The sequence below is a fragment of the Salvelinus fontinalis genome, chromosome 3, assembly GCF_029448725.1.
Source record: "Salvelinus fontinalis isolate EN_2023a chromosome 3, ASM2944872v1, whole genome shotgun sequence".
Taxonomy (NCBI): domain Eukaryota; kingdom Metazoa; phylum Chordata; class Actinopteri; order Salmoniformes; family Salmonidae; genus Salvelinus; species Salvelinus fontinalis.
In genome coordinates this window covers 65,881,969-65,952,939 of record NC_074667.1, presented here as the reverse complement: position 1 = coordinate 65,952,939, position 70,971 = coordinate 65,881,969, and the positions used below count along the sequence as shown (strand labels likewise).

Here is a 70,971-nt window from a genome sequence, read left to right as displayed (position 1 = left end):
TTCCCCTCCTCTCCATCGCCTCTTCCCCTCCTCTCCATCGCCTCTTCCCCTCCTCTCCATCGCCTCTTCCCCCTCTCTCCATCGCCTCTTCCCCTCCTCTCCATCGCCTCTTCCCCTCCTCTCCATTGCCTCCTCCCCTCCACCGCCTCCTCCCCTCCTCCCCATCGCCTCCTCCTCTCCTCTCCACCGCCTCCTCCCCTCCTCTCCACCGCCTCCTCCCCTCCTCTCCACCGCCTCCTCTCCTCCTCTTCCCCTCCTCTCCATCCCCTCTTCCCCTCCTCTCCATCGCCTCTTCCCCCTCTCTCCATCGCCTCTTCCCCTCCTCTCCATCGCCTCTTCCCCTCCTCTCCATCGCCTCTTCCCCTCCTCTCCATCGCCTCTTCCCCTCCTCTCCATCGCCTCTTCCCCTCCTCTCCATCGCCTCTTCCCCTCCTCTCCATCGCCTCTTCCCCCTCTCTCCATCGCCTCTTCCCCTCCTCTCCATCGCCTCTTGCCCCTCTCTCCATCGCCTCTTCCCCTCCTCTCCATCGCCTCTTCCCCTCCTCTCCATCGCCTCTTCCCCCTCTCTCCATCGCCTCTTCCCCTCCTCTCCATCGCCTCTTCCCCTCCTCTCCATCGCCTCTTCCCCTCCTCTCCATCGCCTCTTCCCCCTCTCTCCATCGCCTCTTCCCCTCCTCTCCATCGCCTCTTCCCCTCCTCTCCATCGCCTCTTCCCCTCCTCTCCATCGCCTCTTCCTCTCCTCTCCACCGCCTCCTCCCCTCCACCGCCGCCTCCTCTCCACCTCTCCAATGCTTCCTCTCCTCTTCCACTCTCCTCCTCTCCCCTTCACTGCCCCTCCACGGCCCCCCACTTCTCTCTTCTACCTCTCCTCTCCACCACCTCCCCTTTACTCCCTCCCCCTGTACGGGACCTCCACCTCCCGGGTGGCGCAGTGCTAGCTGCGCCACCAGAGTCTCTGGGTTCGCGCCCAGGCTGGGCTGGGTTCGCGCCCAGGCTCTGTCGCAGCCGGCCGCAACCGGGAGGTCCGTGGGGCGACGCACAATTGGCATAGCGTCGTCCGGGTTAGGGAGGGTTTGGCCGGTAGGGATATCCTTGTCTCAGTATGTAAAAAATGTAATAAAATGTATGCACTCTACTGTAAGTCGCTCTGGATATGAGCTAAAACAATAGGCACGAAGGGGACCCAAAAAACAAAGTAAACTTCTGACCCGTCTGTAAACAATTGTTGGAACTTGTGTCATTCACAAAGTAGATGACCGACTTGCCAAAACGAAGGGACGAAGAGACGAAGGAGAGAGGGGCGGAGGAGAGAGGGACGGAGGAGAGAGGGACGGAGGAGAGAGAGACGAAGGAGAGAGAGACGGAGAGGAGAGGGACGGAGGAGAGAGGGACGGAGGAGAGAGGGACGGAGGAGAGAGAGACAAAGGAGAGAGAGACGGAGAGGAGAGGGACGGAGGAGAGAGGGGCGGAGGAGAGAGAGACGGAGGAGAGAGGGACGGAGGAGAGAGGGGTGGAGGAGAGAGAGACGGAGGAGAGAGAGACGAAGGAGAGAGGGACGAAGGAGAGAGGGACGAAGGAGAGAGGGGCGGAGGAGAGAGAGACGGAGGAGAGAGAGATGGAGAGAGGGATGGAGGAGAGATGGATGGAGAGAGGGATGAAGAGGAGAGGGACGGAGGAGAGAGAGAGGGACGGAGGAGACAGAGACAGAAGAGAGAGGGACGGAGGAGAGAGGGATGGAGGAGAGAGAGATAGAGGAGAGATGGATGGAGAGAGGGATGGGACCGTGGCCCTCCAGCGGGTAGTGAAGACACCCCAGTACATCACTGGGACCCGTCTCCCACCCAGCATCATTAGGAACCTCACACACCCCAGTACATCACTGGGACCCGTCTCCCACCCAGCATCATTAGGAACCTCACACACCCCAGTACATCACTGGGACCCGTCTCCCACCCAGCATCATTAGGAACCTCACACACCCCAGTACATCACTGGGACCCGTCTCCCACTCAGCATCATTAGGAACCTCACACACCCCAGTACATCACTAGGACCCGTCTCCCACTCAGCATCATTAGGAACCTCACTTTGAGGAATCTCAAATGTAAAATATATTTTGATTTGTTTAACACATTTAAGGTTGCTACATGAATCCATATGTGTTATTTTCATAGTTTTGATGTGTTCACTATTATTCTACATTGTAGAAAATAGTAAAAATAAAGAAAAACCAATGAATGAGTAGGTGTGTCCAAACGTTTGACTGGTACTATATATATATATATATTGTGACATTTAGTAGTGTTACTAGTTCAACTGGGGGGCTACTGTACGGTCATCAGCTGTACTGTTGCTCTATAGCAAAACACTGAGCTGTTAACACTATGCTATTACTGCCCATCCCACACCACCTGGGAGCTGTGTGTGTGTGTGTGTGTGTGTGTGTGTGTGTGTGTGTGTGTGTTTAGTTTAAATAGGAGTACAATGGTTTGGAACAACTGTCAGGGACAGGAAATGAAAACTTAGCACACCAGGTTTACCCCCACAACATGTTTGATTGAGTCCCCTTTCTGTTGATCTACTGAAACATGGATTCTGCTCCATTACCTTTATTTAACAAGTCAGTTATGTAACCTTTATGTAACCTTTATTTAACTAGGCAAGTCAGTTATTTAACGAGGCAAGTCAGTTATGAACAAGTTCTTATTTTCAATGACGGCCTAGGAACAGTGGGTTAACTGCCTTGTTCAGGGGCAGAACGACACATTTTTACCTTGTCAGCTCGGGGATTCGATCTAGCAACCTTTTGGTTACTGTCCCAACGCTCTAACCACTAGGCTACCCTGCCGCCGAAATACTCGCCCTATACTCTTCTGGTATGTTCAGCTCTTCACAGGTTCTGTTGTCACTGAATTGACTGGAATTTAAATATAAATTGACCCAAACCCTGGTTTCATTTGACCTCAGATGTTGATGCTGCCACCACCTTGCTTCACCGTAGGGATGGTGCCAGGTTTCCTCCAGACATGAGGTTGGCATTCAGGCCAAAGAGTTCAATCTTGGTTTCATCAGACCAGAGAATCTTTTTTCTCATGGTCTGAGAGTCTTTAGGTGCCTTTTGGCAAACTCCAAGAGGTCTGTCATGTGCCTTTTACTGAGGAGTGGCTTCCGCCTTGCCACTTTACTACAAAGGCCTGATTTGTGGACTGCTGCAGAGATGGTTGTCCTTCTGGAAGGTTCTCCCATCTCCACAGCGGAACTCTGGAGCTCTGTTAGAGTGACCATCATCCCTTTTCCCCCAATTGCTCAGTCCGTGCAGAAAGCTCTTGGAAGAGTCTTGGTGGTTCTTTTATAGACAGGTGTGTGCCTTTCCAAATCTGTCCAATCAATTGAATTTACCACAGGTGGACCCCAATCAAGTTGTAGAAACATCTCAAGGATGATCAATGGAAACAGGATGCACCTGAGCTCAAATTCGAGTCTCATAGCAAAGGGTCTGAATACTTATGTAAATAAGGTATTGCAGTTTTGCTAACATTTCTTAAAAAATGTTTTCACTTTGTCATTATGGGGTATTGTGTGTAGATTGATGAGTAAAATAAACAATTTAATCAATTTCTGAATAAGGCAATAACGCAACAAAATGTGAATAAAGGGGAATTGGTCTGAATGCTTTCCGAATGTACTGTATATTAAAACAAATATCTATAGTTTGAATGCTGCAGTGGCCTTAACAATCCCCACAAAATCCTGGAGGGATATTCCACTGTCGTTTTCTGCTCTCTCATGCAAACACTCCACATTACTAAGCTACAGCTCCTGTATTCACAGCTTGTCTGCGGAGGCTTGTATTAGCCTATAGTTTATATAAATAACACGTTACTATTCATGACTAATAATGCATGTTTTTCTGGAAAAAAAATGAATATATTTATGAGGCTACGTTTGTTTTATACGAAATTCAAACGCACTCCCATGGATGATCACGATTGATGTTCGCAGTGTGCCGCGGACGCCGTCACTCAACCGGGGAGGGGAAAAAAACACAAAACATAGCCTACATCCGACACAACACGGCCAGGATATTCAGATTCTGAAATGTAGAATTCGGGGATTGACTACTATAGAAATCAGACAGACAAGCCGTGGTGAGTGATAGTCACCAACCTGCTGCAGTATGCTGTGCTCCGGTAGCTCCGGCGGCACGAGGTTCCGCGATGATGCTGCTCGGGTCGCTGTGAGATCTGCCTCTCTGCAGCAGGCAGGACTCCTCCAGCACATTCGAGGTAGCCATGGAGATGGAGACAGACTACAGACTGGAGACAGGCAGACTAAAACGGTCGGGAAAAGAAAATACAATATTGAGAATGTTCTCAGCGTCAGAGAGATACAAGGTCACCGCGAGCAGAACATCCAGCGGTAGTCGGTAATGGGTAGTAACGGATAATTAATTCGGTTTGACAACCAACCACATCTTCGTTGAGTAGGCGACCCGAGAGGCAACGGGAAGAAGATAATATACCCATCAGTGACGCGTCTCTCTCCGTCCCCCTCTCTCTCTCCCCCTCTCCGTCCCCCTCTCTCTCTCCCCCTCTCCGTCCCCCTCTCTGCGTGAGCATGTGTGCCAACCTAGAGGAGAGGGATGGTGTTCGTGGGATACAGTGACATATTTGTCTGATATTATGGCAAAATTCATATAAAATCCGACCTTTTTATTTTATTTTAGCTGAGCTCATACAAGACTAAGGACATTAAAGGGGCAATCTGCGAATGATTTATATATATGCCCATTAATTATATATACCCATGGATTCTTGAAGAATGTAATTTCTACATGCCACCATGAGTTTTGTTCAACTGTGGTACCTCATCAAAACGCCCCAAAAAATCTGCTTGTTTTACCCCCATGGTTGATAAACAAGACAATTGTAAACACAGACAGTATATCCTCAAAGCATGGTTAAAACTATGTCTAATATCGCTGACAGTCATTCATGGCATCCACAGCTCTGTCTTTGAGTTTGCTAGTGGTGGTTACATCTCTCCAACCCCATCCCTAAGCTATTACCAAAACAGCTGCTTTGAACTGCAGATTGTCCCTTTAAGGATATGGGTGGTTTCACTGACACAGATTAGGCCTAAAATTAGTCCTGGACTAAAAAATAGATTATCTTTGGGGACAAACAACATCGTTCACTGATATACAACACTCCATCTCCATCATGACAATGTCAGCATCCCAAATGAAACCCTATTCCCTATTATAGAACACTACTGTTGACCAGAGCCCTATTCCCTATATAGTGCACTACTGTTGACCAGAGCCCTATTCCCTATATAGAACACTACTGTTGACCAGGGCCCTATTCCCTATATAGAACACTACTGTTGACCAGAGCCCTATTCCCTATATAGAACACTACTGTTGACCAGAGCCCATTCCCTATATAGAACACTACTGTTGACCAGAGCCCTATTCCCTATATAGAACACTACTGTTGACCAGAGCCCTATTCCCTATATAGAACACTACTGTTGACCAGAGCCCTATTCCCTATATAGAACACTACTGTTGACCAGGGCCCTATTCCCTATATAGAACACTACTGTTGACCAGAGCCCTATTCCCTATATAGAACACTACTGTTGACCAGAGCCCTATTCCCTATATAGAACACTACTGTTGACCAGAGCCCTATTCCCTATATAGAACACTACTGTTGACCAGGGCCCTATTCCCTATATAGAACACTACTGTTGACCAGAGCCCTATTCCCTATATAGTGCACTACTGTTGACCAGAGCCCTATTCCCTATATAGAGCACTACTGTTGACCAGAGCCCTATTCCCAATATAGAACACTACTGTTGACCAGGGCCCTATTCCCTATATAGAACACTACTGTTGACCAGAGCCCTATTCCCTATATAGAACACTACTGTTGACCAGAGCCCTATTCCCTATATAGAACACTACTGTTGACCAGAGCCCTATTCCCTATATAGAACACTACTGTTGACCAGGGCCCTATTCCCAATATAGAACACTACTGTTGACCAGGGCCCTATTCCCTATATAGAACACTACTGTTGACCAGATCCCTATTCCCTATATAGAACACTACTGTTGACCAGAGCCCTATTCCCTATATAGAACACTACTGTTGACCAGAGCCCTATTCCCTATATAGAACACTACTGTTGACCAGAGCCCTATTCCCTATATAGAACACTACTGTTGACCAGAGCCCTATTCCCTATATAGAACACTACTGTTGACCAGGGCCCTATTCCCTATATAGAACACTACTGTTGACCAGGGCCCTATTCCCTATATAGAACACTACTGTTGACCAGAGCCCTATTCCCTATATAGAACACTACTGTTGACCAGAGCCCTATTCCCAATATAGAACACTACTGTTGACCAGGGCCCTATTCCCTATATAGAACACTACTGTTGACCAGAGCCCTATTCCCTATATAGAACACTACTGTTGACCAGAGCCCTATTCCCTATATAGAACACTACTGTTGACCAGAGCCCTATTCCCTATATAGAACACTACTGTTGACCAGGGCCCTATTCCCAATATAGAACACTACTGTTGACCAGGGCCCTATTCCCTATATAGAACACTACTGTTGACCAGATCCCTATTCCCTATATAGAACACTACTGTTGACCAGAGCCCTATTCCCTATATAGAACACTACTGTTGACCAGAGCCCTATTCCCTATATAGAACACTACTGTTGACCAGAGCCCTATTCCCTATATAGAACACTACTGTTGACCAGAGCCCTATTCCCTATATAGAACACTACTGTTGACCAGGGCCCTATTCCCTATATAGAACACTACTGTTGACCAGGGCCCTATTCCCTATATAGAACACTACTGTTGACCAGAGCCCTATTCCCTATATAGAACACTACTGTTGACCAGGGCCCTATTCCCTATATAGAACACTACTGTTGACCAGAGCCCTATTCCCTATATAGAACACTACTGTTGACCAGGGCCCTATTCCCTATATAGAACACTACTGTTGACCAGAGCCCTATTCCCTATGTAGAACACTACTGTTGACCAGAGCCCTATTCCCTATACTGCTGACCAGAGCCCTATTCCCTATATAGAACACTACTGTTGACCAGAGCCCTATTCCCTATATAGGACACTACTGTTGACCAGGGCCCTATTCCCTATATAGAACACTACTGTTGACCAGAGCCCTATTCCCTATATAGAACACTACTGTTGACCAGGGCCCTATTCCCTATATAGAACACTACTGTTGACCAGAGCCCTATTCCCTATGTAGAACACTACTGTTGACCAGAGCCCTATTCCCTATACTGCTGACCAGAGCCCTATTCCCTATATAGAACACTACTGTTGACCAGAGCCCTATTCCCTATATAGGACACTACTGTTGACCAGGGCCCTATTCCCTATATAGAACACTACTGTTGACCAGAGCCCTATTCCCTATATAGAACACTACTGTTGACCAGGGCCCTATTCCCTATATATAACACTACTGTTGACCAGAGCCCTATTCCCTATATAGATGCTGTTATAATCTACATCACGTGTCAAACTCATTCCGCGGAGGGCCGAGCGTCTGCTGGTTCGCTAAGTAATAAGGAACTCCCCTCAACTGGTTGTCTAGGTCTCAGTAAGGAACTCCCCTCACCTGGTTGTCTAGGTCTCAGTAAGGAACTACCCTCACCTGGTTGTCTAGGTCTCAGTAAGGAACTCCCCTCACCTGGTTGTCTAGGTCTCAGTAAGGAACTCTCCTCACCTGGTTGTCTAGGTCTCAGTAAGGAACTCCCCTCACCTGGTTGTCTAGGTCTCAGTAAGGAACTCTCCACACCTGGTTGTCTAGGTCTCAGTAAGGAACTCCCCTCACCTGGTTGTCTAGGTCTCAGTAAGGAACTCCCCTCACCTGGTTGTCTAGGTCTCAGTAAGGAACTCCCCTCACCTGGTTGTCTAGGTCTTAGTAAGGAACACCCCTCACCTGGTTGTCTAGGTCTTAGTAAGGCTCTCCTCTCACCTCGTTGTCTAGGTCTCAGTAAGGAACTCCCCTCACCTGGTTGTCTAGGTCTCAGTAAGGAACTCCCCTCACCTGGTTGTCTAGGTCTTAGTAAGGAACTCCCCTCACCTGGTTGTCTAGGTCTCAGTAAGGAACTCCCCTCACCTGGTTGTCTAGGTCTCAGTAAGGAACTCCCCTCACCTGGTTGTCTAGGTCTCAGTAAGGAACTCCCCTCACCTGGTTGTCTAGGTCTCAGTAAGGAACGCCCCTCACCTGATTGTCTAGGTCTCAGTAAGGAAGTCTCCTCACCTGATTGTCTAGGTCTCAGTAAGGAAGTCTCCTCACCTGATTGTCTAGGTCTCAGTAAGGAACTCTCCTCACCTGATTGTCTAGGTCTCAGTAAGGAACTCCCCTCACCTGGTTGTCTAGGTCTCAGTAAGGAACTCCCCTCACCTGGTTGTCTAGGTCTCAGTAAGGAACTCCCCTCACCTGGTTGTCTAGGTCTCAGTAAGGAACGCCCCTCACCTGATTGTCTAGGTCTCAGTAAGGAACTCCCCTCACCTGGTTGTCTAGGTCTCAGTAAGGAACTCCCCTCACCTGGTTGTCTAGGTCTCAGTAAGGAACCCCCCCTCACCTGGTTGTCTAGGTCTCAGTAAGGAAGTCTCCTCACCTGGTTGTCTAGGTCTCAGTAAGGAACCCCCCCTCACCTGATTGTCTAGGTCTCAGTAAGGAACCCCCCCTCACCTGATTGTCTAGGTCTCAGTAAGGAACCCCCCTCACCTGGTTGTCTAGGTCTCAGTAAGGAACTCCCCTCACCTGGTTGTCTAGGTCTCAGTAAGGAACTCCCCTCACCTGGTTGTCTAGGTATCAGTAAGGAACTCCCCTCACCTGGTTGTCTAGGTCTCAGTAAGGAACTCCCCTCACCTGGTTGTCCAGGTCTCAGTAAGGAACTCCCCTCACCTGGTTGTCTAGGTCTCAGTAAGGAACTCTCCTCACCTGATTGTCTAGGTCTCAGTAAGGAACTCCCCTCACCTGGTTGTCTAGGTCTCAGTAAGGAACTCCCCTCACCTGGTTGTCTAGGTCTCAGTAAGGAACTCCCCTCACCTGGTTGTCTAGGTCTCAGTAAGGAACGCCCCTCACCTGGTTGTCCAGGTCTCAGTAAGGAACTCCCCTCACCTGGTTGTCTAGGTCTCAGTAAGGAACTCCCCTCACCTGGTTGTCTAGGTCTCAGTAAGGAACTCCTCTCACCTGGTTGTCTAGGTCTCAGTAAGGAACTCCCCTCACCTGGTTGTCCAGGTCTCAGTAAGGAACTCCTCTCACCTGGTTGTCTAGGTCTCAGTAAGGAACTCCCCTCACCTGGTTGTCTAGGTCTCAGTAAGGAACTCCCCTCACCTGGTTGTCCAGGTCTCAGTAAGGAACTCCTCTCACCTGGTTGTCTAGGTCTCAGTAAGGAACTCCCCTCACCTGATTGTCTAGGTCTCAGTAAGGAACTCCCCTCACCTGATTGTCTAGGTCACAGTAAGGAACTCCCCTCACCTGATTGTCTAGGTCTCAGTAAGGAACTCCCCTCACCTGGTTGTCTAGGTCTCAGTAAGGAACTCCCCTCACCTGATTGTCTAGGTCGCAGTAAGGAACTCCCCTCACCTGATTGTCTAGGTCTCAGTAAGGAACTCCTCTCACCTGGTTGTCTAGGTCTCAGTAAGGAACTCCTCTCACCTGGTTGTCTAGGTCTCAGTAAGGAACTCCCCTCACCTGATTGTCTAGGTCTCAGTAAGGAACTCCCCTCACCTGATTGTCTAGGTCTCAGTAAGGAACTCCCCTCACCTGATTGTCTAGGTCACAGTAAGGAACTCCTCTCACCTGGTTGTCTAGGTCTCAGTAAGGAACTCCCCTCACCTGATTGTCTAGGTCATAGTAAGGAACTCTCCTCACCTGGTTGTCTAGGTCTCAGTAAGGAACTCCCCTCACCTGGTTGTCTAGGTCTCAGTAAGGAACTCCCCTCACCTGGTTGTCTAGGTCATAGTAAGGAACTCTCCTCACCTGGTTGTCTAGGTCTCAGTAAGGAACTCCCCTCACCTGGTTGTCTAGGTCTCAGTAAGGAACTCCTCTCACCTGGTTGTCTAGGTCTCAGTAAGGAACTCCCCTCACCTGATTGTCTAGGTCTCAGTAAGGAACTCCCCTCACCTGATTGTCTAGGTCACAGTAAGGAACTCCCCTCACCTGATTGTCTACGTCTTAATTGAAAGGAAAAACCAAAAACCTGCAGACACTCGGCTCTCCGTGGAATGAGTTTGACACCCCTGTTCTACACTGAACAAAAATATGAACTCAACATGTAAAGTGTTGGTCCCATGTTTCATGAGCTGAAATAAAAGATCCCAGAAATGTTCCATACGAGCAAAAAGCTTATTTCTCTCAAATTTTGTTTACATTCCTGTTAGTGAGTATTTCTCCTTTACCAAGATAATCCATCCACCTGACAGGTGTGGCATATTAAGAAGCTGATTAAAGAGCATGATCATTACACAGGTGCACCTTGTGCTGGGGACAATAAAAAGTCACTAATGCCAGTTTTGGCATTTGGCATGTTGACTGCAGAAATGTGCACCAGAGCTGTTGCCAGACATTTGAATGTTCATCTCCCTACCATAAACTGCCTCCAACGTCATTTTAAAGAATTTGGCAGCACGTCCAACCATCCTCACAACCGGAGACCACGTGTAACCACGCCAACCCAGGACCTCCACATCTGGTTTCTTCTCCTGCAGGATCGTCTGAGGGGGGATGGGAGGGTGTTGAGGAGTATTTCTGGCTGTAAGCCCTTTTGTGTGGAAAACCTCATTCAGATGGTCTGGGCCTGGCTCTACTGCCCAGTCATGTGACATCTATAGATTAGGGTTTAATGGATTTATTTCAATTGACTAATTTCCTTCTATGAACTGTAACTCAGTAAAATCATTGTTGCATTTATATATATTTTTTAAAAACATTTAAAAAATCATTTATATTTTTGTTCAGTTTACATCCATTCCATCCACACAGAACTTACTGGAAGATCCACTTGGAGTGAAAACCTACATGAGGGTTAAAAAAGAAACCTGGCAACCAGGCCAAAATGTCCTGGAACTGGGTAAAGTTCATGATGCTGTTGACCTTAACAAGGGCCCCAGCATCAGTGGAATCAAAATAGCCGCATAACATCAAAGATCCACCACCATATTTTAAAGTAGGTCTGACATACTTTCTGTTTCTGTTCATCAATGCCAAACCCACCACTGGTGTGCGTGGCCAAAAAGCTTTATTTTTAATGCCATCTGACCACAACACTGGCTGGAGTTTGATATACGCCATTTTACACTTGGATTGGAACCGGTGCTGTGATCAGATGACCTTTGGCCAGGCACACCAATGGTGAGTTTGGCATTGGTTAACAGAAGTGTAACGGATGTGAAATGGCTAGCTAGTTTCGCGGTGGTGCGCGCTAATAGCGTTTCAATCGATTACGTCACTCGCTCTGAGACATTGAAGTAGTGGTTCCCCTTGCTCTGCAAGGGCCGCGGCTTTTGTGGAGCGATGGGTAACGATGCTTCGTGGGTGTCAGTTGTTGATATGTGCGTACAGCAAACTTGTACACATTGCAGAATCTGATTGGAGAACACAGTGGGAGGGATCTTAGACCAGTCCTCCATACAGAATCTGATTAGAGAACACAGTGGGAGGGATCTTAGACCAGTCCTCCATACAGAATCTGATTGGAGAACACAGTGGGAGGGATCAGACCATTCCTCCATACAGAATCTGATTGGAGAACACAGTGGGAGGGATCAGACCATTCCTCCATACAGAATCTGATTGGAGAACACAGTGGGAGGGACCAGACCATTCCTCCATACAGAATCTGATTGGAGAACACAGTGGGAGGGACCAGACCATTCCTCCATACAGAATCTGATTGGAGAACACAGTGGGAGGGATCAGACCATTCCTCCATACAGAATCTGATTGGAGAACACAGTGGGAGGGACCAGACCATTCCTTCATACAGAATCTGATTGGAGAACACAGTGGGAGGGATCTTATACCATTCCTCCATACAGAATCTGATTGGAGAACACAGTGGGAGGGATCTTAGACCATTCCTCCATACAGAATCTGATTGGAGAACACATTGGGGGGGGATCTTAGACCATTCCTCCATACAGAATCTGATTAGAGAACAAAAGGCTCAGTGTAATGATCCTCACAAGGGAAGGTGCTAGAGGAATAAAAACAAGCCAATCATTTCAACCCCCATCTTTTTTGAGATTTTTTTTTATTACTTGTTAAACAAAATCTCTAGGATAAAATAATTGACATTTTTTTGCATACAATATAGCTCAATATGTCAATGATTGCTCATCTTTATCAATGGTGTCAATAATTACTGGACCCGACTCTACATTACCTGTACATTCATGAAAATATATTAATTATTGAAATATGAACAATTAATAAGGGAAGCTTATGGACACAGCAATTATCAAATGCAATTATAAAATAATTTAAAATGGTAAAATAATTAAATAAAAAAGAGTTAATACATATGGAAATCTTGATCAGAAAATCTATTCAGTCAGAATCAACTCATTCTAATCATCACCATATGGTTCAGTAGATTGTAGACGCAGAAGGGGATGTAGGCTGGGGATGAGGACTGGGGATGTAGGCTGGGGATGTAGGCTGGGGATGTAGGCTGGGGATAAGGCTGGGGATGAAGACTGGGGATGAAGGCTGGGGATGAGGACTGGGGATGTAGGCTGGGGATGAAGGCTGGGGATGAGGACTGGGGATGTAGGCTGGGGATGAAGGCTGGGGATGTAGGCTGGGGATGAAGGCTGGGGATGAAGGCTGGGGATGAAGGCTGGGGATGTAGGCTGGGGATGTAGGCTGGGGATAAGGCTGGGGATGTAGGCTGGGGATGTAGGCTGGGGATGAAGGCTGGGGATAAGGCTGGGGATGAAGGCTGAAGTAGGCTGGGGATGTAGACTGGGGATGAAGACTGGGGATGAAGGCTGGGGATGTAGGCTGGGATGTAGGCTGGGGATGAAGGCTGGGGATGAAGGCTGGGGATGAAGGCTGGGGATGAAGGCTGAAGTAGGCTGGGGATGTAGACTGGGGATGAAGACTGGGGATGAAGGCTGGGGATGAAGACTGGGGATGAAGGCTGGGGATGTAGGCTGGGGACGTAGGCTGGGGATGAAGGCTGGGGATGAAGGCTGAAGTAGGCCGGGGATGTAGACTGGGGATGAAGACTGGGGATGTAGTCTGGGGATGAAGGCTGGGGATGAAGGCTGGGGATGTAGGCTGGGGATGAAGGCTGGGGATGAAGGCTGGGGATGAAGGCTGGGGATGTAGGCTGGGGATGAAGACTGGGGATGTAGGCTGGGGATGTAGGCTGGGGATGAAGACTGGGGATGAAGACTGGGGATGTAGGCTGGGGATGAAGGCTTGGGATGAAGGCTGGGGATGTAGGCTGGGGATGTAGGCTGGGGATGAAGGCTGGGGATGAAGGCTGGGGATGAAGGCTGGGGATGTAGGCTGGGGATGTAGGCTGGGGATAAGGCTGGGGATGTAGGCTGGGGATGTAGGCTGGGGATGAAGGCTGGGGATAAGGCTGGGGATGAAGGCTGAAGTAGGCTGGGGATGTAGACTGGGGATGAAGACTGGGGATGAAGGCTGGGGATGTAGGCTGGGATGTAGGCTGGGGATGAAGGCTGGGGATGAAGGCTGGGGATGAAGGCTGGGGATGAAGGCTGAAGTAGGCTGGGGATGTAGACTGGGGATGAAGACTGGGGATGAAGGCTGGGGATGAAGACTGGGGATGAAGGCTGGGGATGTAGGCTGGGGACGTAGGCTGGGGATGAAGGCTGGGGATGAAGGCTGAAGTAGGCCGGGGATGTAGACTGGGGATGAAGACTGGGGATGTAGTCTGGGGATGAAGGCTGGGGATGAAGGCTGGGGATGTAGGCTGGGGATGAAGGCTGGGGATGAAGGCTGGGGATGAAGGCTGGGGATGTAGGCTGGGGATGAAGACTGGGGATGTAGGCTGGGGATGTAGGCTGGGGATGAAGACTGGGGATGAAGACTGGGGATGTAGGCTGGGGATGAAGGCTTGGGATGAAGGCTGGGGATGTAGGCTGGGGATGTAGGCTGGGGATGAAGGCTGGGGATGAAGGCTGGGGATGTAGGCTGGGGATGAAGGCTGGGGTCTGATGTCTTGGGACGTAGGCTGGGGACGTAGGCTGGGGACGTAGGCTGGGGACGAAGACTGGGGATGTAGGCTGGGGATGAAGGCTGGGGATGTAGGCTGGGGATGTATGCTGGGGATGAAGGCTGGGGATGAAGGCTGGGGATGAAGGCTGGGGATGTAGGCTGGGGATTTAGGCTGGGGATGAAGGCTGTTGATGAAGGCTGTTGATGAAGGCTGGGGATGAAGGCTGGGGATGTAGGCTGGAGATGTAGGCTGGGGATGAAGACTGGGGATGTAGGCTGGGGATGAAGGCTGGGGATGAAGGCTGGGGTCTGATGTCTTGGGATGAAGGCTGGGGATGAAGACTGGGGATGAAGGCTGGGGATGTAGGCTGGGGATGAAGGCTGGGGATGAAGGCTGGGGATGTAGGCTGGGGTCTGATGTCTTGGGACGTAGGCTGGGGATGAAGACTGGGGATTTAGGCTGGGGATGAAGGCTGGGGATGAAGACTGGGGATGAAGGCTGGGGATGAAGGCTGGGGATGAAGGCTGGGGATGAAGGCTGGGGATGAAGGCTGGGGATGTAGGCTGGGGATGTAGGCTGGGGATGTAGGCTGGGGATGAAGGCTGGGGATGAAGGCTGGGGATTTAGGCTGGGGATTTAGGCTGGGGATTTAGGCTGGGGATTTAGGCTGGGGATGTAGGCTGGGGATGAAGACTGGGGATGTAGGCTGGGGTCTGATGTCTTGGGATGAAGACTGGGGATGTAGGCTGGGGTCTGATGTCTTGGGATGAAGACTGGGGATGTAGGCTGGGGATGAAGGCTGGGGATGTAGACTGGAGTTGTAGGCTGGGGATGTAGGCTGGGGATGAAGGCAGGGTATGTAGGCTGGGGATGAAGGCTGGGGATGTAGGCTGGGGATGAAGACTGGGGATGAAGGCTGGGGATGAAGGCTGGGGATGTAGGCTGGGGATGTAGGCTGGGGATAAGGCTGGGGATGTAGGCTGGGGATGTAGGCTGGGGATAAGGCTGGGGATGAAGACTGGGGATGAAGGCTGGGGATGTAGGCTGGGATGTAGGCTGGGGATGAAGGCTGGCGATGAAGGCTGGGGATGAAGGCTGGGGATGAAGGCTGAAGTAGGCTGGGGATGTAGACTGGGGATGAAGACTGGGGATGAAGGCTGGGGATGAAGACTGGGGATGAAGGCTGGGGATGTAGGCTGGGGACGTAGGCTGGGGATGAAGGCTGGGGATGAAGGCTGAAGTAGGCCGGGGATGTAGACTGGGGATGAAGACTGGGGATGTAGTCTGGGGATGAAGGCTGGGGATGAAGGCTGGGGATGTAGGCTGGGGATGAAGGCTGGGGATGAAGGCTGGGGATGAAGGCTGGGGATGAAGGCTGGGGATGTAGGCTGGGGATGTAGGCTGGGGATGAAGACTGGGGATGTAGGCTGGGGATGTAGGCTGGGGATGAAGACTGGGGATGAAGACTGGGGATGTAGGCTGGGGATGAAGGCTTGGGATGAAGGCTGGGGATGTAGGCTGGGGATGTAGGCTGGGGATGAAGGCTGGGGATGAAGGCTGGGGATGTAGGCTGGGGATGAAGGCTGGGGTCTGATGTCTTGGGACGTAGGCTGGGGACGTAGGCTGGGGACGTAGGCTGGGGACGAAGACTGGGGATGTAGGCTGGGGATGAAGGCTGGGGGTGTATGCTGGGGATGAAGGCTGGGGATGAAGGCTGGGGATGAAGGCTGGGGATGAAGGCTGGGGATGTAGGCTGGGGATGAAGGCTGGGGATTTAGGCTGGGGATGAAGGCTGTTGATGAAGGCTGGGGATGAAGGCTGGGGATGAAGGCTGGGGATGTAGGCTGGAGATGTAGGCTGGGGATGAAGACTGGGGATGTAGGCTGGGGATGAAGGCTGGGGATGAAGGCTGGGGTCTGATGTCTTGGGATGAAGGCTGGGGATGAAGACTGGGGATGAAGGCTGGGGATGTAGGCTGGGGATGAAGGCTGGGGATGAAGGCTGGGGATGTAGGCTGGGGTCTGATGTCTTGGGACGTAGGCTGGGGATGAAGACTGGGGATTTAGGCTGGGGATGAAGGCTGGGGATGAAGACTGGGGATGAAGGCTGGGGATGAAGGCTGGGGATGAAGGCTGGGGATGAAGGCTGGGGATGTAGGCTGGGGATGTAGGCTGGGGATGTAGGCTGGGGATGAAGACTGGGGATGAAGACTGGGGATGTAGGCTGGGGTCTGATGTCTTGGGATGAAGACTGGGGATGTAGGCTGGGGTCTGATGTCTTGGGATGAAGACTGGGGATGTAGGCTGGGGATGAAGGCTGGGGATGTAGACTGGAGTTGTAGGCTGGGGATGTAGGCTGGGGATGAAGGCAGGGTATGTAGGCTGGGGATGAAGGCTGGGGATGTAGGCTGGGGATGAAGACTGGGGATGAAGGCTGGGGATGAAGGCTGGGGATGTAGGCTGGGGATGTAGGCTGGGGATAAGGCTGGGGATGTAGGCTGGGGATGTAGGCTGGGGATGAAGACTGGGGATGAAGACTGGGGATGAAGGCTGGGGATGTAGGCTGGGATGTAGGCTGGGGATGAAGGCTGGGGATGAAGGCTGGGGATGAAGGCTGGGGATGAAGGCTGAAGTAGGCTGGGGATGTAGACTGGGGATGAAGACTGGGGATGAAGGCTGGGGATGAAGACTGGGGATGAAGGCTGGGGATGTAGGCTGGGGACGTAGGCTGGGGACGTAGGCTGGGGATGAAGGCTGAAGTAGGCCGGGGATGTAGACTGGGGATGAAGACTGGGGATGTAGTCTGGGGATGAAGGCTGGGGATGAAGGCTGGGGATGTAGGCTGGGGATGAAGGCTGGGGATGAAGGCTGGGGATGAAGGCTGGGGATGTAGGCTGGGGATGTAGGCTGGGGATGAAGACTGGGGATGTAGGCTGGGGATGTAGGCTGGGGATGAAGACTGGGGATGTAGGCTGGGGATGAAGGCTTGGGATGAAGGCTGGGGATGTAGGCTGGGGATGTAGGCTGGGGATGAAGGCTGGGGATGAAGGCTGGGGATGTAGGCTGGGGATGAAGGCTGGGGTCTGATGTCTTGGGACGTAGGCTGGGGACGTAGGCTGGGGACGTAGGCTGGGGACGAAGACTGGGGATGTAGGCTGGGGATGAAGGCTGGGGATGTAGGCTGGGGGTGTATGCTGGGGATGAAGGCTGGGGATGAAGGCTGGGGATGAAGGCTGGGGATGAAGGCTGGGGATGAAGGCTGGGGATGTAGGCTGGGGATGAAGGCTGGGGATTTAGGCTGGGGATGAAGGCTGTTGATGAAGGCTGGGGATGAAGGCTGGGGATGAAGGCTGGGGATGTAGGCTGGAGATGTAGGCTGGGGATGAAGACTGGGGATGTAGGCTGGGGATGAAGGCTGGGGATGAAGGCTGGGGTCTGATGTCTTGGGATGAAGGCTGGGGATGAAGACTGGGGATGAAGGCTGGGGATGTAGGCTGGGGATGAAGGCTGGGGATGAAGGCTGGGGATGTAGGCTGGGGTCTGATGTCTTGGGACGTAGGCTGGGGATGAAGACTGGGGATTTAGGCTGGGGATGAAGGCTGGGGATGAAGACTGGGGATGAAGACTGGGGATGAAGGCTGGGGATGAAGGCTGGGGATGAAGGCTGGGGATGAAGGCTGGGGATGAAGGCTGGGGATGTAGGCTGGGGATGTAGGCTGGGGATGTAGACTGGGGATGAAGGCTGGGGATGAAGGCTGGGGATTTAGGCTGGGGATTTAGGCTGGGGATGTAGGCTGGGGATAAGGCTGGGGATGAAGACTGGGGATGAAGGCTGGGGTCTGATGTCTTGGGATGAAGACTGGGGATGTAGGCTGGGGTCTGATGTCTTGGGATGAAGACTGGGGATGTAGGCTGGGGATGAAGGCTGGGGATGTAGACTGGAGTTGTAGGCTGGGGATGTAGGCTGGGGATGAAGGCAGGGTATGTAGGCTGGGGATGAAGGCAGGGTATGTAGGCTGGGGATGAGGTTGAACCGTTCATCAACACCCAGCAGGTGATCCCTAACACACCGTGGCCACCAGCCGTTCATCAACACCCAGCAGGTGATCACTAACACACCGTGGCCACCAGCCGTTCGTCGGCAGGGTGTCTCTCTTTAGACAGACAGCCCAATTCTAATATTTTTTTCACAAATTGGTCTTTTGACCAATTATATTAGCTCTGACAAATATATGTGAAGAAATCTGATGTGATTGGTCAAAAGAGCTCATATTTGGGGTGCCTGTGTAAACGCAGCCAGTCTCCTGACTCTACATGGCTTCATCAGCCATTTAACAGGTTGTCACGGTTATAGCTTGCTCTCGTTAGTCACGGCCTTGACCCTCAGTACCCCCTCCTGGGCACAGCTGGCAGCCAGCACTCCGTCTCTCCTCCACAGACGTCCCTGGACCAGCCCTCTGCTGCCCCCTGGTGGACACACACACACACACACGTACGTTAGCATGTGGGAAGACCAACACAGAGAACCAGTTGGAAGGTGAATGCTGCTGTCTGTAACTTTGTGTGTCCAGTGTGTGTGTATATGTGTGTCTGTGTGTCCATACCTGTCTCTCTATGTGTGTGTGTGTCCCTGTGTGTCCATACCTGTCTCTCTATGTGTGTGTGTGTGTGTGAGTGGGTGGGAAGTGTGTGTGTGTGTGTGTGTCCAGTGTGTGTGTATATGTGTGTCTGTGTGTCCATACCTGTCTCTCTATGTGTGTGTGTGTCCCTGTGTGTCCATACCTGTCTCTCTATGTGTGTGTGTGTGTGTGAGTGGGTGGGAAGTGTGTGTGTGTGTGTGTGTCCAGTGTGTGTGTATATGTGTCTCTGTGTGTCCATACCTGTCTCTCTATGTGTGTGTGTGTGAGTGGGAAGTGTGTGTCCAGTGTGTGTGTATTTGTGTCTCTGTGTGTCCATACCTGTCTCTCTTTGTGTGTGTATGTGAGTGTGTGTGAGTGGGTGGGAAGTGTGTGTGTCCAGTGTCTGTGTGTGTCCAGTGTGTGTGTGTGTGTCCAGTGTGTGTGTGTGTCCAGTGTGTGTGTGTGTCCAGTGTGTGTGTATATATGTGGTCATACCAGCCCAAGAGCTCTCAGTCTCGTAGAGCATCCATTGGTCTGCCCTGAAGGTGTTGTGGAACCACATGGCGTGATCCAGAGAGGCTGAGAAAGTGGCCCGCTGCCCAGGGAAGGGCAGGAGAGCAGTGTCCAGGAACGAATAGTCTGACACATAAGCTGCCACACAGCAGTGGAGCTTCATATCACCTTTACCTGGGGTAATACACACAGCAGTGGAGCTTCATATCACCTTTACCTGGGGTAACACACACACAGCAGTGGAGCTTCATATCACCTTTACCTGGGGTAACACACACACAGCAGTGGAGCTTCATATCACCTTTACCTGGGGTAACACACACAGCTTACTGCATCTCCCTCTGGCAGAGTGGTTAGAGCAGGGCCGGTCAGAGCAGGGAGGGTCAGAGCAGGGAGGGTCAGAGCAGGGAGGGTCAGAGCAGGGAGGGTCAGAGCAGGGAGGGTCAGAGCAGGGCCGGTTAGAGCAGGGCCGGTTAGAGCAGGGCCGGTTAGAGCATGGCCGGTCAGAGCAGGGAGGGTCAGAGCAGGGCTGGTCAGAGCAGGGAGGGTCAGAGCAGGGAGGGTCAGAGCAGGGAGGGTCAGAGCAGGGAGGGTCAGAGCAGGGAGGGTCAGAGCAGGGAGGGTTAGAGCAGGGAGGGTCAGAGCAGGGAGGGTTAGAGCAGGGAGGGTCAGAGCAGGGAGGGTTAGAGCAGGGAGGGTCAGAGCAGGGAGGGTCAGAGCAGGGAGGGTTAGAGCAGGGAGGGTTAGAGCAGGGAGGGTCAGAGCAGGGAGGGTTAGAGCAGGGAGGGTTAGAGCAGGGAGGGTCAGAGCAGGGAGGGTCAGAGCAGGGCCGGTTAGAGCAGGGAGGGTTAGAGCAGGGAGGGTAAGAGCAGGGAGGGTCAGAGCAGGGAGGGTCAGAGCAGGGAGGGTCAGAGCAGGGCCGGTTAGAGCAGGGAGGGTTAGAGCAGGGAGGGTTAGAGCAGGGAGGGTCAGAGCAGGGAGGGTCAGAGCAGGGCCGGTTAGAGCAGGGAGGGTTAGAGCAGGGAGGGTAAGAGCAGGGAGGGTCAGAGCAGGGAGGGTTAGAGCAGGGCCGGTCAGAGCAGGGAGGGTCAGAGCAGGGAGGGTCAGAGCAGGGCCGGTTAGAGCAGGGCCGGTTAGAGCAGGGCCGGTCAGAGCAGGGAGGGTCAGAGCAGGGAGGGTCAGAGCAGGGCCGGTTAGAGCAGGGAGGGTTAGAGCAGGGAGGGTAAGAGCAGGGAGGGTCAGAGCAGGGAGGGTTAGAGCAGGGCCGGTCAGAGCAGGGAGGGTCAGAGCTGGGCCGGTTAGAGCAGGACTGCCCAACTCTCTTCCTGCTGAGCTACCCTCCTGTAGATTCACGCCAACCCTAATTTGGAGTGAATAATTAGCTGCTTAATTAGCTGCTTACCAATACCTGAAGCAGGTAGGTTAGGGTTGTACTGAAAACCACAGGACTGTAGATCTCCAGGACGAGGGAAGGGCAGCCCTGGGTTAGAGTCATACACAGTTTCTGTATCTTACCGATGTGGCCTCTAGCGCGCACCCAGTACAGCTTCTTGGGTTCCATGGCAACGCCGCGGTAGAAGTCTGGAGGATTGACAGGTTTAATCTCTATGGGAACCTCGTCAGCTAGCAGCTTGTTCAGGCCCCGTTTGGCTTTCTCAGCCAAGTCTGGCTTACTGGAACACACACAGAACGAGGATAGGATCAGTTCGGAAGTGAACCCTTGGCATTGCCATGTCCTACCGAGTTACACAGAATCAGGACCATTATATATATATATATATATTTCAGAGGTTTAAAAAGGAACATAAAGGAACGATATAAAACAACTTTGTTTGTTTGAACGGTTCAGAACTTTATTTTGCTGGTCGGAACTGTGGAACGGAGCGAAAAAGAATAGTGGCTCTGATCAGAACGAAAGGAAAATAATTTTGGTTCCAACCCCTGGTTATAACCGTGTTATTACCTGAGGTATAGCTGTATGAGTTCCTCCACCGTCAGCAGGTCTTCAGGAGGGGGGACAGAGGGCATGGTGAACTGGTGCTGCAGAGGAGAGGGCTGGTTACTGTGGAAGGAGGCCTGGCAGATGAGGATGGGTTGACCGTGTTGGATGGCCTTCACTGACCGCACGCAGAAACTACGACCGTCCCTGGTCCTCTCCACCTGGTACAGCACTGGCACCTTGGGGTCTCCTGGCACACAGGCCCGAGGAGAGAGGTAGGGCTATATGTTAGGAGGGTTTAGGTCAGAGGTTAAAGGTTAGGCTCCTTCTCCAGGCCTGCCGAGCTGAAGAAACGCCGAACAGAGACACATGACATTGAACTCCACTGAGTTCGCCCCATTACCTAGATACAGTGTATTCAGCAAGTATTTAGACCCAATTACTGTAACATTTTGTTACGTTATTTTTTTTAAACCCCTCATTAATCTACAGACAATACCCAATAATGACAAAGTAAACAGGCTTTTTAAAAATGTTTGCAAATGTATTAAAAATAAAAACTTGTCCCGAAGCCACTCCTGCGTTGTCTTGGCTGTGTGCTTAGGGTCGTTGTCCTGTTGGAAGGTGAAACTTCACCCTAGTCTGGGGTCCTGAGCACTCTGGAGCAGGTTTTCATCAAGGATCTCTCTGTACTTTGCTCTGTTCATCTTTCTCTCAATCCTGACTAGTCTCCCAGTCCCTGCCGCTGAAAAACATCCCCACAGCATGATGCTGCCACCACCATGCTTCACCGTAGGGATGGTTCCAGGTTTCCTCCCGATGTGACGCTTGGCATTCCGGTCAAAAGAGTTCTTGGTTTCATCAGAACAGAGAATCTTGAGTGGCCCAGCCAGAGCCCGGACTTGAACCCGATCTAATATCTCTGGAGAGACCAGAAAATAGCTGTGCAGCAATGCTCCCCATCCAACCTGACAGAGCTGAGAGGATCTGCAGAGAACAATGGGAGAAACTCCCCAAATACAGGTGTGCCAAGCTCGTAGCGTCATACCCAAGAAGACTCGAGGCTGTAATCACTGCCAAAGGTGCTTCAACAAAGTACTGAGTAAAGGGTCTGAAAACGTATGTAAATGTGATCATCATCATTTTTTTTTTTTATACACATTTTCTAAAAACCTGTTTTTGCTTCGTCATTATGGGGTATTGTGTCATTATGGGGTATTGTGTCATTATGGGGTATTGTGTCATTATGGGGTATTGAGTCATTATGGGGTATTGAGTCATTGTGGGGTATTGTGTCATTATGGGGTATTGTGTCATTATGGGGTATTGTGTCATTATGGGGTATTGTGTCATTATGGGGTATTGAGTCATTATGGGGTATTGAGTCATTATGGGGTATTGTGTCATTATGGGGTATTGTGTCATTGTGGGGTATTGTGTCATTGTGGGGTATTGTGTCATTGTGGGGTATTGTGTCATCGTGGGGTATTGTGTCATCGTGGGGTATTGTGTCATCGTGGGGTATTGTGTCATCGTGGGGTGTTGAGTCATCGTGGGGTGTTGAGTCATCGTGGGGTGTTGAGTCATCGTGGGGTGTTGAGTCATCGTGGGGTGTTGAGTCATCGTGGGGTGTTGAGTCATCGTGGGGTGTTGAGTCATCGTGGGGTGTTGAGTCATCGTGGGGTGTTGAGTCATCGTGGGGTGTTGAGTCATCGTGGGGTATTGAGTCATTGTGGGGTGTTGAGTCATCGTGGGGTGTTGAGTCATCGTGGGGTATTGTATGTAGATTAATGAGGGGGAAAAAGACTAATACATTTTTAGAAAAAGGATGTAATGTAACAAAATGTTGAAAAAGTCAAGGGGTCTGAGTACTTTCTGAACGCACTGTACGTTGTGGCAGGTCTAGAGTCTATAGTTACTACACAGTACGTTAGGAGAGTTGGGGTCAGGGGTTATAAACTGAAACGTCCCTTTTTCAGGACCCTGTCTTTCAAAGATAATTCGTACAAATCCAAATAACTTCACAGATCTTCATTGTAAAGGGTTTAAACACTGTTTCTCATGCTTGTTCAATGAACCGTAAACAATTAATGAACATGCACCTGTGGAACGGTCGTTAAGACACCAACAGCTCACAGACGGTAGGCAATTAAGGTCACAGCTATGAAAACTTAGGACACTAAAGAGGCCTTTCTACTGACTCTGAAAAACACCAAAAAAAGATGCCCTGATCATCTGTGTGAACGTGCCTTAGGCATGCTGCATGGAGGCATGAGGACTGCAGATGTGGCCAGGGCAATAAATTGCAATGTCCGTACTGTGAGACGCCTAAGACAGCGCTACAGGGAGACAGGACGGACAGCTGATCGTCCTCGCAGTGGCAGACCACGTGTAACAACACCCACACAGGATCGGTACATCCGAACATCACACCTGCGGGACAGGTACAGGATGGCAACAACAACTGCCCGAGTTACACCAGGAACACACAATCCCTCCATCAGTGATCAGACTGTCCGCAATAGGCTGGACTGAGGGCTTGTAGGCCTGTTGTAAGGCAGGTTCTCACCAGACATCACCGGCAAACAACGTCGCCTATGGGCACAAACCCACCGTCGCTGGACCAGACAGGACTGGCAAAAAGTGCTCTTCTCTGACGAATCAAGGTTTTGTCTCACCAGGGGTGATGGTCGGATTCGCATTTATCATCGAAGGAATGAGCATGACTTTAAAGCCTGTACTCTGGAGCGGGATCGATTTGGAAGTGGAGGGTCTGTCATGATCTGCGGCGGTGTGTCACAGCGTCATCGGACTGAGCTTGTTGTCATTGCAGGCAATCTCAACGCTGACATCCTCCTCCCTCTTGTGGTACTCTTCCTGCAGGCTCATCCTGACGTGACCCTCCAGCATGACAATGCCACCAGCCATACTGCTCGTTCTGTGTGTGATTTCCTGCGAGACAGGAATGTCAATGTTCTCCCATGGCCAGCAAAGAGCTCGGATCTCAATCCTATTGAGCACGTCTGGGACCCGTTGGATCGGAGGGTGAGGGCTAGGGACATTCCCCACAGAAATGTCCGGGAACTTGCAGGTGTCTTGGTGGAAGAGTGGGGTAACATCTCACAGCAAGAACTGGCAAATCTGGTGCAGTCCATGAGGAGGAGATGCACTGCAGTACTTAATGCAGCTGGTGGCCACACCAGAGACTGACTGTTACTTTTGATTTTGACCCCCCCTTTGTTCAGGAACACATTATTCCATTTCTGTTAATCACATGTCTGTGGAACTTGTTCAGTTTATGTCTCCGTTGTTGAATCTTGCTATGTTCATACAAATATTTACACATGTTAAGTTTGCTGAAAATAAACACAATTGAAAAGTGAGAGGACGTTTCTTTCTTTGCTGAGTTTATGTTAGAAGAGTTGGGGTCAGGGGTTATATGTTAGTATCAGAGTTATATGTTAGGATAGTTAAGGTCAGGGTGAGGAGCAGGAAGATAAGGGTCAGGATGAGGAGCAGGAAGAGGAGCAGGAAGGTAAGGGTCAGGATGAGGAGCAGGAAGGTAAGGGTCAGGATGAGGAGAAGGAAGGTAAGGGTCAGGATGAGGAGCAGGAAGAGGAGCAGGAAGGTAAGGGTCAGGATGAGGAGCAGGAAGGTAAGGGTCAGGATGAGGAGCAGGAAGGTAAGGGTCAGGATGAGGAGCAGGAAGGTAAGGGTCAGGATGAGGAGCAGGAAGGTAAGGGTCAGGAAGAGGAGCAGGAGGGTAAGGGTCAGGATGAGGAGCAGGAGGGTAAGGGTCAGGATGAGGGTCAGGATGAGGAGCAGGAGGGTAAGGGTCAGGATGAGGAGCAGGAGGGTAAGGGTCAGGATGAGGAGCAGGAGGGTAAGGGTCAGGATGAGGGTCAGGAGGGTAAGGGTCAGGATGAGGAGCAGGAGGGTAAGGGTCAGGATGAGGAGCAGGAAGGTAAGGGTCAGGATGAGGAGCAGGAAGATAAGGGTCAGGATGAGGAGCAGGAGGGTAAGGGTCAGGATGAGGAGCAGGAAGATAAGGGTCAGGATGAGGAGCAGGAGGGTAAGGGTCAGGATGAGGAGCAGGAGGGTAAGGGACAGGATGAGGGTCAGGAGGGTAAGGGTCAGGATGAGGAGCAGGAGGGTAAGGGTCAGGATGAGGAGCAGGAAGGTAAGGGTCAGGATGAGGAGCAGGAAGATAAGGGTCAGGATGAGGAGCAGGAGGGTAAGGGTCAGGATGAGGAGCAGGAAGATAAGGGTCAGGATGAGGAGCAGGAGGGTAAGGGTCAGGATGAGGAGCAGGAAGATAAGGGTCAGGATGAGGAGCAGGAAGGTAAGGGTCAGGATGAGGAGCAGGAGGGTAAGGGTCAGGATGAGGAGCAGGAGCAGGAGGGTAAGGGTCAGGATGAGGAGCAGGAAGGTAAGGGTCAGGATGAGGAGCAGGAGGGTAAGGGTCAGGATGAGGGTCAGGATGAGGAGCAGGAAGGTAAGGGTCAGGATGAGGAGCAGGAAGGTAAGGGTCAGGATGAGGAGCAGGAGGGTAAGGGTCAGGATGAGGGTCAGGAGGGTAAGGGTCAGGATGAGGAGCAGGAAGAGGAGCAGGAAGGTAAGGGTCAGGATGAGGAGCAGGAAGGTAAGGGTCAGGATGAGGAGCAGGATGAGGAGCAGGAAGAGGAGCAGGAAGGTAAGGGTCAGGATGAGGAGCAGGAAGGTAAGGGTCAGGATGAGGAGCAGGAAGAGGAGCAGGAGGGTAAGGGTCAGGATGAGGAGCAGGAAGGTAAGGGTCAGGATGAGGAGCAGGAAGGTAAGGGTCAGGATGAGGAGCAGGAGGGTAAGGGTCAGGATGAGGAGCAGGAAGGTAAGGGTCAGGATGAGGAGCAGGAGGGTAAGGGTCAGGATGATGAGCAGGAGGGTAAGGGTCAGGATGAGGAACAGGAAGGGGAGCAGGAGGGTAAGGGTCAGGATGAGGAGCAGGAAGGTAAGGGTCAGGATGAGGAGCAGGAAGGTAAGGGTCAGGATGAGGAGCAGGAAGGTAAGGGTCAGGATGAGGAGCAGGAAGGTAAGGGTCAGGATGAGGAGCAGGAGGGTAAGGGTCAGGATGAGGAGCAGGAGGGTAAGGGTCAGGATGAGGAGCAGGAAGGTAAGGGTCAGGATGAGGAGCAGGAAGAGGAGCAGGAGGGTAAGGGTCAGGAAGAGGAGCAGGAGGGTAAGGGTCAGGATGAGGAGCAGGATGGTAAGGGTCAGGATGAGGAGCAGGAAGGTAAGGGTCAGGATGAGGAGCAGGAAGGTAAGGGTCAGGATGAGGAGCAGGAAGGTAAGGGTCAGGATGAGGAGCAGGAAGGTAAGGGTCAGGATGAGGAGCAGGAGGGTAAGGGTCAGGATGAGGAGCAGGAGGGTAAGGGTCAGGATGAGGAGCAGGAAGGTAAGGGTCAGGATGAGGAGCAGGAAGGTAAGGGTCAGGATGAGGAGCAGGAGGGTAAGGGTCAGGATGAGGAGCAGGAGGGTAAGGGTCAGGATGAGGAGCAGGAAGGTAAGGGTCAGGATGAGGAGCAGGAGGGTAAGGGTCAGGATGAGGAGCAGGAGGGTAAGGGTCAGGATGAGGAGCAGGAAGGTAAGGGTCAGGATGAGGAGCAGGAGGGTAAGGGTCAGGATGAGGAGCAGGAAGGTAAGGGTCAGGATGAGGAGCAGAAGGGTAAGGGTCAGGATTAGGAGCAGGAGGGTAAGGGTCAGGGTGAGGAGCAGGAGGGTAAGGGTCAGGATGAGGGGGAGGAGGGTAAGGGTCAGGATGAGCAGCAGGAAGGTAAGGGTCAGGATGAGGAGCAGGAAGGTAACGGTCAGGATGAGGAGCAGGAAGGTAAGGGTCAGGATGAGGAGCAGGAAGAGGAGCAGGAGGGTAAGGGTCAGGATGAGGAGCAGGAAGGTAAGGGTCAGGATGAGGAGCAGGAGGGTAAGGGTCAGGATGAGGAGCAGGAAGGTAAGGGTCAGGATGAGGAGCAGGAGGGTAAGGGTCAGGATGAGGAGCAGGAAGGTAAGGGTCAGGAGGAGAAGCAGGAGGGTAAGGGTGAGGATGAGGAGCAGGAAGGTAAGGGTTAGGATGAGGAGCAGGAAGGTAAGGGTCAGGATGAGGAGCAGGAAGGTAAGGGTCAGGATGAGGAGCAGGAAGGTAAGGGTCAGGATGAGGAGCAGGAAGGTAAGGGTCAGGATGAGGAGCAGGAAGGTAAGGGTCAGGATGAGGAGCAGGAGGGTAAGGGTCAGGATGAGGAGCAGGAAGGTAAGGGTCAGGATGAGGAGCAGGAAGGTAAGGGTCAGGATGAGGAGCAGGAAGGTAAGGGTCAGGATGAGGAGCAGGAAGGTAAGGGTCAGGATGAGGAGCAGGAGGGTAAGGGTCAGGATGAGGAGCAGGAGGGTAAGGGTCAGGATGAGGAGCAGGAGGGTAAGGGTCAGGATGAGGAGCAGGATGAGGAGCAGGAGGGTAAGGGTCAGGATGAGGAGCAGGAAGGTAAGGGTCAGGATGAGGAGCAGGAAGGTAAGGGTCAGGATGAGGAGCAGGAAGGTAAGGGTCAGGATGAGGAGCAGGAAGGTAAGGGTCAGGATGAGGAGCAGGAGGGTAAGGGTCAGGATGAGGAGCAGGAAGGGGAGCAGGAGGGTAAGGGTCAGGATGAGGAGCAGGAAGGTAAGGGTCAGGATGAGGAGCAGGAAGGTAAGGGTCAGGATGAGGAGCAGGAAGGTAAGGGTCAGGATGAGGAGCAGGAAGGTAAGGGTCAGGATGAGGAGCAGGAGGGTAAGGGTCAGGATGAGGAGCAGGAGGGTAAGGGTCAGGATGAGGAGCAGGAGGGTAAGGGTCAGGATGAGGAGCAGGAAGGTAAGGGTCAGGATGAGGAGCAGGAAGAGGAGCAGGAGGGTAAGGGTCAGGAAGAGGAGCAGGAGGGTAAGGGTCAGGATGAGGAGCAGGATGGTAAGGGTCAGGATGAGGAGCAGGAAGAGGAGCAGGAGGGTAAGGGTCAGGAAGAGGAGCAGGAGGGTAAGGGTCAGGATGAGGAGCAGGATGGTAAGGGTCAGGATGAGGGTCAGGATGAGGAGCAGGAGGGTAAGGGTCAGGATGAGGAGCAGGAAGGTAAGGGTCAGGATGAGGAGCATTAAGGTAAGGGTCAGGATGAGGAGCAGGAGGGTAAGGGTCAGGATGAGGAGCAGGAAGAGGAGCAGGAAGGTAAGGGTCAGGATGAGGAGCAGGAAGGTAAGGGTCAGGATGAGGAGCAGGAAGGTAAGGGTCAGGATGAGGAGCAGGAGGGTAAGGGTCAGGATGAGGAGCAGGAAGGTAAGGGTCAGGATGAGGAGCAGGAGGGTAAGGGTCAGGATGAGGAGCAGGAAGGTAAGGGTCAGGATGAGGAGCAGGAGGGTAAGGGTCAGGATGAGGAGCAGGAAGGTAAGGGTCAGGATGAGGAGCAGGAGGGTAAGGGTCAGGATGAGGAGCAGGAGGGTAAGGGTCAGGGTGAGGAGCAGGAGGGTAAGGGTCAGGATGAGGGGGAGGAGGGTAAGGGTCAGGATGAGGAGCAGGAGGGTAAGGGTCAGGATGAGGAGCAGGAAGGTAAGGGTCAGGATGAGGAGCAGGAGGGTAAGGGTCAGGATGAGGAGCAGGAAGGTAAGGGTCAGGATGAGGAGCAGGAGGGTAAGGGTCAGGATTAGGAGCAGGAGGGTAAGGGTCAGGGTGAGGAGCAGGAGGGTAAGGGTCAGGATGAGGGGGAGGAGGGTAAGGGTCAGGATGAGGAGGGTAAGGGTCAGGATGAGCAGCAGGAAGGTAAGGGTCAGGATGAGGAGCAGGAAGATAAGGGTCAGGATGAGGAGCAGGAGGGTAAGGGTCAGGATGAGGAGCAGGAAGAGGAGCAGGAGGGTAAGGGTCAGGATGAGGAGCAGGAAGGTAAGGGTCAGGATGAGGAGCAGGAGGGTAAGGGTCAGGATGAGGAGCAGGAAGGTAAGGGTCAGGATGAGGAGCAGGAGGGTAAGGGTCAGGATGAGGAGCAGGAAGGTAAGGGTCAGGATGAGAAGCAGGAGGGTAAGGGTGAGGATGAGGAGCAGGAAGGTAAGGGTCAGGATGAGGAGCAGGAAGGTAAGGGTCAGGATGAGGAGCAGGAAGGTAAGGGTCAGGATGAGGAGCAGGAAGGTAAGGGTCAGGATGAGGAGCAGGAAGATAAGGGTCAGGATGAGGAGCAGGAGGGTAAGGGTCAGGATGAGGAGCAGGAAGATAAGGGTCAGGATGAGGAGCAGGAGGGTAAGGGTCAGGATGAGGAGCAGGAAGATAAGGGTCAGGATGAGGAGCAGGAAGGTAAGGGTCAGGATGAGGAGCAGGAGGGTAAGGGTCAGGATGAGGAGCAGGAGCAGGAGGGTAAGGGTCAGGATGAGGAGCAGGAAGGTAAGGGTCAGGATGAGGAGCAGGAGGGTAAGGGTCAGGATGAGGGTCAGGATGAGGAGCAGGAAGGTAAGGGTCAGGATGAGGAGCAGGAAGGTAAGGGTCAGGATGAGGAGCAGGAGGGTAAGGGTCAGGATGAGGGTCAGGAGGGTAAGGGTCAGGATGAGGAGCAGGAAGAGGAGCAGGAAGGTAAGGGTCAGGATGAGGAGCAGGAAGGTAAGGGTCAGGATGAGGAGCAGGATGAGGAGCAGGAAGAGGAGCAGGAAGGTAAGGGTCAGGATGAGGAGCAGGAAGGTAAGGGTCAGGATGAGGAGCAGGAAGAGGAGCAGGAGGGTAAGGGTCAGGATGAGGAGCAGGAAGGTAAGGGTCAGGATGAGGAGCAGGAAGGTAAGGGTCAGGATGAGGAGCAGGAGGGTAAGGGTCAGGATGAGGAGCAGGAAGGTAAGGGTCAGGATGAGGAGCAGGAGGGTAAGGGTCAGGATGATGAGCAGGAGGGTAAGGGTCAGGATGAGGAACAGGAAGGGGAGCAGGAGGGTAAGGGTCAGGATGAGGAGCAGGAAGGTAAGGGTCAGGATGAGGAGCAGGAAGGTAAGGGTCAGGATGAGGAGCAGGAAGGTAAGGGTCAGGATGAGGAGCAGGAAGGTAAGGGTCAGGATGAGGAGCAGGAGGGTAAGGGTCAGGATGAGGAGCAGGAGGGTAAGGGTCAGGATGAGGAGCAGGAAGGTAAGGGTCAGGATGAGGAGCAGGAAGAGGAGCAGGAGGGTAAGGGTCAGGAAGAGGAGCAGGAGGGTAAGGGTCAGGATGAGGAGCAGGATGGTAAGGGTCAGGATGAGGAGCAGGAAGGTAAGGGTCAGGATGAGGAGCAGGAAGGTAAGGGTCAGGATGAGGAGCAGGAAGGTAAGGGTCAGGATGAGGAGCAGGAAGGTAAGGGTCAGGATGAGGAGCAGGAGGGTAAGGGTCAGGATGAGGAGCAGGAGGGTAAGGGTCAGGATGAGGAGCAGGAAGGTAAGGGTCAGGATGAGGAGCAGGAAGGTAAGGGTCAGGATGAGGAGCAGGAGGGTAAGGGTCAGGATGAGGAGCAGGAGGGTAAGGGTCAGGATGAGGAGCAGGAAGGTAAGGGTCAGGATGAGGAGCAGGAGGGTAAGGGTCAGGATGAGGAGCAGGAGGGTAAGGGTCAGGATGAGGAGCAGGAAGGTAAGGGTCAGGATGAGGAGCAGGAGGGTAAGGGTCAGGATGAGGAGCAGGAAGGTAAGGGTCAGGATGAGGAGCAGAAGGGTAAGGGTCAGGATTAGGAGCAGGAGGGTAAGGGTCAGGGTGAGGAGCAGGAGGGTAAGGGTCAGGATGAGGGGGAGGAGGGTAAGGGTCAGGATGAGCAGCAGGAAGGTAAGGGTCAGGATGAGGAGCAGGAAGGTAACGGTCAGGATGAGGAGCAGGAAGGTAAGGGTCAGGATGAGGAGCAGGAAGAGGAGCAGGAGGGTAAGGGTCAGGATGAGGAGCAGGAAGGTAAGGGTCAGGATGAGGAGCAGGAGGGTAAGGGTCAGGATGAGGAGCAGGAAGGTAAGGGTCAGGATGAGGAGCAGGAGGGTAAGGGTCAGGATGAGGAGCAGGAAGGTAAGGGTCAGGAGGAGAAGCAGGAGGGTAAGGGTGAGGATGAGGAGCAGGAAGGTAAGGGTTAGGATGAGGAGCAGGAAGGTAAGGGTCAGGATGAGGAGCAGGAAGGTAAGGGTCAGGATGAGGAGCAGGAAGGTAAGGGTCAGGATGAGGAGCAGGAAGGTAAGGGTCAGGATGAGGAGCAGGAAGGTAAGGGTCAGGATGAGGAGCAGGAGGGTAAGGGTCAGGATGAGGAGCAGGAAGGTAAGGGTCAGGATGAGGAGCAGGAAGGTAAGGGTCAGGATGAGGAGCAGGAAGGTAAGGGTCAGGATGAGGAGCAGGAAGGTAAGGGTCAGGATGAGGAGCAGGAGGGTAAGGGTCAGGATGAGGAGCAGGAGGGTAAGGGTCAGGATGAGGAGCAGGAGGGTAAGGGTCAGGATGAGGAGCAGGATGAGGAGCAGGAGGGTAAGGGTCAGGATGAGGAGCAGGAAGGTAAGGGTCAGGATGAGGAGCAGGAAGGTAAGGGTCAGGATGAGGAGCAGGAAGGTAAGGGTCAGGATGAGGAGCAGGAAGGTAAGGGTCAGGATGAGGAGCAGGAGGGTAAGGGTCAGGATGAGGAGCAGGAAGGGGAGCAGGAGGGTAAGGGTCAGGATGAGGAGCAGGAAGGTAAGGGTCAGGATGAGGAGCAGGAAGGTAAGGGTCAGGATGAGGAGCAGGAAGGTAAGGGTCAGGATGAGGAGCAGGAAGGTAAGGGTCAGGATGAGGAGCAGGAGGGTAAGGGTCAGGATGAGGAGCAGGAGGGTAAGGGTCAGGATGAGGAGCAGGAGGGTAAGGGTCAGGATGAGGAGCAGGAAGGTAAGGGTCAGGATGAGGAGCAGGAAGAGGAGCAGGAGGGTAAGGGTCAGGAAGAGGAGCAGGAGGGTAAGGGTCAGGATGAGGAGCAGGATGGTAAGGGTCAGGATGAGGAGCAGGAAGAGGAGCAGGAGGGTAAGGGTCAGGAAGAGGAGCAGGAGGGTAAGGGTCAGGATGAGGAGCAGGATGGTAAGGGTCAGGATGAGGGTCAGGATGAGGAGCAGGAGGGTAAGGGTCAGGATGAGGAGCAGGAAGGTAAGGGTCAGGATGAGGAGCATTAAGGTAAGGGTCAGGATGAGGAGCAGGAGGGTAAGGGTCAGGATGAGGAGCAGGAAGAGGAGCAGGAAGGTAAGGGTCAGGATGAGGAGCAGGAAGGTAAGGGTCAGGATGAGGAGCAGGAAGGTAAGGGTCAGGATGAGGAGCAGGAGGGTAAGGGTCAGGATGAGGAGCAGGAAGGTAAGGGTCAGGATGAGGAGCAGGAGGGTAAGGGTCAGGATGAGGAGCAGGAAGGTAAGGGTCAGGATGAGGAGCAGGAGGGTAAGGGTCAGGATGAGGAGCAGGAAGGTAAGGGTCAGGATGAGGAGCAGGAGGGTAAGGGTCAGGATGAGGAGCAGGAGGGTAAGGGTCAGGGTGAGGAGCAGGAGGGTAAGGGTCAGGATGAGGGGGAGGAGGGTAAGGGTCAGGATGAGGAGCAGGAGGGTAAGGGTCAGGATGAGGAGCAGGAAGGTAAGGGTCAGGATGAGGAGCAGGAGGGTAAGGGTCAGGATGAGGAGCAGGAAGGTAAGGGTCAGGATGAGGAGCAGGAGGGTAAGGGTCAGGATTAGGAGCAGGAGGGTAAGGGTCAGGGTGAGGAGCAGGAGGGTAAGGGTCAGGATGAGGGGGAGGAGGGTAAGGGTCAGGATGAGGAGGGTAAGGGTCAGGATGAGCAGCAGGAAGGTAAGGGTCAGGATGAGGAGCAGGAAGATAAGGGTCAGGATGAGGAGCAGGAGGGTAAGGGTCAGGATGAGGAGCAGGAAGAGGAGCAGGAGGGTAAGGGTCAGGATGAGGAGCAGGAAGGTAAGGGTCAGGATGAGGAGCAGGAGGGTAAGGGTCAGGATGAGGAGCAGGAAGGTAAGGGTCAGGATGAGGAGCAGGAGGGTAAGGGTCAGGATGAGGAGCAGGAAGGTAAGGGTCAGGATGAGAAGCAGGAGGGTAAGGGTGAGGATGAGGAGCAGGAAGGTAAGGGTCAGGATGAGGAGCAGGAAGGTAAGGGTCAGGATGAGGAGCAGGAAGGTAAGGGTCAGGATGAGGAGCAGGAAGGTAAGGGTCAGGATGAGGAGCAGGAAGGTAAGGGTCAGGATGAGGAGCAGGAGGGTAAGGGTCAGGATGAGGAGCAGGAAGGTAAGGGTCAGGATGAGGAGCAGGAAGGTAAGGGTCAGGATGAGGAGCAGGAGGGTAAGGGTCAGGATGAAGAGCAGGAGGGTAAGGGTCAGGATGAGGAGCAGGAGGGTAAGGGTCAGGATGAGGAGCAGGATGAGGAGCAGGAGGGTAAGGGTCAGGATGAGGAGCAGGAAGGTAAGGGTCAGGATGAGGAGCAGGAAGGTAAGGGTCAGGATGAGGAGCAGGAAGGTAAGGGTCAGGAGGGTAAGGGTCAGGATGAGGAGCAGGAGGGTAAGGGTCAGGATGAGGAGCAGCAAGATAAGGGTCAGGATGAGGAGCAGGAGGGTAAGGGTCAGGATGAGGAGCAGGAAGGTAAGGGTCAGGATGAGGAGCAGGAGGGTAAGGGTCAGGATGAGGAGCAGGAGGGTAAGGGTCAGGAAGAGGAGCAGGAAGGTAAGGGTCAGGATGAGGAGCAGGAAGGTAAGGGTCAGGATGAGGAGCAGGAAGGTAAGGGTCAGGATGAGGAGCAGGAAGGTAAGGGTCAGGATGAGGAGCAGGAAGGTAAGGGTCAGGATGAGGAGCAGGAGGGTAAGGGTCAGGATGAGGAGCAGGAAGGTAAGGGTCAGGATGAGGAGCAGGAGGGTAAGGGTCAGGATGAGGAGCAGGAGCAGGAGGGTAAGGGTCAGGATGAGGAGCAGGAAGGTAAGGGTCAGGATGAGGAGCAGGAGGGTAAGGGTCAGGATGAGGAGCAGGAAGGTAAGGGTCAGGATGAGGAGCAGGAAGGTAAGGGTCAGGATGAGGAGCAGGAAGGTAAGGGTCAGGATGAGGAGCAGGAGGGTAAGGGTCAGGATGAGGAGCAGGAAGGTAAGGGTCAGGATGAGGAGCAGGAAGGTAAGGGTCAGGATGAGGAGCAGGAAGGTAAGGGTCAGGATGAGGAGCAGGAGGGTAAGGGTCAGGATGAGGAGCAGGAAGGTAAGGGTCAGGATGAGGAGCAGGAGGGTAAGGGTCAGGATGAAGAGCAGGAAGGTAAGGGTCAGGATGAGGAGCAGGAAGGTAAGGGTCAGGATGAGGAGCAGGAAGGTAAGGGTCAGGATGAGGAGCAGGAAGGTAAGGGTCAGGATGAGGAGCAGGAAGGTAAGGGTCAGGATGAGGAGCAGGAGGGTAAGGGTCAGGATGAGGAGCAGTAGGGTAAGGGTCGGGATGAGGAGCAGGAAGGTAAGGGTCAGGATGAGGAGCAGGAGGGTAAGGGTCAGGATGAGGAGCAGGAAGGTAAGGGTCAGGATGAGGAGCAGGAAGGTAAGGGTCAGGATGAGGAGCAGGAAGGTAAGGGTCAGGATGAGGAGCAGGAAGGTAAGGGTCAGGATGAGGAGCAGGAAGGTAAGGGTCAGGATGAGGAGCAGGAAGGTAAGGGTCAGGATGAGGAGCAGGAGGGTAAGGGTCAGGATGAGGAGCAGGATGAGGAGCGGGAGGGTAAGGGTCAGGAGGAGGAGCAGGAAGGTAAGGGTCAGGATGAGGAGCAGGAAGGTAAGGGTCAGGATGAGGAGCAGGAAGGTAAGGGTCAGGAGGGTAAAGGTCAGGATGAGGAGCAGGAGGGTAAGGGTCAGGATGAGGAGCAGGAAGATAAGGGTCAGGATGAGGAGCAGGAGGGTAAGGGTCAGGATGAGGAGCAGGAAGGTAAGGGTCAGGATGAGGAGCAGGAGGGTAAGGGTCAGGATGAGGAGCAGGAGGGTAAGGGTCAGGAAGAGGAGCAGGAAGGTAAGGGTCAGGATGAGGAGCAGGAAGGTAAGGGTCAGGATGAGGAGCAGGAAGGTAAGGGTCAGGATGAGGAGCAGGAAGGTAAGGGTCAGGATGAGGAGCAGGAAGGTAAGGGTCAGGATGAGGAGCAGGAGGGTAAGGGTCAGGATGAGGAGCAGGAAGATAAGGGTCAGGATGAGGAGCAGGAGGGTAAGGGTCAGGATGAGGAGCAGGAGGGTAAGGGTCAGGATGAGGAGCAGGAAGGTAAGGGTCAGGATGAGGAGCAGGAGGGTAAGGGTCAGGATGAGGAGCAGGAAGGTAAGGGTCAGGATGAGGAGCAGGAAGGTAAGGGTCAGGATGAGGAGCAGGAAGGTAAGGGTCAGGATGAGGAGCAGGAGGGTAAGGGTCAGGATGAGGAGCAGGAAGGTAAGGGTCAGGATGAGGAGCAGGAGGGTAAGGGTCAGGATGAGGAGCAGGAAGGTAACGGTCAGGATGAGGAGCAGGAAGGTAAGGGTCAGGATGAGGAGCAGGAGGGTAAGGGTCAGGATGAGGAGCAGGAAGGTAAGGGTCAGGATGAGGAGCAGGAGGGTAAGGGTCAGGATGAGGAGCAGGAAGGTAAGGGTCAGGATGAGGAGCAGGAAGGTAAGGGTCAGGATGAGGAGCAGGAAGGTAAGGGTCAGGATGAGGAGCAGGAAGGTAACGGTCAGGATGAGGAGCAGGAAGGTAAGGGTCAGGATGAGGAGCAGGAGGGTAAGGGTCAGGATGAGGAGCAGGAGCAGGAGGGTAAGGGTCAGGATGAGGAGCAGGAGCAGGAGGGTAAGGGTCAGGATGAGGAGCAGGAAGGTAAGGGTCAGGATGAGGAGCAGGAGGGTAAGGGTCAGGATGAGGAGCAGGAAGGTAAGGGTCAGGATGAGGAGCAGGAAGGTAAGGGTCAGGATGAGGAGCAGGAAGGTAAGGGTCAGGATGAGGAGCAGGAAGGTAAGGGTCAGGATGAGGAGCAGGAAGGTAAGGGTCAGGATGAGGAGCAGGAGGGTAAGGGTCAGGATGAGGAGCAGGAAGGTAAGGGTCAGGATGAGGAGCAGGAGGGTAAGGGTCAGGATGAGGAGCAGGAAGGTAAGGGTCAGGATGAGGAGCAGGAAGGTAAGGGTCAGGATGAGGAGCAGGAAGGTAAGGGTCAGGATGAGGAGCAGGAAGGTAAGGGTCAGGATGAGGAGCAGGAGGGTAAGGGTCAGGATGAGGAGCAGGAGGGTAAGGGTCGGGATGAGGAGCAGGAAGGTAAGGGTCAGGATGAGGAGCAGGAGGGTAAGGGTCAGGATGAGGAGCAGGAAGGTAAGGGTCAGGATGAGGAGCAGGAAGGTAAGGGTCAGGATGAGGAGCAGGAAGGTAAGGGTCAGGATGAGGAGCAGGAGGGTAAGGGTCAGGATGAGGAGCAGGAAGGTAAGGGTCAGGATGAGGAGCAGGAGGGTAAGGGTCAGGATGAGGGTCAGGAGGGTAAGGGTCAGGAAGAGGAGCAGGAAGGTAAGGGTCAGGATGAGGGTCAGGAGGGTAAGGGTCAGGATGAGGAGCAGGTGGGTAAGGGTCAGGATGAGGAGCAGGAAGATAAGGGTCAGGATGAGGAGCAGGAGGGTAAGGGTCAGGATGAGGAGCAGGAAGGTAAGGGTCAGGATGAGGAGCAGGAGGGTAAGGGTCAGGGTGAGGAGCAGGAGGGTAAGGGTCAGGAAGAGGAGCAGGAAGGTAAGGGTCAGGATGAGGAGCAGGAAGGTAAGGGTCAGGATGAGGAGCAGGAGCAGGAGGGTAAGGGTCAGGATGAGGAGCAGGAAGGTAAGGGTCAGGGTGAGGAGCAGGAAGGTAAGGGTCAGGGTGAGGAGCAGGAGGGTAAGGGTCAGGGTGAGGAGCAGGAAGGTAAGGGTCAGGATGAGGAGCAGGAGGGTAAGGGTCAGGATGAGGAGCAGGAAGGTAAGGGTCAGGATGAGGAGCAGGAGGGTAAGGGTCAGGATGAGGAGCAGGAAGGTAAGGGTCAGGATGAGGGTCAGGATGAGGAGCAGGCGGGTAAGGGTCAGGATGAGGAGCAGGAAGGTAAGGGTCAGGATGAGGGTCAGGATGAGGAGCAGGAAAGTAAGGGTCGGGATGAGGAGCAGGAAGGTAAGGGTCAGGATGAGGAGCAGGATGAGGAGCAGGAAGGTAAGGGTCAGGATGAGGAGCAGGAAGGTAAGGGTCAGGATGAGGAGCAGGAAGGTAAGGGTCAGGATGAGGAGCAGGAAGGTAAGGGTCAGGATGAGGAGCAGGAAGGTAAGGGTCAGGATGAGGAGCAGGAAGGTAAGGGTCAGGATGAGGAGCAGGAGGGTAAGGGTCAGGATGAGGAGCAGGAGGGTAAGGGTCAGGATGAGGAGCAGGAAGAGGAGGAGGATGAGGAGCAGGAGGGTAAGGGTCAGGATGAGGAGCAGGAAGGTAAGGGTAAGGATGAGGAGCAGGAGGGTAAGGGTCAGGATGAGGAGCAGGAGGGTAAGGGTCAGGATGAGGAGCAGGAAGGTAAGGGTCAGGATGAGGAGCAGGAGGGTAAGGGTCAGGATGAGGAGCAGGAAGGTAAGGGTCAGGATGAGGAGCAGGAAGGTAAGGGTCAGGATGAGGAGCAGGAGCAGGAGGGTAAGGGTCAGGATGAGGAGCAGGAGGGTAAGGGTCAGGATGAGGAGCAGGAAGGTAAGGGTCAGGATGAGGAGCAGGAAGGTAAGGGTCAGGATGAGGAGCAGGAAGGTAAGGGTCAGGATGAGGAGCAGGAAGGTAAGGGTCAGGATGAGGAGCAGGAAGGTAAGGGTCAGGATGAGGAGCAGGAAGGTAAGGGTCAGGATGAGGAGCAGGAAGGTAAGGGTCAGGATGAGGAGCAGGAAGGTAAGGGTCAGGATGAGGAGCAGGAAGGTAAGGGTCAGGATGAGGAGCAGGAAGAGGAGCAGGAGGATAAGGGTCAGGATGAGGAGCAGGAGGGTAAGGGTCAGGATGAGGAGCAGGAGGGTAAGGGTCAGGATGAGGAGCAGGAAGGTAAGGGTCAGGATGAGGAGCAGTAAGGTAAGGGTCAGGATGAGGAGCAGGAAGGTAAGGGTCAGGATGAGGAGCAGGAAGGTAAGGGTCAGGATGAGGAGCAGGAAGGTAAGGGTCAGGATGAGGAGCAGGAAGGTAAGGGTCAGGATGAGGAGCAGGAGGGTAAGGGTCAGGATGAGGAGCAGGAGGGTAAGGGTCAGGATGAGGAGCAGGAAGAGGAGGAGGATGAGGAGCAGGAGGGTAAGGGTCAGGATGAGGAGCAGGAAGGTAAGGGTAAGGATGAGGAGCAGGAGGGTAAGGGTCAGGATGAGGAGCAGGAGGGTAAGGGTCAGGATGAGGAGCAGGAAGGTAAGGGTCAGGATGAGGAGCAGGAGGGTAAGGGTCAGGATGAGGAGCAGGAAGGTAAGGGTCAGGATGAGGAGCAGGAAGGTAAGGGTCAGGATGAGGAGCAGGAAGGTAAGGGTCAGGATGAGGAGCAGGAGGGTAAGGGTCAGGATGAGGAGCAGGAGGGTAAGGGTCAGGATGAGGAGCAGGAAGGTAAGGGTCAGGATGAGGAGCAGGTGGGTAAGGGTCAGGATGAGGAGCAGGAAGGTAAGGGTCAGGATGAGGAGCAGGAGAGTAAGGGTCAGGATGAGGAGCAGGAAGGTAAGGGTCAGGATGAGGAGCAGGAGGGTAAGGGTCAGGATGAGGAGCAGGAAGGTAAGGGTCAGGATGAGGAGCAGGAAGGTAAGGGTCAGGGTGAGGAGCAGGAAGGTAAGGGTCAGGATGAGGAGCAGGAAGGTAAGGGTCAGGATGAGGAGCAGGAAGGTAAGGGTCAGGATGAGGAGCAGGAAGATAAGGGTCAGGATGAGGAGCAGGAGGGTAAGGGTCAGGATGAGGAGCAGGAGGGTAAGGGTCAGGATGAGGAGCAGGAAGGTAAGGGTCAGGATGAGGAGCAGGAGGGTAAGGGTCAGGATGAGGAGCAGGAAGGTAAGGGTCAGGATGAGGAGCAGGAGGGTAAGGGTCAGGATGAGGAGCAGGAGGGTAAGGGTCAGGATGAGCAGCAGGAAGGTAAGGGTCAGGATGAGGAGCAGGAAGGTAAGGGTCAGGATGAGGAGCAGGAGGGTAAGGGTCAGGATGAGGAGCAGGAGGGTAAGGGTCAGGATGAGGAGCAGGAGGGTAAGGGTCAGGATGAGGAGCAGGAAGGTAAGGGTCAGGATGAGGAGCAGGAGGGTAAGGGTCAGGGTGAGGAGCAGGAGGGTAAGGGTCAGGATGACGGGCAGGAGGGTAAGGGTCAGGATGAGGAGCAGGAGGGTAAGGGTCAGGATGAGGAGCAGGAAGGTAAGGGTCAGGATGAGGAGCAGGAGGGTAAGGGTCAGGATGAGGAGCAGGAAGGTAAGGGTCAGGATGAGGAGCAGGAGGGTAAGGGTCAGGATGAGGAGCAGGAAGGTAAGGGTCAGGATGAGGAGCAGGAAGGTAAGGGTCAGGATGAGGAGCAGGAAGGTAAGGGTCAGGATGAGGAGCAGGAAGGTAAGGGTCAGGATGAGGAGCAGGAGGGTAAGGGTCAGGATGAGGAGCAGGAGGGTAAGGGTCAGGATGAGGAGCAGGAGGGTAAGGGTCAGGATGAGGGTCAGGATGAGGAGCAGGAGGGTAAGGGTCAGGATGAGGAGCAGGAAGGTAAGGGTCAGGATGAGGAGCAGGAAGGTAAGGGTCAGGATGAGGAGCAGGAAGGTAAGGGTCAGGATGAGGAGCAGGAGGGTAAGGGTCAGGATGAGGAGCAGGAGGGTAAGGGTCAGGATGAGGAGCAGGAGGGTAAGGGTCAGGATGAGGAGCAGGAGGGTAAGGGTCAGGATGAGGAGCAGGAGGGTAAGGGTCAGGATGAGGAGCAGGAAGGTAAGGGTCAGGATGAGGAGCAGGAAGGTAAGGGTCAGGTGTTAAATGGGACTTCTCCAGCATGAGAGGTAGTAGCAGGGTTAGTAGTCAGTATAGGGTAGGTTAGTTGGAGCAGGGCAAATTCAATCAGGCTAATTCAATCTGTACCTTGACTGTATACTCTGTGGCATGTTGTGGTAATTTTGACTGTATACTCTGTGGCATGTTGTGGTAATGTTGACTGTATACTCTGTGGCATGTTGTGGTAATGTTGTCTGTATACTGTGTGGCATGTTGTGGTAATGTTGACTGTATACTCTGTGGCATGTTGTGGTAATGTTGACTGTATACTCTGTGGCATGTTGTGGTAATGTTGACTGTATACTCTGTGGCATGTTGTGGTAATGTTGTCTGTATACTGTGTGGCATGTTGTGGTAATGTTGACTGTATACTCTGTGGCATGTTGTGGTAATGTTGACTGAAGGTCAGTTCCTTACTGCCCCTTGAAAAGTTACTGTTCAATCGATTACATTTATAATGGCCTTTTTACATCAGCAGATGTCACAAAGTGCTTATACAGACACCCAGTCTAAAACCCCAAACAGCAAGCAATGCTGAAGCATTGTATAACCTGTGGGGTGTTGTGGTAATGCTATGGTAGTGTTGTGGTAGTGTTGTAATATTATGGTAATGCTATGGTAGTGTTGTGGTAGTGTTGTAATATTATGGTAATGCTATGGTAGTGTTGTGGTAGTGTTGTAATATTATGGTAATGCTATGGTAGTGTTGTGGTAGTGTTGTAATATTATGGTAATGCTATGGTAGTGTTGTGGTAGTGTTGTAATATTATGGTAATGCTATCATAGTGTTGTGGTAGTGTTGTAATATTATGGTAATGCTATGGTAGTGTTGTGGTAGTGTTGTAATATTATGGTAATGCTATGGTAGTGTTGTGGTAGTGTTGTAATATTATGGTAATGCTATGGTAGTGTTGTGGTAGTGTTGTAATATTATGGTAATGCTATGGTAGTGTTGTGGTAGTGTTGTAATATTATGGTAATGCTATCATAGTGTTGTGGTAGTGTTGTAATATTATGGTAATGCTATGGTAGTGTTGTGGTAGTGTTGTAATATTATGGTAATGCTATGGTAGTGTTGTGGTAGCGTTGTAATATTATGGTAATGCTATGGTAGTGTTGTGGTAGCGTTGTAATATTATGGTAATGCTATGGTAGTGTTGTGGTAGTGTTGTAATATTATGGTAATGCTATGGTAGTGTTGTGGTAGTGTTGTAATATTATGGTAATGCTGTGGTAGTGTTGTGGTAGTGTTGTAATATTATGGTAATGCTATGGTAGTGTTGTGGTAGTGTTGTAATATTATGGTAATGCTATGGTAGCGTTGTGGTAGTGTTGTAATATTATGGTAATGCTATGGTAGTGTTGTGGTAGTGTTGTAATATTATGGTAGTGTTGTGGTAGTGTTGTAATATTATGGTAATGCTATCATAGTGTTGTGGTAGTGTTGTAATATTATGGTAATGCTATGGTAGTGTTGTGGTAGTGTTGTAATATTATGGTAATGCTATGGTAGCGTTGTGGTAGTGTTGTAATATTATGGTAATGCTATCATAGTGTTGTGGTAGTGTTGTAATATTATGGTAATGCTATGGTAGTGTTGTGGTAGTGTTGTAATATTATGGTAGTGTTGTGGTAGTGTTGTAATATTATGGTAATGCTATCATAGTGTTGTGGTAGTGTTGTAATATTATGGTAATGCTATGGTAGTGTTGTGGTAGTGTTGTAATATTATGGTAATGCTATGGTAGCGTTGTGGTAGTGTTGTAATATTATGGTAATGCTATCATAGTGTTGTGGTAGTGTTGTAATATTATGGTAATGCTATGGTAGTGTTGTGGTAGTGTTGTAATATTATGGTAGTGTTGTGGTAGTGTTGTAATATTATGGTAATGCTATGGTAGTGTTGTGGTAGTGTTGTAATATTATGGTAATGCTATGGTAGTGTTGTAATATTATGGTAATGCTATGGTAGTGTTGTGGTAGTGTTGTAATATTATGGTAGTGTTGTGGTAGTGTTGTAATATTATGGTAGTGTTGTGGTAGTGTTGTAATATTATGGTAATGCTATGGTAGTGTTGTAATATTATGGTAATGCTATGGTAGTGTTGTGGTAGTGTTGTAATATTATGGTAATGCTATGGTAGTGTTGTAATATTATGGTAATGCTATGGTAGTGTTGTGGTAGTGTTGTAATATTATGGTAATGCTATGGTAGTGTTGTGGTAGTGTTGTAATATTATGGTAATGCTATGGTAGTGTTGTGGTAGTGTTGTAATATTATGGTAATGCTATGGTAGTGTTGTGGTAGTGTTGTAATATTATGGTAATGCTATGGTAGTGTTGTAATATTATGGTAATGCTATGGTAGTGTTGTGGTAGTGTTGTAATATTATGGTAATGCTATGGTAGTGTTGTGGTAGTGTTGTAATATTATGGTAATGCTATGGTAGTGTTGTGGTAGTGTTGTGATATTATGGTAATGCTATGGTAGTGTTGTGGTAGTGTTGTAATATTATGGTAATGCTATGGTAGTGTTGTAATATTATGGTAATGCTATGGTAGTGTTGTAATATTATGGTAATGCTATGGTAGTGTTGTAATATTATGGTAATGCTATGGTAGTGTTGTGGTAGTGTTGTAATATTATGGTAATGCTATGGTAGTGTTGTGGTAGTGTTGTAATATTATGGTAATGCTATGGTAGTGTTGTGGTAGTGTTGTAATATTATGGTAATGCTATCATAGTGTTGTGGTAGTGTTGTAATATTATGGTAATGCTATGGTAGTGTTGTGGTAGTGTTGTAATATTATGGTAATGCTATGGTAGTGTTGTGGTAGTGTTGTAATATTATGGTAATGCTATGGTAGTGTTGTGGTAGTGTTGTAATATTATGGTAATGCTATGGTAGTGTTGTGGTAGTGTTGTAATATTATGGTAATGCTATGGTAGTGTTGTGGTAGTGTTGTAATATTATGGTAATGCTATCATAGTGTTGTGGTAGTGTTGTAATATTATGGTAATGCTATGGTAGTGTTGTGGTAGTGTTGTAATATTATGGTAATGCTATGGTAGTGTTGTGGTAGTGTTGTAATATTATGGTAATGCTATGGTAGTGTTGTGGTAGTGTTGTAATATTATGGTAATGCTATGGTAGTGTTGTGGTAGTGTTGTAATATTATGGTAATGCTATGGTAGTGTTGTGGTAGTGTTGTAATATTATGGTAGTGTTGTGGTAGCGTTGTGCTAATGTTGACAATGTCAGCTCCTCACCTGCCCGTACAAAGTAGCAGTGGAGAGAGTGAGCCAAAACGTTTTCCCCGACGGACTCTGCTGCAGCCACCAGGGCCTGGCCAATGATCTGACCCCCAAACAGACGACGGGTACGGGGCACCCAGTGGTGAGTCCCTCTGTAACGCGGTGCACACACACACACCACACAACCAGAATTTCCCAGATGAGGGGGCACAAGTTTATACTGAGTTGCATCACAATTAAAACTTGACATTGCCATAGTACAACTAAACAACATGAGGTAAATGTTGAGCAGTAGCTAGCTAACTAGCTGTACTGATCTGCTAATAGTAGACCAAAGTTGAGTGTTGGGCAGGCTAACAATATGCTAACAGTATGCTACCAGTATGCTACCTGTACAGCTCTATCTCCAGCTAACAGTATGCTACCAGTATGCTACCTGTACAGATCTCCAGCTAACAGTATGCTACCAGTATGCTACCTGTACAGATTTATCTCCAGCTAACAGTATGCTAACAGTATGCTACCTGTACAGATCTCCAGCTAACAGTATGCTAACAGTATGCTACCTGTACAGATATATCTCCAGCTAACAGTATGCTAACAGTATGCTACCTGTACAGATCTATCTCCAGCTAACAGTATGCTACCTGTACAGATCTCCAGCTAACAGTATGCTAACAGTATGCTACCTGTACAGATCTATCTCCAGCTAACAGTATGCTACCTGTACAGATCTATCTCCAGCTAACAGTATGCTAACAGTATGCTACCTGTACAGATCTATCTCCAGCTAACAGTATGCTAACTGTACAGATCTATCTCCAGCTAACAGTATGCTAACTGTACAGATCTATCTCCAGCTAACAGTATGCTACCTGTACAGATCTATCTCCAGCTAACAGTATGCTAACGGTATGCTACCTGTACAGATCTATCTCCAGCTAACAGTATGCTACCTGTACAGATCTATCTCCAGCTAACAGTATGCTACCTGTACAGATCTCCAGCTAACAGTATGCTAACAGTATGCTACCTGTACAGATCTATCTCCAGCTAACAGTATGCTACCTGTACAGATCTATCTCCAGCTAACAGTATGCTACCTGTACAGATCTATCTCCAGCTAACAGTATGCTACCTGTACAGATCTATCTCCAGCTAACAGTATGCTACCTGTACAGATCTATCTCCAGCTTACAGTATGCTACCTGTACAGATCTCCAGCTAACAGTATGCTAACAGTATGCTACCTGTACAGATCTCCAGCTAACAGTATGCTAACAGTATGCTACCTGTACAGATCTCCAGCTAACAGTATGCTAACAGTATGCTACCTGTACAGATCTATCTCCAGCTAACAGTATGCTACCAGTATCCTACCTGTACAGATCTATCTCCAGCTTCTCTAGGTTCAGAACGCTGGTGACCAGAACACTTCGAAGGTCTTGCGACACCGCAGCAGCGCCAGGAGGCACCGCGGAGTCCGACCTGTCTTCCAATGTTTCACCACTCACTTTCTCTGCCATGTTTCTCTTGCCGTTTGCTACTTGAATTCTTACTCCACTCTCCAAACAGCTGGCAAACTGGAATAATTACGCGTCACCGCCATCTACTGGATGTGAAGTATGTAATGGAGTGGAGCCGTCATGTTTTTAAATGAGGATCCATCCTATGTGATTGTAATCTCCTTCCGAGTGGTACGGTTCAGTTGGTGTGTGGATGGATGTAAATAGTGCTCATATCCAGAGGATTTCTAAGTCTTTTTTGTTGCTGTTTTGACTAATGCCAAAGATGCGTTCTTCCTGTGCTTTTCTAAATGTTTTATAACTAACCCAAGATAGACCACCGACGGTCGTTTTGCAATGGGAGCAATTTAATCATAGTGGGCAGAGCCAAACACCACCTAGCGAGATTCTATTGGCGCGTTCTAGCATGTATTTACATATTTAGATTAGGGAACGCCTCTGTGCTGATGCTCATATATATTCCAATCTCCACGGGCAACACTATACGGACACTCCTGACCTGCAAAACGATATATCATGTCAGAATTGATTAAGTATAGAGTTAGGGTTCGAGTTAAGGGTTTGATTAACGGTCAGTTTTAGATTTTGAGTAGTCGTTTTGAAAGGCAGCAGTGTCCTTCGTCTCACAATCTCCACCACCAGCCTGCCTGCTCCTGCATTACCTACAAATCACCGGAAGGTGGCAGCACTCACCCTGGAATCACTGGGCCTGCAAGGTTACTTAATGCATTAGGGGTCATAAAGAGACGTGACACGACAGGTTCAAAAGTGGTGTGGCAAAAATGTTACCCGTTTTTCCTGATCTCATAACCTGCTCAGGTAAAACTCTGGGTCCTATTTGTAGGCTATGACAAAATATTATTATTATAGATAGCTTCCCTTTTTCTCTGTGCTAGGACTATATAGCTGGGGAAACACTCCGGCACTAAGGTGGATCAAACCCTTTCAAACTTCCACAAACCTTGTTATTATTCCTTTTTAATCTGATACTATATCAAAAGAGCCAGAGACAACAACTTCAATGGACAACATGCTCTGTAGTTTAGTGAACTACTGTAGCAGGGCTGGACAACATCCTCTGTAGTTTAGTGAACTACTGTAGCAGGGCTGGACAACATGCTCTGTATTTTAGTGAACTACTGTAGCAGGGCTGGACAACATGCTCTGTAGTTTAGTGAACTACTGTAGCAGGGCTGGACAACATCCTCTGTGGTTTAGTGAACTACTGTAGCAGGGCTGAGTGTTATGCAAACAATGGTTACAATGTCTTTTAAATATGAATTTCACTGCACACGATGTTAAGCAGTGGACTTTGAATGCAGCAAAATGTAAAAGACATACAGGTTTCAATGTATAAAGTAGAAGCAGGCAGGCTGGTTCCACTTTATGTGGATAGTCCATCTGGAAATGCTCTACAGACTATCTACAGACGGTAGTGCTCTGCGATTAGTGCTTTTTGAGCTCAGTTCATTTTTAGGTTAGATTATTAAAAAATCACGGTTTATGATTTCAATTCAAAAAATATATATTAAATGCATTTTGCATTATGTTGGTTGAATGCTGTAACAATATTATATAATAATACTGCTTATCTCTTATTAACCATAATTTCTTTACATTACTTTAATAAAATATTTAATTTGTTTGGTATATTTTATTGGTTTTATTTGATGACTTTATTATTTAATTCCAAGTCATCATCTCATCTCTATAGAGCTGCTGTCTGAGTCATCGTCTCATCTCTATAGAGCTGCTGTCTGAGTCATCGTCTCATCTCTATAGAGCTGCTGTCTGAGTGATCGTCTCATCTCTATAGAGCTGCTGTCTGAGTCATCGTCTCATCTCTATAGAGCTGCTGTCTGAGTGATCATCTCATCTCTATAGAGCTGCTGTCTGAGTCATTGTCTCATCTCTATAGAGCTGCTGTCTGAGTCATCTCATCTCTATAGAGCTGCTGTCTGAGTCATCATCTCATCTCTATAGAGCTGCTGTCTGAGTCATCGTCTCGTCTCTATAGAGCTGCTGTCTGAGTCATCGTCTCTATAGAGCTGCTGTCTGAGTCATCATCTCATCTCTATAGAGCTGCTGTCTGAGTCGTCATCTCATCTCTATAGAGCTGCTGTCTGAGTCATCATCTCATCTCTATAGAGCTGCTGTCTGAGTCATCATCTCATCTCTATAGAGCTGCTGTCTGAGTCATCGTCTCATCTCTATAGAGCTGCTGTCTGAGTCATCATCTCATCTCTATAGAGCTGCTGTCTGAGTCATCATCTCATCTCTATAGAGCTGCTGTCTGAGTCATCATCTCATCTCTATAGAGCTGCTGTCTGAGTCATCGTCTCATCTCTATAGAGCTGCTGTCTGAGTCGTCATCTCATCTCTATAGAGCTGCTGTCTGAGTCAGGGTTTAACACTATAGACAGTAGACTGTAACAAGGCTGGGTTACATTAGACACTATAGACAGTAGACTGTAACAAGGCAGGGTTACATTAGACACTAAAGACAGTAGACTGTAACATGACTGGGTTACATTAAACACTATAGACCAGTAGACTGTAACAAGACTGGGTTACATTTAACACAATAGACAGTAGACTGTAACAAGACTGGGTTACATTAAACACTATAGACAGTAGACTGTAACAAGGCAGGGTTACATTTAACACTATAGACAGTAGACTGTAACAAGGCAGGGTTACATTAGACACTAAAGACAGGCCAGGTGTATTATAATACAGGCAAGGTCGATTTTAATACAGGACTGGTCTATTATAACACAGGCCAGGTCTATTATAATACAGGCCAGGTCTGTTATAATACAGGCCAGGTCTACTATAGTACAGGACCGGTCTACAGACCAGGTCTATTATAATACAGGCCAGGTCTACAGGCCAGGTCTATTATAATACAGGCCAGGTACATTATAATACAGGCCAGGTCTATTATAGTACAGACCAGGTCTATTATAATACAGGCCAGGTATATTATAGTACAGGCCAGGTATATTATAATATATACCAGGTCTGTTATAATACAGACCAGGTCTATTATAATACAAGCCTGGTCTATTTTAATACAGGAAAGGTATATTATAATTCAGTCCAGGTCTATTATAATACAGGAAAGGTATATTATAAATACAGGGCAGGTCTATAGGCCAGGTCTATTATAATACAGGCCAGATCTTCAAGCCAGGTCTATTATAATACAGGCCAGGTCTAATATAATTCAGACCAGGTCTATTATAATACAGACCAGGTCTACAGACCAGGTCTATTATAATACAGGATAGGTATATTATAATACAGGACAGGTCTACAGGCCAGGTCTATTATAATACAGGCCAGATCTTCAAGCCAGGTCTAATAGAATACAGGTCAGTTCTATTATAATCCAGACCAGGTCTATTATAATACAGGCCTGGTATATTATAATACAGGCCAGGTATATTATAATACAGACCAGGTATATTATAATACAGGTCAGGTCTATTATAATACAGGCCAGTTCTATTATAATACAGACCAGGTCTATTATAATACAGACCAGGTATATTATAATACAGGCCAGGTCTATTATAATACAGGCCAGGTCTATTATAATACAGGTCTATTATAATAAAGGCCAGGTCTATTATTATACAGGCCAGGTCTATTATAATACAGGTCTATTATAATAAAGGCCAGGTCTATTATAATGCAGGCCAGGTCTATTATAAAACTGGCCAGGTCTACAGGCCAGGTGTAGTATAATACAGACCAGGTCTATTATAATACAGCCAGGTCTATTATAATACAGGCCAGGTATATTATAATACAGGCTTTTTAACCCTTCGAAACAGCACCTATGACACCATTTTAAGGCACTTCCGGTTGGCACAGGAAGCTATAAGTAAACACATATCTTGATTGGGGTATGTTGTTACAGAATCCTGAGTTTGAAGTCTGTATGTTTAAAATTGACTGATCTACACAGGGTTGAATGCAGTGATTTTTACAATTGCAGGCTATGTATATCAAAACACTTTTAGGGAGAATTTAATCACTTCCGGTTGCTTCAGGAAGCTTAGAATCGACACAGGTAGACCTCATAGTGGCCTGATGGATTTTCATCGATGACAGGTTCATAAGAAATTCATAACCCATATAGGCTTCAGGTTGAATTTAGAGGTGCAGGCAATGTTTTGCTATGGGGAGAGATGTCATTGTAAACTGTTTGATATAAACACCTTCTTTTAACTGTTAAGGGTTAATGCCACTCGGTCAAGGTTAGGCTTGCACAGATCGGGAGGACCTCAGGAACGTTCCTGTGGTTGAATTGTCCTTCTAAACCTAACGGTTCCGCCCATGTCCCCCAAAAGCCCCTGAAATTTAGGGCCAGGCTTCATTTTGTGCCTGCTTTTTTTCACGGTTGCTGCACTCAGAGCGAGCTACGGTCAAGCGGGGCATCTCATTGAACTCTGCACGGCCTAGAGATTATGGTAATGCCATTGCAGGCTCTGAGTGTCTTTAAGCCCCGCACTGGGTCACTCCATCCTTGCTGTGTGTGTGTGTGAAGAAGAAGAGAGCTTCTTTTTTTTTTTTACATCTGTTGGGAGAAATTACTGATTTACAATTCATGAGGGTTGCCTAATCACACATATGAAGTTTTGAAAAGATCTGTCCTTTTTAACCCTTCAAAACAGACACTATGACACCATTTTAAGGCACTTCCGGTTGACATAGGAAGCTGAAAGTGAACACATATCCTCCTTGGGGCAGGCTCTTATAGAATATTGAGTTTTAAATCTTTATGTTAAGAACTGACTTATTTACAGAGGGTTAAATGAGTGTGTGTTATTTCAGAAAATCACAGAATTCTCGCAGAGCTTCGAAACCCACTTTAAAAAAATGTTCGTCTGAACACACTGCAACTGGATCTGTAACTTTTTTGAAGAAAAAAACTCCTTTTTGTGAACATCACCAATTGTACAATGTACGATTTCTCGTAAATTATGATAGATAAATGGCTGGTTCTTTTTTCCTGACACCGTAGGTTTATGTACTTTGACGTGAAGCGGTCAAATTAGCGCTCTATTTTCGTTTTTGACCTTTAATCCCAGAAAAATGGCCATAACTCAAAAAGCATTGAGGCCTCGACGCCATCTTGTTCGGGGCCAACTGCCCATTATGCCAAACCTATGCTCACCAAGTTTCGTCTTCGAAATCTTTTCCGTTTAGGAGAAAAGTCCACGTTGTCACGTTCTGACCCTAGTTCTTGTGTTATTTCTTTGTTTAAGTTGGTCAGGATGTGAGTTGGGTGGGTATTCTATGTTTTGTGTTTCTATGTTGGGTTTCTCGTTTGGCCTGATATGGTTCTCAATCAGAGGCAGGTGTTAGTCATTGTCTCTGATTGGGAACCATATTTAGGTAGCCGGTTTTCTGTTGTGTTTTGTGGGTGGTTGTCTTCCGTGTCTGTATGTTCCACACAGAACTGTTTCGGTTTTCGTTCATAACTTTATTGTTTTGTATTTTGTCGTATTCATTCTTATTAAAAGTCATTATGGATACATACCACGCTGCGCATTGGTCTTCCGATCCTTCCTACTACTCCTCATCAGAGGAGGAAGAAGAAAACCGTTACACACGTACATTTGCAATATGATTGTACATTTGCAATATGATTCATTTGCCCTCTGGTGGAAATTACCGGGACAGCGGAAAAATGAACCAAAATGTGGAAATTTTATAAAACGGAAACCGAATGTCCGAGAGACTTCGTTCGATGACTTTCTGAAAGATCTGGCCCCCGTGCACGGCCCTTGGCGCCGTCCGCGAATTTTACAAACGTTGCCGGACGTCTAGTAAGGGACCGTACATTTGCAATGTAGCGTTTCTCACTAACCATACGGCAAATGCTAAAATGTTCCCTTCAAGGCCTTACTCAAGTCATTTTCACACAGAGTGACAGAAGGAAGGGAGGACTTCACAAACTGAAACTGAGTTGTTCTGATGAATTCTATATACATCCTAACATATGATGGGATCATCATCAACAGAGATGGCCTCTTGTGACGATGTTTAGGGTAAGAGAGGGGGCCTCTGGTGACGATGTTTAGGGTAAGAGAGGGGCCCTCTGGTGACGATGTTTAGGGTAAGAGAGGGGCCCTCTGGTGACGATGTTTAGGGTAAGAGAGGGGCCCTCTGGTGACGATGTTTAGGGTAAGAGAGGGGCCTTCTGGTGACGATGTTTAGGGTAAGAGAGGGGCCCTCTGGTGACGATGTTTAGGGTAAGAAAGGGGCCCTCTGGAGAAATAACACATAGAGAAATGCACACACACACACACATAGAGAAATGCACACACACACACACACATAGAGAAATACACACACACACACATAGAGAAATGCACACACACACACACACATAGAGAAATACACACACACACACACATAGAGAAATGCATACACACACATAGAGAAATGCACACACACACACATAGAGAAATGCACACACACACACACACACACACACACACACACACACACACACACACACACACACACACACACACACACACACACACACACACACACATAGAGAAATGCACACACACACACACACACACACACACACACACACACACACACACGCACACACACACACACATAGAGAAATGCACACACACACACACATAGAGAAATACACACACACACACACACATAGAGAAATGCATACACACACACATAGAGAAATGCACACACACACACACATAGAGAAATGCACACACACACACAGTGTTCATGCAGGTTTGTGCCTGTTTATCATCAACGTGTTGAAAAATAACCACGATGACAATCACAGTTCACACTCTAAACACTGCAGCTGAACTGAAGTAGACGTCGTTCCAGAAATGGACCTCTCTACCTCTTCATCTGAATACGAAACATGACACTGTGTGTTGTTCTGGAAACATAGTCATGATCTGTTGCGTCAGTATTGTGGAACAAACCCACGGTGAGACTACAGCTGTGATGCAACACTGTCTATGGTTAGATGCTACTGACGTCATGCTCACATAGAAACATGGAAACTGAAAACCCAAAGTGACACCTGTAGTTTGGCATCTTTCTCAGCTGTTGACTGTCATGGTGAAGATCACTGTATCACGGTATCACTGTATCACTATCACTGTAAACGCTATATCACTGTATCACTGTATCACTATCACTGTAAACGCTATATCACTGTATCACTATATCACTATCACTGTATCACTATCACTGTATCACTGTGTCACTGTATCACTGTATCACTGTATCACTGTGTCACTGTATCACTATCACTGTATCACTGTATCACTGTATCACTATCACTGTAAACGCTATATCACTGTATCACTGTATCACTATCACTGTAAACGCTATATCACTGTATCACTGTATTACTATTACTGTAAACGCTATATCACTGTATCACTGTATCACTATCGCTGTAATCGCTATATCACTGTATCACTGTATCACTATCACTGTAAACGCTATATCACTGTATCACTGTAATACTGTATCACTATCACTGTATCACTGTGTCACTGTATCACTGTGTCACTGTATCACTGTATCACTGTGTCACTGTATCACTATCACTGTATCACTGTATCACTGTATCACGGTATCACGGTATCACTGTATCACTATCACTGTAAACGCTATATCACTGTATCACTGTATCACTGTATCACTGTATCACTGTATCACTGTATCACTATATCACTGTATCACTGTATCACTGTATCACTATCACTGTATCACTATCACTGTACCACTGTATCACTGTGTCACTGTATCACTGTATCACTGTATCACTGTGTCACTGTATCACTGTGTCACTGTATCACTATCACTGTATCACTGTGTCACTGTATCACTGTATCACTGTATCACTGTATCACTGTATCACTATCACTGTATCACTATCACTGTACCACTGTATCACTGTGTCACTATATCACTGTATCACTGTATCACTGTGTCACTGTATCACTGTGTCACTGTATCACTATCACTGTATCACTGTGTCACTGTATCACTATCACTGTATCACTGTATCACTATCACTGTATCACTGTATCACTGTATCACTATCACTGTATCACTATCACTGTATCACTGTATCACTGTAACACTATTACACTATAACACTATATCACTATATCACTGTATCACTGTATCACTATTACACTATAACACTATAACACTATTACACTATATCACTATACCACTATAACACTGTATCACTGTATCACTGTATCACTATTACACTATAACACTATAACACTATTACACTATACCACTATACCACTATAACACTGTATCACTGTATCACTGTATCACTGTATCACTGTATCACTGTATCACTGTATCACTATCACTGTAAACGCTATATCACTGTATCACTGTATCACTATCACTGTAAACGCTATATCACTGTATCACTGTATCACTATCACTGTAAACGCTATATCACTGTATCACTGTATCACTATCACTGTAAATGCTATATCACTGTATCACTGTATCACTATCACTGTAAATGCTATATCACTGTATCACTGTATTACTGTATCACTATCACTGTATCACTGTGTCACTGTATCACTGTGTCACTGTATCACTGTATCACTGTGTCACTGTATCACTATCACTGTATCACTGTATCACTGTATCACTGTATCACTGTATCACGGTATCACTGTATCACTATCACTGTAAACGCTATAGCACTGTATCACTGTATCACTGTATCACTGTATCACTGCATCACTGTGTCACTGTATCACTGTATCACTGTATCACTATATCACTGTATCACTGTATCACTGTATCACTATCACTGTATCACTATCACTGTACCACTGTATCACTGTGTCACTGTATCACTGTATCACTGTATCACTGTGTCACTGTATCACTGTGTCACTGTATCACTATCACTGTATCACTGTATCACTGTATCACTGTATCACTGTATCACTATCACTGTATCACTATCACTGTACCACTGTATCACTGTGTCACTGTATCACTGTATCACTGTGTCACTGTATCACTGTGTCACTGTATCACTATCACTGTATCACTGTGTCACTGTATCACTATCACTGTGTCACTGTATCACTGTATCACTATCACTGTATCACTGTATCACTGTATCACTATCACTGTATCACTGTATCACTGTATCACTATCACTGTATCACTGTCAATGTATCACTGTATCACTATCACTGTATCACTGTCAATGTATCACTGTATCACTGTAACACTATACCACTATAACACTATAACACTATAACACTGTATCACTATAACACTACTACACTATAACACTATAACATAACACTATTACACTATAACACTATAACACTATACCACTATACCACTATACCACTATAACACTATAACACTATATCACTATACCACTATATCACTATATCACTATACCACTATACCACTATACCACTATAACACTATACCACTATAACACTATATCACTATAACACTATATCACTATAACACTATATCACTATATCACTGTAACACTATATCACTATATCACTATTACACTATAACACTATACCACTATAACACTATTACACTATAACACTATACCACTATAACACTGTAACACTATAACACTATATCACTGTAACACTATACCACTATAACACTATTACACTATAACACTATATCACTGTAACACTATACCACTATACCACTATATCACTATACCACTATAACACTATACCACTATAACACTATTACACTATATCACTATATCACTATACCACTATAACACTGTATCACTGTAACACTATATCACTATATCACTATTACACTATAACACTATACCACTATAACACTATTACACTATATCACTATATCACTATACCACTATAACACTGTATCACTGTACTCTATTGACTCAAATAACAAATAACGTCTTTCTTTTGACCTTTCTACTGCTGAGTGTCAATGTACTATTTCTACCTGTATCAAAGCAAATCAAATGTTATTAGTAACCTGCGCCGAATACAACAGGTATTCACCTTACAGTGAAATGCTGAATACAACAGGTGTAGTAGACCTTACAGTGAAATGCTGAATACAACAGGTGTAGTAGACCTCACAGTGAAATGCTGAATACAACAGGTGTAGTAGACCTCACAGTGAAATGCTGAATACAACAGGTGTAGTAGACCTCACAGAGAAATGCTGAATACAACAGGTATTCACCTTACAGTGAAATGCTGAATACAACAGGTATTCACCTTACAGTGAAATGCTGAATACAAGCCCTTAACCAACAATGCAGTTGAAAAAATACCAATAAGAATAAGAAATAAAAGTAACAAGTAATTAAAGGGCAGTAGTAAAATAACAATAGCAAGGCTATATTGTAACGGTTTTCTTCCATTGGTGAAGGAGAGGACCAAAATGCAGCGCGGCTAGTGTTCAACATATTTAATAAAGAATGTGTGAACACTACAAACAACAAGAACAATAAATGTGAAAACCGAAAACAGTTCTATCTGGTGCAGAATACAAACACAGAGACAGGAAACAATCACCCACAAAATCCCAACACAAAACAAGCCTCCTATATATGATTCCCAATCAGGGACAACGATTGACAGCTGCCTCTGATTGAGAACCATATTAGGCTGGACACAGAAACAGACGAACTAGACACACAACATAGAATTCCCACCCAGCTCACGTCCTGACCAACACTAAACAAGCAGAACACACAAGAACTATGGTCAGGACGTTACATATATACAGGGGGTACCGGTACAGAGTCAATGTGGAGGCTATATACAGGGGGTACCGGTACAGAGTCAATGTGGAGGCTATATACAGGGGGTACCGGTACAGAGTCAATGTGGAGGCTATATACAGGGGGTACCGGTACAGAGTCAATGTGGAGACTATATACAGGGGGTACCGGGTAGTCGAGACAATTGACGTAGGTAGAGTTATTAAAGTGACAATGCATAGATAATAACAGAGTAGCAGCGGCATAAAAGGGGGGAATGCAAATAGTCTGGGTAGCCATTTGATTAGTTGTTCAGGAGTTTCATGGCTTGGGGGTAGAAGCTGTTTAGAAGCCTCTTGGACCTAGACTTGGCGCTCTGGTACCGCTTGCTGTGCGGTAGCAGAGAGAACAGTTTATGACTAGGGTGGCTGGAGTTTTTGACAATTTTTAGGGCCTTCTTCTAACACCACCTAGTATATAGGTCCAGGATGGCTGGAAGCTTGGCCCCAGTGATGTACTGGGCCGTACGCACTACCCTCTGTAGTGCCTTGCGTTCGGAGGCTGAGCAGTTGCCATATCAGGCGGTGATGCAACCAGTCAGAATGCTCTCAATGGTGCAGCTATAGAACCTTTTGAGGATCTGAATACCCATACCAAATCTTTTTAGTTTTCTGATGGGTTATAGGTTTAGTCGTGCCCTCTTCACGACTGTCTTGGTGTGCTTGGACCATGTTAGTTTGTTGGTGATGTGGACACCAAGGAACTTGAAGCTCTCAACCTGCTCCACTACAGCCCCGTCGATGAGAATGGGGGCGTGCTCGGTCCTCCTTTTCCTGTAGTCCACAATCATTTCCTTAGTCTTGGTTACGTTGAGGGAAAGGTTGTTGTTCTGGCACCACACAGCCAGGTCTCTGACCTCCTCCCTCCTGGCCATGCAGTCATGAGTGAACAGGGAGTACAGGAGAGGACTGAGCACACACCCCTGAGGATCAGCATGGCAGATGTGTTGCTACCTACTCTCACCAATCTCCGGTTATCACCCAGCTCTGCTCTCCTGCGCCTGACTTCTCTGCCGCCAATTACGCACCCCGCTACAATATTTCCATCTCCTGTAAATATATTACTGTCTCCTGTAAATATATTACCATGTCCTGTAAATATATTACCATGTCCTGTAAATAAATTACCATCTCCTGTAAGTATATTACTGTCTACTGTAAATATATTACCATGTCCTGTAAATATATTACATATTACATATTATATTATTTTTATTATTATATTATATTACAGTAGTAGTATGGTTTAATGTGTTAATGTGGACTCTACAGATGTAGCTACAGTACAGTAGTAGTAGTATGGTTTAATGTGTTAATGTGGACTCTATAGATGTAGCTACAGTAGTAGTATGGTTTAATGTGTTAATGTGGACTCTACAGACGTAGCTACAGTACAGTAGTAGTAGTATGGTTTGGTGTGTTAATGTGGACTCTACAGACGTAGCTACAGTACAGTAGTAGTAGTATGGTTTGGTGTGTTAATGTGGACTCTACAGACGTAGCTACAGTACAGTAGTAGTAGTATGGTTTGGTGTGTTAATGTGGACTCTACAGACGTAGCTACAGTACAGTAGTAGTAGTATGGTTTGGTGTATTCATATGGACTCTCCAGATGTAGCTACAGTAGTAGTATGGTTTGGTGTCTTGGTGTAGACTCTCCAGATGTAGCTACACTAGTACTACGGTTTGGTGTTTTGGTGTAGACTCTCCAGATGTAGCTACAGTAGTACTATGGTTTGGTGTCTTGGTGTAGACTCTCCAGATGTAGCTACAGTAGTAGTATGGTTTGGTGTCTTGGTGTAGACTCTCCAGATGTAGCTACAGTAGTACTATGGTTTGGTGTCTTGGTGTAGACTCTCCAGATGTAGCTACTGTACAGTAGTAGTATGGTTTGGTGTGTTCATGTGGACTCTCCAGATGTAGCTACAGTAGTACTATGGTTTGGTGTCTTAGTGTAGACTCTCCAGATGTAGCTACAGTAGTAGTATGGTTTGGTGTCTTAGTGTAGACTCTCCAGATGTAGCTACAGTAGTAGTATGGTTTGGTGTATTCATATGGACTCTCCAGATGTAGCTACAGTAGTAGTATGGTTTGGTGTCTTAGTGTAGACTCTCCAGATGTAGCTACAGTAGTAGTATGGTTTGGTGTCTTGGTGTAGACTCTCCAGATGGAGCTACAGTAGTAGTATGGTTTGGTGTCTTGGTGTAGACTCTCCAGATGTAGCTACAGTAGTAGTATGGTTTGGTGTCTTGGTGTAGACTCTCCAGATGTAGCTACAGTAGTAGTATGGTTTGGTGTCTTGGTGTAGACTCTCCAGATGGAGCTACAGTAGTAGTATGGTTTGGTGTCTTGGTGTAGACTCTCCAGATGTAGCTACAGTAGTAGTATGGTTTGGTGTCTTGGTGTAGACTCTCCAGATGTAGCTATAGTAGTAGTATGGTTTGGTGTCTTGGTGTAGACTCTCCAGATGTAGCTACAGTAGTACTATGGTTTGGTGTCTTGGTGTAGACTCTCCAGATGTAGCTACAGTAGTAGTATGGTTTGGTGTCTTGGTGTAGACTCTCCAGATGTAGCTACAGTAGTACTATGGTTTGGTGTCTTGGTGTAGACTCTCCAGATGTAGCTACAGTAGTAGTATGGTTTGGTGTCTTGGTGTAGACTCTCCAGATGTAGCTACAGTAGTACTATGGTTTGGTGTCTTGGTGTAGACTCTCCAGATGTAGCTACAGTAGTACTATGGTTTGGTGTCTTGGTGTAGACTCTACAGATGTAGCTACAGTACAGTAGTAGTATGGTTTGGTGTCTTGGTGTAGACTCTCCAGATGTAGCTACAGTAGTAGTATGGTTTGGTGTCTTGGTGTAGACTCTCCAGATGTAGCTACTGTACAGTAGTAGTATGGTTTGGTGTGTTCATGTGGACTCTCCAGATGTAGCTACAGTAGTAGTATGGTTTGGTGTCTTGGTGTAGACTCTCCAGATGTAGCTATAGTAGTAGTATGGTTTGGTGTCTTGGTGTAGACTCTCCAGATGTAGCTACAGTAGTAGTATGGTTTGGTGTCTTGGTGTAGACTCTCCAGATGTAGCTACAGTAGTAGTATGGTTTGGTGTCTTGGTGTAGACTCTCCAGATGTAGCTACAGTAGTACTATGGTTTGGTGTCTTGGTGTAGACTCTCCAGATGCGTGCCTCTCTTCAAATGGCACCCTATTCCCGAATTTAGTGCACTACTTTTTACCAGGCCCCAAACGACTCTGTTCAAAAGTAGTGCACTAAATAGGGAATGAGTTGTCATTTGGGATGCAGACTACATTCTCCTGTGACAACAGGCCTCCGTACGCTGACGCTAACCTTTACCCTGTACTCTGGATGAGTCAGAGGCTTCTCATCTTCAGCTGATGCTCTCAACTAGAAAGCCTTGATGAATTGCCTGGTGGTTAAGCAGCGTCAGTGTGAATTGCCTGGTAGTTAGTTAAGCAGCATCAGTGTGAATTGCCTGGTGGTTAAGCAGCGTCAGTGTGAATTGCCTGGTAGTTAGTTAAGCAGCGTCAGTGTGAATTGCCTGGTAGTTAATTAAGCAGCATCAGTGTGAATTGCCTGGTGGTTAAGCAGCGTCAGTGTGAATGCCTGGTAGTTAAGCAGCGTCAGTGTGAATTGCCTGGTAGTTAAGCAGCGTCAGTGTGAATGTCTGGTGGTTAAGCAGCGTCAGTGTGAATGCCTGGTGGTTAAGCAGCATCAGTGTGAATTGCCTGGTGGTTAAGCAGCGTCAGTGTGAATGTCTGGTGGTTAAGCAGCGTCAGTGTGAATTGCCTGGTGGTTAAGCAGCGTCAGTGTGAATTGCCTGGTAGTTAAGCAGTGTCAGTGTAAATTGCCTGGTAGTTAATTAAGCAGCGTCAGTGTGAATTGCCTGGTAGTTAATTAAGCAGCGTCAGTGTGAATTGCCTGGTAGTTAAGCAGTGTCAGTGTGAATTGCCTGGTAGTTAATTAAGCAGCGTCAGTGTGAATTGCCTGGTAGTTAATTAAGCAGCGTCAGTGTGAATTGACTGGTAGTTAATTAAGCAGCGTCAGTGTGAATTGCCTGGTAGTTAATTAAGCAGCGTCAGTGTGAATTGCCTGGTAGTTAATTAAGCAGCGTCAGTGTGAATTGCCTGGTAGTTAATTAAGCAGCGTCAGTGTGAATGCCTGGTAGTTAATTAAGCAGCGTCAGTGTGAATTGCCTGGTAGTTAATTTAGCAGCGTCAGTGTGAATTGCCTGGTAGTTAATTAAGCAGCGTCAGTGTGAATTGCCTGGTAGTTAATTAAGCAGCGTCAGTGTGAATTGCCTGGTAGTTAATTAAGCAGCGTCAGTGTGAATTGCCTGGTAGTTAATTAAGCAGCGTCAGTGTGAATTGCCTGGTAGTTAATTAAGCAGCGTCAGTGTGAATTGCCTGGTAGTTAATTTAGCAGCGTCAGTGAGAATTGCCTGGTAGTTAATTAAGCAGCGTCAGTTTGAATTGCCTGGTAGTTAATTTAGCAGCGTCAGTGTGAATTGCCTGGTAGTTAATTAAGCAGCGTCAGTTTGAATTGCCTGGTGGTTAAGCAGCATCAGTTTGAATTGCCTGGTAGTTAATTAAGCAGCGTCAGTTTGAATTGCCTGGTAGTTAATTAAGCAGCGTCAGTTTGAATTGCCTGGTAGTTAATTAAGCAGCGTCAGTTTGAATTGCCTGGTGGTTAAGCAGCATCAGTTTGAATTGCCTGGTAGTTAATTAAGCAGCATCAGTTTGAATTGCCTGGTAGTTAATTAAGCAGCATCAGTTTGAATTGCCTGGTAGTTAATTAAGCAGCGTCAGTTTGAATTGCCTGGTGGTTAAGCAGCATCAGTTTGAATTGCCTGGTGGTTAATTTAGCAGCATCAGTTTGAATTGCCTGGTAGTTAATTAAGCAGCATCAGTTTGAATTGCCTGGTAGTTAATTAAGCAGCATCAGTTTGAATTGCCTGGTAGTTAATTTAGCAGCGTCAGTTTGAATTGCCTGGTAGTTAATTAAGCAGCGTCAGTTTGAATTGCCTGGTAGTTAATTTAGCAGCGTCAGTTTGAATTGCCTGGTAGTTAATTTAGCAGCGTCAGTTTGAATTGCCTGGTAGTTAATTTAGCAGCGTCAGTTTGAATTGCCTGGTAGTTAATTAAGCAGCGTCAGTTTGAATTGCCTGGTAGTTAATTAAGCAGCATCAGTTTGAATTGCCTGGTAGTTAATTTAGCAGCGTCAGTTTGAATTGCCTGGTAGTTAATTAAGCAGCATCAGTTTGAATTGCCTGGTAGTTAATTTAGCAGCATCAGTTTGAATTGCCTGGTAGTTAATTAAGCAGCATCAGTTTGAATTGCCTGGTAGTTAATTAAGCAGCATCAGTTTGAATTGCCTGGTAGTTAATTAAGCAGCGTCAGTTTGAATTGCCTGGTGGTTAAGCAGCATCAGTTTGAATTGCCTGGTGGTTAATTTAGCAGCATCAGTTTGAATTGCCTGGTAGTTAATTAAGCAGCATCAGTTTGAATTGCCTGGTAGTTAATTTAGCAGCATCAGTTTGAATTGCCTGGTAGTTAATTTAGCAGCGTCAGTTTGAATTGCCTGGTAGTTAATTAAGCAGCGTCAGTTTGAATTGCCTGGTGGTTAATTAAGCAGCGTCAGTTTGAATTGCCTGGTGGTTAATTTAGCAGCATCAGTTTGAATTGCCTGGTAGTTAATTTAGCAGCGTCAGTTTGAATTGCCTGGTAGTTAATTAAGCAGCGTCAGTTTGAATTGCCTGGTGGTTAAGCAGCATCAGTTTGAATTGCCTGGTAGTTAATTTAGCAGCGTCAGTTTGAATTGCCTGGTGGTTAAGCAGCGTCAGTTTGAATTGCCTGGTAGTTAATTTAGCAGCGTCAGTTTGAATTGCCTGGTGGTTAAGCAGCGTCAGTTTGAATTGCCTGGTAGTTAATTTAGCAGCGTCAGTTTGAATTGCCTGGTAGTTAATTAAGCAGCATCAGTTTGAATTGCCTGGTAGTTAATTTAGCAGCGTCAGTGTGAATTGCCTGGTAGTTAATTAAGCAGCGTCAGTGTGAATTGCCTGGTAGTTAATTAAGCAGCATCAGTTTGAATTGCCTGGTAGTTAATTTAGCAGCGTCAGTTTGAATTGCCTGGTGGTTAAGCAGCATCAGTTTGAATTGCCTGGTAGTTAATTTAGCAGCGTCAGTGTGAATTGCCTGGTAGTTAATTAAGCAGCATCAGTGTGAATTGCCTGGTAGTTAATTAAGCAGCATCAGTTTGAATTGCCTGGTAGTTAATTTAGCAGCGTCAGTGTGAATTGCCTGGTAGTTAATTAAGCAGCATCAGTTTGAATTGCCTGGTAGTTAATTTAGCAGCGTCAGTTTGAATTGCCTGGTGGTTAGGGTGAAAGGTATGTTATGACTGTTTCACCGATGCACGTTCAGAGATTTTCTTCACACCGATGTAGCTATTTCCTCACAATATCTCTGACTCCTGTTGGTGCAGTACAAGAATATACACACACACACACACACGTATATACACACACACACACACACACACCCGTATATACACACATATACACACACACACACAAGTGTCTCTCTGCAGAAATGCATCGGCCTCAGATGGAAACCACAGATAGAAACGCATTTGTCAGAAAGAATATGTGGACCAGGTTTCGTTTTCTCATTTCCTATCTAGAACCTAAAAGGGTTCTTCAGCTGTCCCCATAGGAGAGCCAAATAACCTTTTTGGAACCCGGTTTTCTAAGAGTGTATATTTTAAAAAACAAAACTGAACTTTGCATGTTTTTAGTGGTTTGTTCCCGATTTTTTTGCCGTGAGCGTTAAAGGTGAGACCAGTATGGTTGTTATTACAGTAAAGGTCCTCTGCCTGCTGGTAAGTGCTCTGGGGCAGGTTTTCTGCTGCTGGTAAGTCCTCTATGTGGGTTACGTTTGAGGGTAGAACAGGGGAAGGCAATTCCATTCCTTGGGGGCCTGATTGGTGTCATAGTTTTTCCCCAGACCCAGCTAACACACCTGACTCCAATAATCACCTAATCATGATCTTCAGGTTAGAATGCCATTTGATGAGTCAGCTGTGTTTGCTCGGATAGAGAGAAAGTGTGTCATCAATCAGGCCCCAGAGGACTCACCCCTGAGTTAGAGCATAGAAACGAGTAGCTTCGGTTCTGCTGTTATTGTTAGGATTAGAATTAGACCCTCCCTCCGTCTGATAGGGTTAGAACATGGTGTCATCCCTCCCTCCGTCTGATAGGGTTAACACATTGTGTCAACCTTCCCTCCGTCTGATAGGGTTAGAACATGGTGTCAACCTTCCCTCCGTCTGATAGGGTTAGAACATGGTGTCATCCCTCCCTCCGTCTGATAGGGTTAACACATTGTGTCAACCCTCCCTCCGTCTGATAGGGTTAGAACATGGTGCCAACCCTCCCTCCGTCTGATAGGGTTAGCACATTGTGTCAACCCTCCCTCCGTCTGATAGGGTTAGAACATGGTGTCATCCCTCCCTCCGTCTGATAGGGTTAACACATTGTGTCAACCTTCCCTCCGTCTGATAGGGTTAGAACATGGTGTCATCCCTCCCTCCGTCTGATAGGGTTAACACATTGTGTCAACCCTCCCTCCGTCTGATAGGGTTAGAACATGGTGTCATCCCTCCCTCCGTCTGATAGGGTTAACACATTGTGTCAACCCTCCCTCCGTCTGATAGGGTTAGAACATGGTGTCAACCTTCCCTCCGTCTGATAGGGTTAGAACATGGTGTCATCCCTCCCTCCGTCTGATAGGGTTAACACATTGTGTCAACCTTCCCTCCGTCTGATAGGGTTAGAACATGGTGTCATCCCTCCCTCCGTCTGATAGGGTTAACACATTGTGTCAACCCTCCCTCCGTCTGATAGGGTTAGAACATGGTGCCAACCCTCCCTCCGTCTGATAGGGTTAGCACATTGTGTCAACCCTCCCTCCGTCTGATAGGGTTAGAACATGGTGTCATCCCTCCCTCCGTCTGATAGGGTTAGCACATGGTGCCATCCCTCCCTCCGTCTGATAGGGTTAGAACATGGTGTCAACCCTCCCTCCGTCTGATAGGGTTAGCACATTGTGTCAACCCTCCCTCCGTCTGATAGGGTTAGCACATTGTGTCAACCCTCCCTCCGTCTGATAGGGTTAGAACATGGTGCCAACCCTCCCTCCGTCTGATAGGGTTAGAACATGGTGCCAACCCTCCCTCCGTCTGATAGGGTTAACACATGGTGTCATGTGGGTTTTAGCTTGCTTGAATCTGCTAACTGAGGAGTGTTAAGTCACCAGTTTTTTTACATGTTTCATTTTAAAACATTTATCGTACAAAGGAGTTGTTTAATCTAACTGATAAACTATTTATCTGTACATGGAATTGTATTGGTTGTTTTTTTACATTTTTTTTCTTCTAATATTTACAGGAAAATGCCACGGGCACTAACTGATGAGTGGAGACATTTCACTGCTGCTAATGTAGATGGAAAAGCTGTGTACATTTGCAAATACTGTGCCAAATCATATGTGAAGAATGCAACAAAGATGGCCATGTGCATAAAGTTCCCTCAGCTCGCACAACAAGCAACCTCTGAGAAAAGTCCCTCTACTTCTATTCGAGGTGAAAATTATGAATCAGACACCTTATCGATGGCAACAGCTCACGGTCCTCCTGGAATCAGAAGTTTTTTTTTGACTCAATGGAGGAATGTAGTCAGAGAAATGCTGATGAATGTCTTGCTCGAGCTGTGTATGCAACTGGTTCACCTCTGATGCTCACAGGCAATGTGTATTGGAAGAGATTTCTGAATGTTCTTCTCCCAGCATGCACCACTCCAACCAGACATGCTTTATCTACTCATTTGCTGGATGCAGAGTTCAACAGAGTTCAAGTGAAGGTCAAGCAAATCATAGAGAAAGCAGACTGTATTGCAATCATCTCTGATGGGTGGTCGAACTGATGGGCTAGGAATAATTAACTACATCATCTCCACCCCTCAACCAGTATTCTACAAGAGCACAGACACAAGGGACAACAGACACACCGGTCTCTACATTGCAGATGAGCTGAAGGCAGTCATCAATGACCTTGGACCACAGAAGGTATTTGCACTGGTGACAGACAATGCTGCAAACATGAAGGCTGCTTGGTCTAAAGTGGAGGAGTCTTACCCTCACATCACACCCATTGGCTGTGCTGCTCATGCATTGAATCTGCTCCTCAAGGACATCATGGCATTGAAAACAATGGATACACTCTACAAGAGAGCCAAGGAAATGGTTAGGTATGTGAAGGGTCATCAAGTTATAGCAGCAATCCACCTCACCAAGCACAGTGAGAAGAATAAGAGCAGCACATTGAAGCTGCCCAGCAACACCCGTTGGGGTGGTGTTGTCATCATGTTTGACAGTCTCCTGGAGGGAAACGGAGTCTCTCCTAGAAATGGCCATATCACAGTCTGCCGATATGGACAGCCCCATCAAGAGGATCCTCCTGGGTGATGTATTTTGGGAGAGAGTGGTAAGCAGCCTGAAACTCCTGAAACCTATAGCAGTAGCCAATGCATGGATTGAGGGAGACAATGCCATCCTGTCTGATGTTCAGACTCTGCTTGTAGATGTAAGAGAAGAAATCCGTACTGCCCTGCCCACTTCACTGTTGCTCCAAGCAGAGGAAACCGCAGTTCTGGAATACATCAAAAAGCGTGAAGACTTCTGCCTGAAGCCCATACACACCACAGCGTACATGTTGGACCCCAAGTACGCTGGCAAGAGCATCCTGTCTGGCACAGAGATCAACAAGGCCTATGGTGGCATCACTACCGTGTCTCGCCACCTTGGCCTGGATGAGGGCAAGGTTCTTGGCAGTCTGGCGAAGTACACTTCCAAGCAAGGGCTTTGGTATGGAGATGTAATATGGCAGTCGTGCCAACATATCTCATCAGCCACCTGGTGGAAGGGACTTTGTGGATCTGAGGCTCTTTCCCCTGTTTTTGGGAGATGCGATGGATCATTGGGGATCATTCAATATTCCCTTTCTTTTGTTGTTCAGTGAAATCATCCCATGTGAAGAGTCATCTCATTTAATTAAAGTTCAATTCGTAACTAAATTATAATTTTTCTCTATTGGAAGGATTTAATCATTTGCAATTATGTCTACTTATGATAAGGTAAAAGGTTTATGTTTCTGTCTCCATATGATATGGTAAATATATCCAATGCAAAAAATATCTACATTTAAATGGTATTAATATTAGTTTGCATATATTCCCGTTAATTCCCATATATTCCCGTTAATTCCCATATATTCCCGTTAATTCCCATGGAAAGTGTCCACCTCTGAATATTCCCCATCGCTGCAGTGTTCTAAATAACGTGTGGAAGAGCCGGCTCTGACTCACCACTTAAAAGGCTTTACATTTTAAAGGTAAACAAAAGCACTGAGGTAAAAATGGTTTCAAAGTAGTAGATTTATTTTAAAACTGCAGTTAAAATCATAAATAAATACCAAAACATTGGCAGCTAAAACACTTAAAAGTTGTTTAAAAAAATAAACATTCTACCTCACAAACATTTAGGCTCAACTATTTACGGTATACTGTCATGGGAGCTAATTATTAGTCAAAAACATAGACCATGAAGAGATGACAGTCATTGATTATTTTACAAAACAAATGACGCTTTCAACATTATCCAATTAATACATTATGGTGCAAAATTCCACTTTATTTCAAAGACAGATTTAATTCAAATCAGTACTGACATTGGTAATAAAAATAGGATATCTTTTTAAATGTCGCAATATGTTGTAAACATGGTCATTCGTAATAGTCATTATTTTAGATCAGTATATGATTCCTTACCACATCGTGGTTAATGGTCATTATTACACATCAGTAAATGATTCCTTACCACATCGTGGTTAGAATAACACCACATCATGATTATGCTAATATCCAAACTATACTAAAACAAAAATATAAATGCAACATGTAAAGTCTTGGTCCCATGTTTCATGAGCTGAAATAAAATATCCCAGAAATGTTCCGTACGCAGAGAAAGCTTATTTCTCTCAAATGTTGCTAACGTTCCTGTTAGTGAGCATTTCCCCTTGGCCAAGATAATCCATCCACCTGACAGGTGTGGCACATCAAGAATCTGATTAAACAGCATGGTCATTACACAGGTGCACCTTGTGCTGGGGACAATAAAAGGCCACTCTAAGATGTGCAGTTTTTTTCATTTTGATCAATGGCAATTTTATACCGTGACGAGATCATCATCATCATCACGCCCATAGTCATGCTATTAATCCGCCACCATCACCTCACGGTTCAGCATGATAATACACGGCCCCATGTCTCAAGGATCTGTACACAATTCCTGGAAACGGCCCAGTTCACCCATGGCCTGCATTCTCACTCAGGATGTTTTGGGATGCTCTGATTCTACGTGTACGGACGGCGTGTTCCAGTTCCCGCCAATTTCCCAGCAACTTCGCACAGCCATTGAAGAGAGTGGGAACAACATTCCACAGGCCACAATCAACAGCCTGATCAACTCTATGCAAAGGAGATGTGCTTGAGGCAAATGATGGTCACACCAGATACTGACTGGTTTTCAGATCCACGCCCCTACCTTTTTTTAAGGTATCTGTGACCAACAGATGCATATCTGTATTCCCAGTCATGTGAAACCCATAGATTAGGAATTTATTTATTTCAAATGACTGATTTCCTGATATGAACTGTAACTCTGTAAAATCTTTAAAATTGTTGCATGTTGCGATTATATTTTAGTTCAACGTACTCGATATCTGAAGAAGGACTTCCAGAAAGTGGCAATCGTGAAAATTGATGCAATACAAATGATACTTTACAGCAGAATGTTCTAGTCAATATGACTGATGAATAAACAATGATAGTGATGATGAATCTGAAGCTAAATGTGGTTCAGGACTTTAGTGAGAATTTCCTGTGTGACTTAGTTGGTAGAGCATGGCGCTTATAAGGTCATGAACACGGGTTGACTTCTCACTGGGCCCATCCATACTAAAATGTAAAAAAGCAGTACCTACTGAACACGAATTAGGATAAAATCATCTGTTAAAATGGTATATATTATAATTATTAGGTCCTCAGAAGGTCTTCAGGACTTTAGGAGATGGAAGGAGATGTTCTTCGAGAACGACTAAAGAGTAGGATTAAAGAATTAACGCGAGGACTTCTATTGAATGTTAGACAAAAAGGTTCCTTTAGTCTCACTTCCGCAAAGACACTAACACAGATTCCTTCCTGGACATGGAGTTTAGAGGTTTGGGGTTGGAGGTTATTAGAGGTTTGAGGTTACCCACAGCACTCTGGGTCGTTCTTGTTGTTCCATGCTCAGGGTCAGTGGGTTTGAGGTTACCCACAGCACTCTGGGTCGTTCTTGTTGTTCCATGCTCAGGGTCAGTGGGTTTGAGGTTACCCACAGCACTCTGGGTCGTTCTTGTTGGTCCATGCTCAGGGTCAGTGTGTCCTGGTTGGGTGAGGCAATGGTTAGGGGTCAGGGGTCAGTGTTTGGGTCTCTGAGAGACCAGGTACTCCTCGATGTAGTTGAAGAGCAGGCCCAGCTCTCCCATTGCCTTATACAGGCCCTTATCCTGCATCTAGACACACAGGAAAGACACACTCAGGTTAGAGGAACCACACCTTGTGGGGACACAGAATTCAGTCCCATTCAAAATACTATTTTCCCTAACCCTAAACCATACTCTTACCCTAACCCTAATCCTAATCCTAAATTTAAACCAAAAACGTAACCTTAACACTAAACCTAATCCTACTTTCTAATCCTAAAACTAACCCTAGCTCCTAACCAACCCTAAACCTAATCCTAACCCTGAAACTAATTCTAATCTTAACCCTTAACCCCCTAGAAATAGTGTTTGACCTTGTGGGGTCCAACAAAATGTCCCCAGTTTGTCAAGTTTCTGTTCTTTTACTATTCTTTTGGGGACTTCTGGTTCAGTATAGTTACACACACACACACACACACACACACACACACACACACACACACACACACACACACACACACACACACACACACACACACACACACACACACACACACACACACACACACACACACACACACACATTATTAGGATCCCCATTAGCTAACGCCGTAACGCTAGCTAATCTTCCTGGGGTCCAACACCAATTAACAAGACAATACAAACAACCACACATCAAGACTTCACAAACATTCAACAATACAGACAATTAAAATACCTGACAGGAAACACATTTAACATTCAGTTGATACTTTCTACTTCCTGTCCAGTCATATGGTCTATCTCATTAGATGTTCTTTCTACTTCCTGTCCAGTCATATGGTCTATCTCATTAGATGTTCTTTCTACTTCCTGTCCAGTCATATGGTCTATCTCATTAGATGTTCTTTCTACTTCCTGTCCAGTCATATGGTCTATCTCATTAGATGTTCTTTCTACTTCCTGTCCAGTCATATGGTCTATCTCATTAGATGTTCTTTCTACTTCCTGTCCAGTCATATGGTCTATCACATTAGATGTTCTTTCTACTTCCTGTCCAGTCATATGGTCTATCTCATTAGATGTTCTTTCTACTTCCTGTCCAGTCATATGGTCTATCTCATTAGATGTTCTTTCTACTTCCTGTCCAGTCATATGGTCTATCTCATTAGATGTTCTTTCTACTTCCTGTCCAGTCATATGGTCTATCTCATTAGATGTTCTTTCTACTTCCTGTCCAGTCACATGGTCTATCACATTAGATGTTCTTTTATTTTTTTCTTGAAGGTGGATTTACTTTTTGCCTGAGAAATATGGGTTGGTAAAGAGTTCCAATCAGCTATGGCTCTATATAAAACTGTGTATTTAAGGTGATTTGTCCTTGACTTGGGTTGTCTTAGCTGCCCTGAATTTGCCTGTCTGGTGGTTATGCGTTATTGCTAGTATGCACTAGCCTGAAAAATACTGTTTTTATATATATTTTATATATATGTATACAACATTCCTAAATAAAATCAGAAGACTGGATAGTAATTTGATTTCAACGTGAAGCCATGAGAGATTCTGATGCATTTGGATAATATTCATATGGTTAGATCAATGAAGAGATAATCTGGCAGCCCTGGTTAGATCAATGAAGAGATAATCTGGCTGCCCTGTTTAGAGCAATGAAGAGATAATCTGGCTGCCCTGTTTAGATCAATGAAGAGATAATCTGGCTGCCCTGTTTAGATCAATGAAGAGATAATCTGGCTGCCCTGTTTAGATCAATGAAGAGATAATCTGGCTGCCCTGTTTAGATCAATGAAGAGATAATCTGGCTGCCCTGTTTAGAGCAATGAAGAGATAATCTACCAACCCTGTTTAGAGCAATGAAGAGATAATCTACCAACCCTGTTTAGAGCAATGAAGAGATAATCTACCAACCCTGTTTAGAGCAATGAAGAGATAATCTACCAACCCTGTTTAGAGCAATGAAGAGATAATCTACCAACCCTGTTTAGAGCCATTTGGAGCTTTTTTATATCTTTCTTTGCTGCACATGACCATATAACTGGACAGTACTCTAAGTGTGATAGGACCAGGGATTGACCATATAACTGGACAGTACTCTAAGTGTGATAGGACCAGGGATTGACCATATAACTGGACAGTACTCTAAGTGTGATAGGACCAGGGATTGACCATATAACTGGACAGTACTCTAAGTGTGATAGGACCAGGGATTGACCATATAACTGGACAGTACTCTAAGTGTGATAGGACCAGGGACTGACCATATAACCGGACAGTTCTCTAAGTGTGATAGGACCAGGGATTGACCATATAACTGGACAGTACTCTAAGTGTGATAGATTAGCCATATAACCGGACAGTTCTCTAAGTGTGATAGGACCAGGGATTGACCATATAACTGGACAGTACTCTAAGTGTGATAGGACCAGGGATTGACCGTATAACTGGACAGTACTCTAA

The 70,971-nt window shown here is 47.9% G+C and overlaps 3 protein-coding genes across 5 annotated transcripts in view; all 3 read right to left on the bottom strand.

Annotated features, from left to right (window-relative positions):
• Nucleotides 1–4,551, bottom strand: part of LOC129851351 (phosphatase and actin regulator 3-like) — a 116,626-nt gene extending 112,075 nt beyond the window's left edge. The window contains exon 1 of the mRNA XM_055917827.1: nt 4,169–4,551. Coding sequence (XP_055773802.1) covers nt 4,169–4,295 — 127 coding nt within the window. The 5' untranslated portion in view covers nt 4,296–4,551. The remainder of the gene's footprint in view (nt 1–4,168) is intronic.
• A 14,090-nt stretch (nt 4,552–18,641) lies between these two features.
• On the bottom strand, nt 18,642–45,407 carry acot8 (acyl-CoA thioesterase 8). 3 transcript variants are annotated; one of them, XM_055917824.1, is made up of 6 exons: nt 44,916–45,407; nt 43,551–43,687; nt 21,391–21,616; nt 20,943–21,100; nt 19,410–19,601; nt 18,642–18,762 (listed from the first exon to the last, which is right to left on the bottom strand). In XM_055917824.1, the coding sequence occupies exons 1-6, from the start codon at nt 45,059–45,061 to the stop codon at nt 18,644–18,646; spliced, it is 978 nt and encodes a 325-aa protein (XP_055773799.1). In that variant the 5' UTR covers nt 45,062–45,407; the 3' UTR covers nt 18,642–18,643. The 3 variants fall into 3 exon arrangements, with proteins under 3 accessions (XP_055773799.1, XP_055773800.1, XP_055773801.1); XM_055917825.1 differs by lacking the exon at nt 44,916–45,407 and adding an exon at nt 43,972–44,141 and having other exon boundaries at nt 43,551–43,925; XM_055917826.1 differs by lacking the exon at nt 18,642–18,762 and having other exon boundaries at nt 19,508–19,734; nt 44,916–45,406.
• Nucleotides 45,408–68,511: 23,104 nt separating this feature from the next.
• LOC129834876 (interleukin-10-like) overlaps nt 68,512–70,971 on the bottom strand; it is a 10,276-nt gene continuing 7,816 nt past the window's right edge. Inside the window, exon 5 of the mRNA XM_055900232.1 lies at nt 68,512–68,607. Coding sequence (XP_055756207.1) covers nt 68,512–68,607 — 96 coding nt within the window. The remainder of the gene's footprint in view (nt 68,608–70,971) is intronic.

Excerpts from the sequence above, each read along its gene's own strand:
- acot8 (XM_055917824.1), bottom strand. The coding sequence starts at position 45,061 with ATGGCAGAGAAAGTGAGTGGTGAAACATTGGAAGACAGGTCGGACTCC. Across the intron at positions 19,602-20,942 it reads GCGCGCTAGAGGCCACATCG|GTAAAGGTGATATGAAGCTC; the intron begins GTAAGATACAGA and ends GTATTACCCCAG. Across the intron at positions 18,763-19,409 it reads GACTGAGAGCTCTTGGGCTG|GGGGCAGCAGAGGGCTGGTC; the intron begins GTATGACCACAT and ends TGTGTCCACCAG.